The sequence below is a fragment of the Genypterus blacodes genome, unplaced genomic scaffold, assembly GCF_046128005.1.
Source record: "Genypterus blacodes isolate CSIRO-AG114 ecotype Tasmania unplaced genomic scaffold, CSIRO-AGI_Gbla_v1 ptg000348l_1, whole genome shotgun sequence".
Lineage (NCBI taxonomy): Eukaryota > Metazoa > Chordata > Actinopteri > Ophidiiformes > Ophidiidae > Genypterus > Genypterus blacodes.
Window position 1 is genome coordinate 1,245,376 of NW_027467132.1, and position 69,641 is coordinate 1,315,016.

General features: G+C 44.2%; 4 protein-coding genes across 15 annotated transcripts in view; 2 read left to right on the forward strand and 2 right to left on the reverse strand.

The window, feature by feature from the left end:
• Window positions 1-229: 229 nt before the first annotated feature.
• Window positions 230-3,364, reverse strand: pigm (phosphatidylinositol glycan anchor biosynthesis, class M). The gene is made up of 8 exons (XM_076138157.1): window positions 2,855-3,364; window positions 2,442-2,615; window positions 2,238-2,358; window positions 1,488-1,743; window positions 1,234-1,337; window positions 718-872; window positions 531-632; window positions 230-435 (listed from the first exon to the last, which is right to left on the reverse strand). Exons 1-8 carry the CDS (start codon window positions 3,023-3,025, stop codon window positions 277-279), a joined length of 1,242 nt encoding a protein of 413 aa, XP_075994272.1. The 5' UTR covers window positions 3,026-3,364; the 3' UTR covers window positions 230-276.
• Window positions 3,365-4,111: 747 nt separating this feature from the next.
• Window positions 4,112-17,236, reverse strand: serpinb1l3 (serpin peptidase inhibitor, clade B (ovalbumin), member 1, like 3). 5 transcript variants are annotated; one of them, XM_076138155.1, is made up of 10 exons: window positions 17,176-17,236; window positions 16,735-16,916; window positions 9,224-9,343; window positions 8,048-8,188; window positions 7,729-7,846; window positions 7,310-7,452; window positions 6,480-6,557; window positions 6,253-6,342; window positions 5,930-6,110; window positions 4,112-5,812 (listed from the first exon to the last, which is right to left on the reverse strand). In XM_076138155.1, exons 2-10 carry the CDS (start codon window positions 16,909-16,911, stop codon window positions 5,586-5,588), a joined length of 1,275 nt encoding a protein of 424 aa, XP_075994270.1. In that variant the 5' UTR covers window positions 16,912-16,916; window positions 17,176-17,236; the 3' UTR covers window positions 4,112-5,585. The 5 variants fall into 5 exon arrangements, with proteins under 5 accessions (XP_075994270.1, XP_075994267.1, XP_075994271.1 ...); XM_076138152.1 differs by lacking the exons at window positions 16,735-16,916; window positions 17,176-17,236 and adding exons at window positions 10,730-10,917; window positions 11,482-11,592; XM_076138153.1 differs by lacking the exons at window positions 4,112-5,812; window positions 5,930-6,110; window positions 6,253-6,342; ... (3 more) ...; window positions 8,048-8,188; window positions 9,224-9,343 and adding exons at window positions 11,787-12,465; window positions 12,568-12,748; window positions 12,905-12,994; ... (3 more) ...; window positions 14,544-14,684; window positions 15,091-15,213.
• A 1,310-nt stretch (window positions 17,237-18,546) lies between these two features.
• On the forward strand, window positions 18,547-31,083 carry snx16 (sorting nexin 16). 6 transcript variants are annotated; one of them, XM_076138076.1, is made up of 10 exons: window positions 18,547-18,712; window positions 19,384-19,492; window positions 19,812-20,350; window positions 21,465-21,551; window positions 23,707-23,855; window positions 23,973-24,042; window positions 25,300-25,436; window positions 25,534-25,656; window positions 26,736-26,775; window positions 28,750-31,083. In XM_076138076.1, the coding sequence occupies exons 3-9, from the start codon at window positions 19,958-19,960 to the stop codon at window positions 26,749-26,751; spliced, it is 975 nt and encodes a 324-aa protein (XP_075994191.1). In that variant the 5' UTR covers window positions 18,547-18,712; window positions 19,384-19,492; window positions 19,812-19,957; the 3' UTR covers window positions 26,752-26,775; window positions 28,750-31,083. The 6 variants fall into 6 exon arrangements, with proteins under 6 accessions (XP_075994191.1, XP_075994189.1, XP_075994192.1 ...); XM_076138074.1 differs by having other exon boundaries at window positions 26,733-26,770; window positions 28,750-28,849; XM_076138077.1 differs by having other exon boundaries at window positions 26,736-26,770; window positions 28,750-28,841.
• A 16,785-nt stretch (window positions 31,084-47,868) lies between these two features.
• The window catches only part of wwp1 (WW domain containing E3 ubiquitin protein ligase 1), a 23,274-nt gene continuing 1,501 nt past the window's right edge, over window positions 47,869-69,641 (forward strand). The window contains exons 1-25 of one of the 3 annotated variants that reach the window (XM_076138059.1): window positions 47,869-48,149; window positions 54,487-54,543; window positions 54,674-54,765; window positions 56,059-56,206; window positions 58,271-58,395; window positions 58,481-58,633; window positions 58,773-58,845; window positions 60,571-60,752; window positions 61,886-62,345; window positions 62,486-62,581; window positions 62,688-62,862; window positions 64,580-64,634; window positions 64,799-64,883; window positions 65,049-65,177; window positions 65,455-65,527; window positions 65,867-65,938; window positions 66,152-66,240; window positions 66,379-66,538; window positions 66,678-66,811; window positions 66,920-67,060; window positions 67,337-67,457; window positions 67,590-67,694; window positions 67,837-67,933; window positions 68,033-68,105; window positions 68,241-69,641. The exon at window positions 68,241-69,641 is cut by the window's right edge and continues 1,501 nt beyond it. In XM_076138059.1, coding sequence (XP_075994174.1) covers window positions 54,696-54,765; window positions 56,059-56,206; window positions 58,271-58,395; window positions 58,481-58,633; window positions 58,773-58,845; window positions 60,571-60,752; window positions 61,886-62,345; window positions 62,486-62,581; window positions 62,688-62,862; window positions 64,580-64,634; window positions 64,799-64,883; window positions 65,049-65,177; window positions 65,455-65,527; window positions 65,867-65,938; window positions 66,152-66,240; window positions 66,379-66,538; window positions 66,678-66,811; window positions 66,920-67,060; window positions 67,337-67,457; window positions 67,590-67,694; window positions 67,837-67,933; window positions 68,033-68,105; window positions 68,241-68,340 — 2,916 coding nt within the window. In that variant the 5' untranslated portion in view covers window positions 47,869-48,149; window positions 54,487-54,543; window positions 54,674-54,695 and the 3' untranslated portion in view covers window positions 68,341-69,641. The other 2 variants (XM_076138062.1, XM_076138060.1) reach the window with 2 other exon arrangements.

Below are 69,641 nucleotides of genomic sequence, written 5' to 3' on the forward strand. Positions count from 1 at the left end.
AAGTACTTTGTTCCAAACTGCAGCTGTGAAAGGTTTATCAGTGACGCTTACCCATGAGCAAACTTTAACCAGGCTGCCAACATTTCCTTCCCTCTTACTCATCATCAGAACACAACGGGCCGGAATATTTGCCAGTATGTCACTGATGACCACAGAATTAATGTCTGAATGTCTGAATGTCTGGAAATCCAACATGTTACTTAATAGTGAAGTAATGCAGAGACTGAGATGTGAGAAAAAATAATTTTATTCACTTGACTTGACTTTATTTGAAGGTCACTCAACCTTGGGCTTGCGTGCTGGTCTGTAATGGAGGACAATCTGGACCAAGATGAAGCAGTTGATGACTAAGAAGAGCAATCCAGCCAGCCAGATCGACAGGAATGTGTTGTAACCTTCAAACTCCAGGAAGTAGGCTGGCCCCAACCAAGCACCCTGACAATGAGGACAATTAGTTCATCATTGTGTGTTCAGTGTTAAGTACTTTTCATTTGTGTGTGAGTGTGTGTTTTTGTTGACAGATGAACTACCTGTCCAGCAAACCAGAGCAGCAGCAGTCCAACTCTTTGTTTTGGTGACAGGCGCAGGCGCGGGATGACCAGAGGAAGTAAGCACAGGTACCACAGGAAGTACTACAAAAGGATGCAAAGCAGTATTACTCAGGTCTCTGTGGAAGGTGCTAGCTGGGTCTTCATATTATAATGTGTGTGTTTGTACCTGAGAAGTGCAGACTTTGTTGAAGGAAACAAAGATGGCGGTGTGCAGGAAGCAACAGAAGGCCAGGTCACGGTGAAACGCCCACGATGCCAGCAACAGGAGGATGAACTGAGGAAGAAAGGCTGCCAGGCCGAGCCACTGGCTCCCCCTAGTGTCTGAACAGAATACATGAGAAGGCACAGTAAGGTTGTGATGTACCGATGTCTGTCACACACTTGGACCAGTTTTGGAGGGACGACATCAACTTATAAGAAAGATCTGTAAACACATTTGAAATTTGACTCATTTATAGTAGCGGTTCTCAATCTGGGTCTTGACACAGCACGGCTCAGGTTTCTGTCTCTCTCAACACAAGAACAGTGTTGTGGCTGAACACAGCTTCAAAGCATAGTTAAGGAATGATACAACCTCTATTTAATGGTTTTAGACTTCCTCACTCTAAAGAGAGAGCCATATCAGATGCTTTTTTGACCTAGAAGTGAGAATGGATGAGTTGATATAGGGGTGGGAGCATACCTGCAGTGAGATAGAGCATATAGAAGTATGGAGAGAAGTTGTGTCTCGTATCTCTTCTGGTCAAATGGTAGAAGTAGGTCTCATGAAGGAACTCCCATCCATACCTGACATGAGGAGATAAAAGGAAGCAAAGGGTTTACTACAGTGACATTGAAATTCCAATATTGTACATAAACCCACTGAATACTGTATGTTTACTCATGTGTTTCTAACATACAGTATGTGCTTGTGTGTGAAGTGTTTGTTAAGCTCACATGTGATAGAAAAGTGCCGTGAGCGTGCAGAAAACTCCCCCAGACACGGTTGCGAAGAGGAAGAGCTCTGGGCTGAGGAAGCTTCTGATGAACCTAACTGCTCTCCCCCTCCACCGCCGCCACCACCCCCTCTCCTCCTGGATTGGATTCCTTATGATGCGCAGGGTCAGTGCGATAGGCAGAGCGTACGTGATGGGGTAGATCTTCATATGGACCGACAGGCCGTAGAGAACGGCTGCCCAAAGCAGACGCCGCCCTACAAGTGATGAGTGGGCTGATGTTAGCAGATGAGCTGCAACTACAACATTTAACTAGCAGTTCATGAACATATCCTCAAAGAAACAGGTATGCACATCTCTCATTTTACTCAACATAAAACTGTGATTTTGTTTTTACATTATAACACATTAAGACATGACACTAATGCGTGCTAAGCAGGCTTTGTGAAGTGAGGAGAAAAAGTTAAGAGCTGGCTTGTGAGTTGTGACTGCCCTCTGCTGGCGATTTATGAGGAGTGCAGCTAAAAATGATAAGCACTTCTTCATGTAAAGCTACAGTGTAAACGGGTCAAAGCTGCAAAGGAAAATTCTGTCTGGGTTTTATGAGATGTATTTTTTTAGTTACTTTTATTAAATTTAATGCACACACGACAATTACACACACACAAGATTCCTTCCCAGCCATCCCAGGTAAATTAACATACAGTGCAGCAGCTACTTACATGATAGAAACACACACACAGACTCTTACCTTCCATACAGAGTAATGTCCCCAGCACCAAGGCTGCCAGGATTGACTCAGCGTTCCCCCGGCTGGACACTCCTATGGGCAGGGGGTTGAGGAGCCACAGAGAACAAATGCGTTGTGCAGGCTAAAGAACGACAAAACACAACTTGACACACAACTCATTTCACACATCTTCCCCCACAGACCAACGACTGCACACAAACACACCTCCGGGCTGAGGCCTCTAAGGCTAAGGATCCTGAGGATGAGCAGCCCTGACAGCACATCGCAGAGGATGAAGAGGATCTTTCCAAGCACCACGCTGATGTAGATGTTGGGGATGAGCAGCCATGCCAGGAGAGGAGTGTAACGGTATGTTGATCTGTTGTACGGTGACCCACCCTGAGGAGGTGTTTAAGGAAGATAAATGATGAGTGTATGACAACAAACAACATGGATCCTACTAAATTGAAATAATGTGGCATGAACAGAATGAACACTACTGAAAACATCATTCAAACCGATTTCAAGTTGTTTACCTCAAACAATGCGTGAACATTTACAGTTAAGCAACAAAACATTGAATAGTGATGTTTTCCAAGGAAGTGTCACCATGACGACACAAACCCTTGGCTCGTTACCTCTGTAATGAACCTCGCAGCGTCTGTGAACACATGATAGTCAATGTCGGTGTACTTGACCACCATAGTTCGGTCCTGGTATTCTCCATAAACAACCAGCGCCAACCTTATAGCGAGAGCAGCCGAGAAAAGGACTCGTCTCTCTGTCACTTTAGCGACCACAGCCTCCATTACAACCACAGCACCGAGTCATTCAATGGAGCCGAGCTAACGGGCTAAGAGCTAAAGAGTTTGCTCTGTTTGAGTTGGACGAGGCAACACGTCCATGTTTCGGTGTCTTCTTGTGGTTTTCATTCAGGAAAAGATGACCGCGCGAACTTAATCTCCACAAAGTCCCAGCTCTCCTCCACCCACGCGTATTTCTCGCTAGACAAGATTCCAAACATGACAACAGGAAATACTCCGGAAGCGCCGTTTTGTTTTGTTTTTGACTCGAAGCATGGCTGAAATTACCAGCAAGTAAACGGCATTATCGCCACCTGCTGGATAGGAGTGGAAACACCAAAAGACGAGTGGCATTCATCATCCGGTTCCGCAGGGCACTGTTCACAATGAAGCCGTCATCAGTGTGAGATGTGGCCAAAGGACGTCCACTTCTATGCCTTTCTGTGACTCTTCCAGTCTCTCTGTATCTCTGTTGCAACCTGCTGATGACACTCTGTGACACTCTAAGCTCAGTGGCCACTTCCGTCTGAGAACAACCTGTTTGAAGCCTCGCAATGGCGAGGTACTGTTGATCAGTTGTTAGGTGTCGTCTTGGTCTCATGATGTCAAAATGTGAACAGCATGATGAGGAGGACTGTTTAAATACCAATTCTGATTGAACCAGGACATTTATTGGTCGATTCATGGATCAAACACCTGTTGTGAATTTTACCGTTAAGCTCCTTGTAAGAGAACAGCAAGTTGTGCAAAAAGTACTGAAACATTGAACAGTTGGACATGTGCATTCAAAAGTTTAGAGAAGGTCAAATTAAGTTCACCTGTAAAGGTTAAAGTGCATTTTAGGTTCATCCTGAAATTTCACCCGAAAGCCCAATATCCCTAACTTTTTGTGAGTAGTGTATATTTTTAGTTGTTGAATATTTTTATTGAAGAAAGCATTTGACAATAATAATGAGCATGCAGTTATGAGAGATTTTGGAGATTGTTTTATACACAAAGTGGGGGAGAAAATAAAGAGAGAGAGGACAGAAATATTAATAAGACCTGGACAGTTGAAGTGTAGCAAAAGAAGCAAAGACGTTAGATATAATGTTTGCAAACCAAACTCTTTTATTCCTCTTCTTCAGATTCCATATACATGATATAAGCATAGTACAGTGATATACTGTATAACTGCACATTCTATGATAAGGCTGGTTTTAAACTTTGGTTAACTATTTAAAAAAGTGCTGGAATGAATGATTAGATTATCAGATCTTTATATTGTTAACCTGTGCTGGTACATATTCTCAGTATATTTATACTGGGATCAAGGCAAATTCTTGTTTGAAGGAAGATAAAATACACCACAGACTGATGACACACTGCAGACAAATTAGTGGAGTGTGTGAAGATGTAGCAAGCTGGTCTGAGCGAGTATGAGATCAGTATTATGGCAAAATTATTTTGAGATTGTAAAGAAAATCAGCAAATGTGTCGAATAGATTTGGACATGTGAAAAGAGTTTAGCAAATGTATAGAAAAGATGTGTGTTCATAGAAACATTTTGTGTGTCTGTAGAATAGATTTGTGCTTGTGAATACATTTTGCAGACCCGTAGAAAAGAATTGTGTTCATAGAATCGGTTTGCTAATGTGTGGACGATGTGTTTTCGCCAAGCACTCAAAATTACTACACTTCTTGGTCAACTGTGAAGTTAAAAACCAACTCAGGTTCCAGAACCTTTACGCCTGACCCAACACACCAATGAGAAGTCTGTCGTGAACTATCCAACCAGAAGGCAGAGTCCAACCGTCCAATCATTGTCCTGTCCAATGTGAAAGTTCTCCAAAGGCACGACAATGGTTGGATTTCAAACTTCACTTTCTGATTGGATAGTCAAAGACAGACTGCTCATTGGTCCGTTGAAGCCTTGAGATTTTGCCAATAACTTCACTGATACACAAAGAGTGTAGGAATTCTGGGTGCTTAGCGAAGATCTCGTCCACACATTTCAAACCGATTTTACTCATCTTTTCTACAGGTTTGCTAAATAAATTCACAACACAAATCGTTTCTTCAGAGATTTCTTCAAAACATTTTCCACAAGCACATCTACACATCTTTCCTACATATTTGCTGAACTATTTTTCTATACAGGTACACACCTTTCTACACATTTGTTGTTTTATTAACATATTCGTTTTCTTTACATCCTCTAAATTGATGTGGCAGAATCTTGAGCCCATACTGAATCCCAGACTGATCTTTAGACTGCTTAATTCAGTGCAAAGGCTATAAGTGCAAGAGTTTAATGTTTCATGATAAAAGTCCAGGCAGATAAACCGCAGGATCCGCTGAATAAGAGTGTGCACACTACACGATTTTACAGGCCACAAAAACGTCATATTTCCATTAGAAAAGCTTTCAGATGTTTCAAATACTGAACCACAAATAAGGGCTTATAGTGTGCACACACTCCAGAGCAGGGATTCTGGATCTTTCCCTCCCCCAAGGTTGCATATCAATAATAAATGCACGGTAAACCACACCCATTGAGAAACACTGCTCCTAAAGAATGCAGTGATCACTCGGGGGAGGAGAATCGGCCGGCAAAGAGGATGCTTGTGGTGGGATTATGTCGGATGAAGAAGAGGAAGGGGTGGTCTGCGTTGAAGGTGGGGGAAATCCTGGCACAGCGTAGCATCATGATCGCAGCAGTGGCAGCAGCGGCCTCAGTTCCCTCCTCGTTGACCTCGACGACAGCCTTGTGCACGACTTTTGACAACACGAGGTCGTTGCTCGGAGACATGCCTGAGAACAGAGAACAGAAAGGGACATTAAGTCTAATACTAACATAACTAACATTAACAAGGATCACTCTTCAAATAATGATTCACATAGTCAACACAAGCCATCAACGTGTCCTACCGGAGAAATCACTCTGTGACAGGTCAAAGGCGTCCACCATGCCCATGCTGGTCAGGATTTCTTTCAGGTCGTACTTCTCCTCCATCTTGAATCGAGGCAGCCTCACCTGAACCTCTTCCATATCCATCATGTCCTGTCGCGTCCACTCCACAAAGTTCTCATACGTCAGTTCCCTCTCCAGCTGGTGTGGACACAAGATCAGCGCTTATTGTGTGTGTGTCTTAGCTTGTCTGCTGGGGTATGTGTCTTTTGCGTGTGCTTGTGCTTGTGCTTGTGTGCTGTGTGTGTGTGTGTGTGTGTGTGTGTGTGTGTGTGTGTCCTACCTTTTCCAAGCCTGTTGTTGCGTCCTCTATAGCGCAGGGCAGAAAGATGAGCATGCTGAGGTCCTTCCCTTCGTATGGCAGCTCCAGGATCTAAGCAACAGATTTGGAAACTTTAAGTAGGAAATATACACGCATACATATACAGTAGTTGAGCAAGTGATCAGCTGGGTGGAAGATATTGATTGCTGGTTGTCTTGTCAGTTAGAATGTATCAACTGATTGATTACCTGGCAGTTGAGCTCAGGGATGAAGGCGAGGGGCAACTTAGTTTTCTGTTGCATCATCTTGACTGGCTTAGTGTCGTTCTGAAAATGCAAACAGAACAAAGATTTACAGAAATATCTAGAATGATCCTATAGAAAGGTATATAGTAATAATAATAACATGTCATCCTATAGTTTATAACTGTAACTCAGTAGGAAGCGTTTGTCTAACATTAGCTGTCATAGTGGCCCTGAAACGGCTCACTGCAGCTTTATGTTTGTAAGCTTCTTCCTTTTATGACTGAGGAAAGTCCAGTGTCTTTACATTCTCGCCATTGCTGAATCACTTTGCAGTGAACACACAAATACCACACTTGATCGTGTGACTGCGATTGCACAACAGAGGCGTGTCTGCGGCTTCACGCTCTGTGTGAAAAGGGCGAGTTTGCCAACAAAGTGAAACATTAGTGAGCTTTACTGAACCATTTCACATGTTGGAAGGGGCTGCAGAAAACTTTGATTGACAGATCCATTGAGAGATGGACCTACCCGCCTCCCCATGTTGACAGATTAATACAATGCACAAGTGTTCTAAAGAATCACACACTGCACATTGTGGGGGGTTGACAGATGGTTGAGGAGGAAAAGACAGAAATGACAATTGACATTTACATTTCTATTGTGTTTAAACTATAAAATACAGCCCCTATAACTTAGGTATTGATTAATGTCGGAAAATGAATCTGCAAGAATTGGAAGAAGCAAGAAGACTAATCAACTTAACCCCTGCAGTGTAACAGTGCAGCTTTTTGACACTCTGGCATGTTCCACCGTGCAATACTGCAATATGTTACCTTGTTGAGTTTAAACTGAGCATCCTGGGTGGCGCTCTCCTTGAACTGTTTGCTCCAGTTGCCTTTGAAGTAGATGGCATTGACCAGCACCAGCCGGGTCATCTCGTTCACCACACCTTGAGCCAGCAGGTCCTTGACTTTTCCTGGTGGCCAACATAGACACATTGATAGTTGTTGAATTTCCAGAGAAAACTCAACTCAACATCAGGGCGGATTGTGTGTGCCTGTTCCCACGCCACAGTGTGAGTGTGTCAGCATGTGTGTCAGCGTGTGTCAGCGTGTGTCAGCATGTGTGTGTGTGTGTGTGTGAGTGTGAGTGTGAGTGTGAGTGTGAGTGTGAGTGTGAGTGTGAGTGTGAGTGTGAGTGTGAGTGTGAGAGTGTGAGTGTGAGTGTGAGTGTGAGTGTGAGTGTGATCCACCTTGTGTCTGATCCTCCACCCAGCTGTTGATGTTGGTCCTGGAGTCCTCTGGCTTTTTTTGGAAGTCCACACTCTCCAGCTCTGCATTGTAATGCTTTCTGGTGCCACTGAGAAAATCCTGGAGCCAAAAATATTTATAAGTCAGCTGAATATTGGTAATTCAGTAAACATAAGACACACTACAGCCAGCAGAGTATTCACACAGTGTTTGATTAGCTGGTGCCAGACATGCTACCAATGCTGTTCACTCCCTGAAACAGTTTCATCTTTCAAAACATAAAGATCCCTATCAGGGTTGTGCACGCACACACACACACACCTCAACAAACGTGTAGGTCTGCTCCCCGTACAGCTTGTTGGCCACGCTGAGGGCATACGGAGCTCCCGGCTTGATGACCTCGCTCAACACTCCGGCAAAGTTGGCATGGACGTCATCCCCACAACTCTTGGTCTCCAGGCACTGTGGGCAGCCAAAGATGAAGGGTTGTTTACAGGGCTGCACTCAGTCGGTGATAGACGAAGGTCAATTGTGAACCAAGCGAATGTGGCAGCAAATAGACTTAAAGGAATACACAAACGTCAGCAATGACAATGCAGAATCAAGGCGTTTGTTGTAAATTGTGCCTTCTGGTGCTTCATCCTTACATCTTTGTATAAACTAAGCTGTCACTGAACGAATAGCAGCTTTATAGCCCTCTTTGTGTTTGTGGCCTCAGCATGGAGCCAGGTTGTCAGTGTATGCACGGCTCTAGAATGTGTTTACATTGAGGAAACGTGTATGATTTGTTGTTGAAACTGATGATCCAACAGGAGCATCTTCTAAAGTCTGTGTATTCCTTTCAGTCGAGAGCTTTCAGTCTTTTATTCTCTTTCTCTGAGAGCGCCTGCACCAAAAGGAATCAAGAAAGTGAGTGACATACGAAACAGGGAATAAATAAATAAGGTAAATAAATAAGCAGCATTAACAAACCCAAAGTTTCCAGGAGCCCATCCAGCAACTTTACACAACAACAACAACCCACCACCATGTTGCTTTAAACTGTCGCCTTCATTGTGGTTTGTGAATTTAGGACGGTGTTTGTCTGCACACAATGAGATAAGAACATGAACATCATCATACAAAATTGCACAATAACCACTCCCAGCGCATTCAGATATGTTGGCAAAATCCAATGTTTCAGTTTGATATGAATGCTGTGGTTTCCCTCTGAGAGACAGCAGGAAGCGTCTCCTTGTTACCTTGTCTTATGCAGTGTTATGTTATTGTTATGAGTAGTCTGGGTTTAAATCCCATATAGGTCCACTCTCTCACATTGTTAGTTTCTTTTTGAATGCTGTTAAAAGAGGGCGGAGGTTCAGACACAGATAAGCAAAGCAGTCGGAAAAACAAGTATTATTCCCTCAGGAGCCAGCTTCTGTCTGCCTGTAAGTATCCAACCACCAGAGGAAACACCCCTCAGTTAGTTCATCATTCCTTCAACCAAGGTGTTGTTACCCTCTTCAGCAGATGCGGTGGCAGCCTGCACATGTTGACAGTTTGCTGCATCTGCTCCTGCATGTGCATCCTCATCTGTCCTGCCCCCCGCGGCTTCTCTGCCTCACAGAAGCAGAGGACCTGAGGGCGCAACCGGTGGCGTTCGCCGTTAAATTTGGCCATCAGAAAATAAAAGAGGCTTCCTGGTAGTGATGTGTTGCGACGAGTGTGGGATTGGACCCCAGCACAGAGAGCTGCGTCAATAGGCACTCAAGCACAATGGACAAAGGGAAATGTTGACTCGGACTCAGCTTCAAACCCACAGCATTATTTTTGACACAAGCTTTATCATCACGGGCATTTTGCTGTTGCAGAATATGAAGCTGTGCATGCCATCCCTTCATCTCATTGACAAACTTACCTTTGAGAAGATTTTGTCATTTTGGAACCAGACTATTATTCCAGTGTTTATCTTTTGTGCTGCACAGCAAAGATAACAAATACGTCCTAGCCACTGAGACAGCTGGGAAAGGAGCTGATGTCAGAGCTGACCAGGTCTATTTTTAGAGTCAATGTTGGCCTGTGAGTTAATGAACTTGTTGAAAGAGAGCAATGTTCCCGATTGCACTTACTGGAAGAGAGAAAGCGTGACATTCTCTAAATTTTATCTTAAAAGTGTCCTTGTCCCTCTGAGTGAAATAGAAGAGCGAGTGAGGTGACTCCCATTTCAACTTCACCTTCTGGAACATGATTCATCCAAAGCAGGTTGTCTCACGGCTCATTGCTGTGAAGAATGAAAGCTCTCTTGCGTAACACGCCCTGCATGAATCTGTGCAGACTATCAATCAGCATCTGCTACATCTGCACCGCATGACACAAGGTCACAAAGGACACAATTCCCGATAGTTTGACAGTAATCCTCTCCTCCCACTCACTCACTCACTCACTCACTCACTCACTCACTCACTCACTCACTCACTCACTCACTCTGAGCTGTCTGGGTGTGGTGAGGGTTGGTGATGACAAAAATGATTCCTTAATGTTTACTCTCACCTGCTATCCACCTACCTTTACTACCTTTCATTCAGCGAGCACCCATTCAAACCCATACAGTCTGATGTCACTCACTAAGTCTAAAGGACAAAATGTTCAGTAGCACGCTGATAAGGCCGGCAGATTTCTCCACCGTAACCGAGGTGTTTATTGCACCCTCATTTCCACATTCTGTATGATGTCGCTATGGTGACACAACACAGACAGGGAATTACAAAACGGACTCAGAAATATGTTCCATTTTTGCCGATCCTGAGATAACGCAAAGGCCCCAGTTACCCCTCTGATCCAGATCAGGCTCAGCTGGATGTGGTAGAGCTGCCGTGAGTGCCGCGAGCACAGGCTGAGGAGAGCAGGTGCCACCTCGCTCCTTCTTCTGACAAGATTTGGCAGATCCCTCCAGCTGTACAGAATATTCATATAGACAGGTGTGTGTGTGTGTGTGTGTGTGTGTGTGTGTGTGTGTATATATACCTCTGACATCTGTGTGGCCGTGTTGCCTCTGGCCCCTAGCAGCACCATGGCCAGGGCTGAGGAGATGCTGAACGGGGAGTAGAAGACATTTCCAGTGTTGTCGCCCTCGCTCAGCTTTTTAAACAAAGCCAAGGCAAAGCTGGTGTTGGCTTTGGAAAGAGGGCTGGGAGATTGCTGGGCCATTGTGCCTGTTAGTCAACAAAAACAAGTGCATCATACACTTATAATTACTGTTTATCCCCTTTGATGTGACACATTGGGCTCTGCCCTCTTCAGGAATGAACTCCAGTGACAGTTTATGAAGTTTCCTTGATAATGATTTGACATTTAAATCTTGTAGGACTCAACCTCACTGATCACCTGTTTGTACCTTTTGTACTTGGAGATAAAACAGTGGGCGGTGGCAACAAAAGCTAAGATACAGTGTGAGTTTATAAAATAATCAGGTAATACTTTCTAATTAGGACTTAAACGTTTAAGTGCAAAAATTGTCCTGTAGAGTTTAAATAGTCTCCAATCATTTCGTTAAGTACGGGTAAGCAAAGCAAAGCAACACTTTGTAAGAAGGAATGTGGCAGGAAAGCATGTAGGCCAAGACTTTGAATGACGTAGTATTGTAAACAGATACCTTTGCATACAACAGAGCTAAAGGTGAGCGATAAAAAAGCAGCTTTAACAGATTTGTTAAGTATATTTCCATTTATCTACTGGCTCCACTGACACAGACTGACTGAGGACTGTGATGTACTTACAGCCTGTTGTTGTGGTGGAGCAGTGCTCAGAGTGGATCGAATCTCAGGAAGAACTCAGATCACCGCTGCTGTTGTATTTACACGCTGACACGCCCAACAAGCTTCCGCTCTAACGGCAGCCGGTGGAGGACAAACGACTGATATACGTACGCCGCGTTTTTTCAACACACACACACACACACACACACACACACACACACACACACACACACACACACACACACTGAACTAATGAGAACAGATGTAAACATGCATACAAACATGTCGGACCGCTGTAAGCAAAGTAAGTACTGAAACAAACCAGATTTGATGGCGAAAACTTTATTAAAACTTGTTTTTATAGCATCAGGGTTAATAGAAAAAAAGACAACATCTGATGAGACCTGACAAAATTTCAATGTACAAGTGTGAAGCCGCAGACACGCCTCTGTTGTGCAATCGCAGTCACACGATCAGTGTACAAGTATCTGTCTTAGACGTTGATGTCATCACTTATCACTTGTCATCACAGCCATAGATTGCCTGGAGACAAACTAAAGCAGAACCCAAAGCTTCTCCCTTACTTATAAAGGCTATATTGTAAATGTGCAAAAGCCAAATGTGCAACAGGGAAAGACAAAAGCATTTCCTCTACAATACCATGAATTCTACTTTGCGATGCGTGATAACTACTGAGCCTTTGGAGCTCTAGTCTAGAGCAGCAGGGTTCTACAGGGTTCTACAGTTTTCTAGACCTCCACCCACTGAGAGAAGGTGCTCACGCTGGGGTGGAGTATCGGCCAGCGAAGAGGATGGTCATGGTGGGGTTATGGCGGATATAGAAGAGGAAGGGGTGGTCTGCGTAGAAGCTGGGGGTAATCTTTATTGAGCGGGTCGCCATGACAGCAGCAGTGGCGGCGGCGGCCTCAGTTCCCTCCTCATTGACCTCCACGAAAGACTTGTGGACGACCTTTGATACGAACAGATCGTTGGCTGTAGACATGCCTGAGGGCAAAGAAAGAGATCAATTACAAATATATATATTTGTGTTTCTCCATATTGTACTTGAGTTGCCATGCAGATTATGAATACAGCAACGTATCCTACCAGAGAAATCACTGAGTAAGATATCGAAGGCGTCCACCATGCCCATGCTGACCAGGACCTCTCCCAGGTCGTACTGCTCCTCCATCTTAAAGCGGGGCAGCTTCACCTGAACCTCAACCTGACTCATCGCATCCGGTCGGGTCCACTCCACAAAGAGCTCATACGTCAGCTCCTTCTCCAGCTGGGGTGGATACATCACCAGTTAGTTAGTGTATCAGTGTGTGTGTGTGTGTGTTTGTGTGTGTTGGTGTGGGTGTGTGTGTTTGTGTGTGATGGTGTGTGTGTGTGTGTGTGTGTGTGTGTGTGTGTGTGTGTGTGTGTGTGTGTTTATCCAGACCTTTTCCAGGCCTGTTGTCTCATCTTCTATGTCATCAGGAAGAATGATGAGCATGCTGAGGTCATTCCCTTCATAAGTCAGCTCGAGGATCTGTCCAACAGGAGGTCGCAAAGGTTACAGCAGTCTGGTCTAACTGAGGGACAACTTACTTGGTTTGAGTTTTTAGATTCAGGTTAAAAAATCCGTCCTTTCGATGGAGTTCATTACAGTGTATGTGAGTCAGCGTCCAGTGGTCGCTAGAAGAACTGCAGCTTAAGATACAGTTCTTCATTATAGTGTAGAATTACAATTATTAGTAAATGAATATGGAACATGATGAATTAAATAGTTCATAAAAAGCTACATGAGTGATATAACTATGTCAATTGGAGTCCAAACCCGATTACCTTGCAGTTGGCCTCAGGGATCATACTGAAGGGGAACTCGGCTTTCTGGAACATCATCTTCACCGACTTAGTCTCATTCTGAAGAGATTAAGAAACAGAACAAGTGTAATAATATATTATTGTGCACATTTACCATTCTGTTCTCCTTCTGTCATAGCAGAGACTTGAATGATTGATCATAAGCTCCCCATCAATACCCGTTACTCTCTCTCTCTCTCTCTCTCTCAGTAAACAAGGTCAGCTCAGGTCAGCTTTCTAGAATCCTTCTGCACTGCACGTCTACATCCTCAAAGTCAAACTGTGTACTTCTTTGTAGAAAGGGTCCTTTGTGTGAAGAAGCTGTGCTCGCCCACACCCATGGGAGGTTTGACACACCCCTGGTGAAATGGCACCGCACTGCTACTTGTGTTGGCAAACTTGTGTCATTATATTCCTCATTACACGTCAGCAAACTTCACTCTGCACCCTCTTGTTCTGGCTTTACTCGGTTGCACCTTCCAGAGCTTTTCCTGACTTTTCGTAAAGGGGACTATTCCTCTTTGTGATCTATGATTTATTTTTTACTTTGTTCCGATTGATTTTCATTCATTGATATTATCTGATCCCCTCAGAGAATGTATCAGATGGCTTTGTGTTACACTGGCTCCTCTATTCTCCTGTGGTTGGCTCAGTGATGCAGGCTGATGGGTTTGTTTACCTTGTTGAGTCTGAACGTAGCATCCTGGGTAAATTCCTCCTTGAACTGACGTTTCCAGTTGCCTTTGAAGTAGATGGCATTGACCAGCACTAGCTTGGTCAAGGAGTTCACTGCATTCTTCGTCAGCAAATCTTTGATTTTCTCTGGTGAACAATACGGACAGATGGAACTAGGATCATATTCAACTACCAATACAGTTTGCATGTGTCTGTTCCGACAGCCCGAAATGATGTGCGAGCAGCAGGGATCATGAGCTGGGACCTGGTCTAGACCTACACCTGGTCTTTTTGCAGTGTGTGTGATTCACCTTGTGTCTGCTCCTCCACCCAGCTGTTGATCTTGAGCCTGGCCTCTTCTGCATTTGCTGAAAAGTCCACCGACTCCAGCTCTGCGTTGTAGTGCTTCCTGGTTTTTGCCAAGAAGTCCTGGAACCATAAACGGCACTATTAATGTAACTGATTCACTAATTCACTTGAAGAATTAATGATAATTTACTTTGAGGCAGAACTATGCATCCTTTCTAGGCACACACACACACACACACACACACACACACCTCCACAAACGTGCAGGTCTGTTCCCCATACAGCCTGTTAGCGAGGCTGAGGGCATACGGAGCTCCTGGCTTGATGATTTCACTCATCACTTGGGCAAAATCCTCATGAACATCATCCTCACTGTCCTCGGCTTTCATGATCTGTGGACAGCCGCAGAAGCCCTGTTACAAAAACACTTTAAGTATGTGACCAATCAACACTCATTTCATCGCTCCCTCGTCTCCTCATACATTTTGTCCCCAAAGTCCCACTCAACATTTATTTCCTTATTTTCCTTCCCTCTCATTTCCCCCAAATGTCTCATGAGAACAAATCCCCAGTCTCTTTTATGTCAGTGTTGTAATGTCACTCAAAGTCAAATCACAAAAGAAATTTGGAAAAGGCAAAAATCCGACAATAACACTGACATAAAAATTGTTTTGGAGCACACCAACCCAAACCTGTGTTGTTTGTCATTGTCACACATGATGGATGTCCCTTTGCATGTTTCCCTTCACCAGATCACAGCACACAGCCCCTCCATTAGTTCACTGGTGGTGCTGTTACCATCTTTTGCAGATAGAATGGCAATCTGCTTCTCTGTTGAATCTGAATCGGCATCCTCCTTTGTCTCTGAAACAGCGGCTCCACTTCTGTCTTTGGTTCATCCCTCTCAATAAAATGAAGCACCTGTGGGGAACAATTGGTAGTGATGACTGTAGAGTTCAGTGTTGCGTGTGTGCATGAACATAGACGGTGTGAGGTGAAGCTCTCCTTAGGGGGGCAATGAACCTACACACCCAGGCATGCACACACAGGTTTTAATCACTGCGAACGATCACTGCGAACGATTACTCACAGGCAACAGTATTGTTAACCCATGGAGTCAGAATCACTCATGGGCAAACGCCATGAATATGGTGAAGTTAGTGAAGACAGGTTTGTTTCTGCCTGCTTTGGCTCCAGTGTGGTGATCAAACTCACATCAGGGAGAAAGCCAGCTGTGCACGCCGCTCACATTCCGTTGTAGTTTTCTCATGCACAGGCATTAATGACCTAAACAATCTGGACAAATTAAGTGATTTTATTCCTGTTTTGCCACTTAAGGCCCATTTTCACTATGTTGTTCCATCTGTTCCACATATGTGTAACTCATTCTACTTTAGTCACACGTCACTGTCACATCTGCAGTGTTAAACATTGTTCATGCTGACAGGGGCCCCGGATTTGTTTTTTCACTCATTGTGCATCGTATCTCTGCCAGAGCACAAGTCTCCTTCAGGGACTCCTTCTGCTTTTGAGCTTTATATTCAAGTATACATAATGTTCCTAGCTGTGTGTGTGTGTGTGTGTGTGTGTGTGTGTGTGTGTGTGTGTTGGCTTGCTTTTACAACGCCTCACCTGGTGTTAATTAAGTACTGAAAAACGGAATAATGGATACCATGAAAAACGCTCCAGAGTTTGAAGTTGAATTGTCTGCTACTAATCCATATTTAAAATGAATGTTCTCCTTAAATCAACTTAGATGAATAATGTCTTATACAAATGAACAAAATGTCCATCTGCTCAGCATAATGGAAACTGATCAGGTCAGCACATTGCTTTATAGTATATAACATATTTATCACCACGACACTTCCACATTATATATGATGTTACTATAGTAACACAACACACAGCTGTGCCTTATAAAACCAAAGGGAGAGCTGACACTTGCTTTTTTTCGCTGAGGCTGCAGGAGAATTAGGATTAATACCAGTTGAGGCACATTCTCCTGCCACACCCACGACACCGCACCACGAGGATACTTAACCACATAAGCCTCCACAACTCCACAGCAACGCAAAGTCTGCAATCAGTTGAGTTTTACTGCTAAACTGAGCTCACACACCTTTTCAAAATAAATGCTTATCTGACCAGGATTGGCTCTTCAAAGTTGGATCTATCTGGGAAGTCTACTGTTCCACTTTGACTTCTTTTGTGCACCCTGTAACCTCTGAAAACCACACCTTTCTTTCCCTTAATTATGGGCGGCACAGATGACATCATCGTTGTACAATAGATACACCCACTTGTAGCAACTTGTGTCTGCTCACACACCTGAAGTCCAAATGGGAGTGTGAACGACTGAAATAGAAGTTGTGGTGATATTCACAAAGATAGGAATGTTTGTGTGTCTATGAGTATGTGTGTGTGTGTGTGTGTGTGTACCTCTGACATCTGCGTGGCCGTGTTGCCTCTGGCTCCTAGCAGCACCATGGCCAGGGCCGAGGATATGCTGAACGGGGAGTAGAAGACATTTCCAGTTTTGTCGTCCTCGCTCAGCTTTTTGAACAAAGCCAAGGAGAAGCTTGTGTTGGCTTTGGACAGAGAGTTTGACGTTGCCATTGTGTCTGATCAAAAGAAAGAATGCATTTATAGAGACATTAGAGTGTAGCTTACATCCTTTAATCATATACGTTTTTTAAAGAAACTCCATTGACTGTAAAGAATCACAAAAGATTCTCTCTTCACCAAGAGAGTAAGAGTTTCACTACAATACATAAACAAGTTTCTAAATCAAGGCATTGAATCGGTTTTGTTGCCGTCACACATGCATCCTATATCCCACATAATCCAAACCCACAGACACGGAGTGAATGATACACCTACTGTCAGATGCTCCTCTTCAGCCTAACAACTGATCTGAATCATTGCAGTGACAGGATTATTTATTCTGCGGGAGGAAGCGGTGATAACGCCACACCCACCAGAAAAACAAGCTTGAGTAGGTAGACTATCCAAAAATTACACCTATCTGTAAAACACATGCACACCAATACTGCTCCATGGAAATAGGTGTGTTTAGTAGGGACCCTACCACCCCAAACACACCCTACTTTAGTAAAGTAGTAGTGATTTGTTGTATGTGTTAAGTAGTAGCAACTTTAAGTAGGATTTAGGAGGATTCAAACAGATTTGGCTCAACCTCATTACGTTAATCTCCACAATATGACAAATAACTGCTAAATAACTGTTTATTTTGTTATGCTCCTTCATTCCTGTGTGGTCTTGTTCTGGGTCGGTTTGTATCCTTTAGCTTTCATCTTTGTGAGCCTGGTTTTGATTCCAGGTGCCGTGAGCAGGCAGGTTTGAAGTTGCTTTACTTTGGGGCTGTGATGAAGGCAAGGCAGCTTTATTTGTCCTGCATAGTGCAAACACAAGGCAATTCAAAGTCCATAGGCAGAGAAAACTATTACAATTCATGAAATAAAAAATAAAATGCATGAAATAAAATAAAACCTGCAGTTTATTAGGAGTTTGTTCCAGATGTGTGGTTCATAAAAACTCAACGCTGCCTCTCCATGTTTAGTTTAGACTCTGGGGACAGAAAGTCGACCTATCGCAGATGATCTCAGAGATCCTGGCGGTTCATAGCAAGGCAGAAGATCAGAAATGATTTTGTCTTTTTACCAAAGGAGAAATTGAAATTAACGGAAAAAATGTGACCCAGGACATCAAATAACACAACCCTGTTCTCAAAGCAGGCTTGTCCTCAACCATGGTCCTTTATGTGGCAGCATAAGTTATCGTCATGTAATATAAATGATGGTGAATAATCTAACCCTGTCCATCTATATTTCATCTAATGTAGCAATTAATAAGCCTTGATATTGTTGTGGAGGCCTCAACACATTTTTGGAGCCACTAGGCACTAGAGTGTCTCAAAACAAACCAGTAGAGGGAGACCAGATGCAATATTCTTCATGCAGGCAACCTGTAGTGGACATAGAGAGAACAAAATCACCCTAACACTACAACTAAAACAGCGTTGACCCACAATTAGGTGCTCTCTATGTTAAAGCCTTTATGCACTGCAGATGTAATGCAAATGTTTGAATTTAGTTGTGAAGGGTCAATGAGAATTCAACATATACATTGTGTTGAGTTAGATCTAATGTGGACTCTTGTGTTTAGGTGATTTTCTGGATCTTTCCTTCGCTGTACCTTTGCTGCGGCATCATCGCCACCACAGCGCCCCCACCTGGCTGCTTTGATGTAGTGTCGCTGTCTGAAGCAGGCAGGCTAACATGAGCCGAGGCAGGAAGAAGACGGCAGAGTGGATAAACAATAACGTGGCGCTCACTTACGGTCCCGTGTGTGTATCATAACATATTTCTCGTTAGGGGAATGAAACCGACTTCCTTTGGTAAGCAGAATCATTTTTATTCAAACATATTCGATGTCGGTGCTTGTGTTTGTACACAGGAACACCGCCTGCCTGCCCTAGCCTGCCGGCTAACGAAAGGTGATGATAGCTCCGCGGGGTTTGTTTGGGGTCAAATAAACCAAACTTTGCTCCCAAAGCCCGTTATTAGTTCCTCTGCTTTGGGTAAAGACAACTGAGCCCGGGACAAACAAGTCAGGACAACGTTCCAAGTGTTCCGAGTCATCCAGCAATTCCGCACGGAGCAAAATCTTACAAACAAATAATGAACAGTTCTGTCAAGTCAGTTATACATGAAGATAAATAACATTTGTCAGATTTAGTGAATGGAGGTTTTACAGTTTTCCCTCTCATGATGAACGCCACGCACCGCGGTTAGCCGCTTGCTAACTTAACACAGTTATGGAGCTGTCTGCATGTAAACACTGGTCTGTTCCATGTAAAGCTCAAAGCTGCTCTGTGTTACGCTTTGACTTCAAAGCATCTGTGCGAGAGACACACACACTGCTGTCCTCACTGGGAGAGAACAGACTCCCTTTGGAACAAGAGTTTAAATATGTACTTGATCATCAGCTGATCATTCATTCAAGCAGGGCTGTGTGTGTGTGTGTGTGTGTGTGTGTGTGTGTGACATGATGTCTCTTCATCTCCAGGAGTGATGAAGACTTCAGTCTGAGCGACCCTGTGCCTCCATGCTGTTCATCACTCCAGCACCATCCTAGTTTTCTCATCCATCAGCCATTGATGAAGCACATTCCTCTGGTAAACTTGCACCTACAGAAACTGATCTTCTCATTTCCAGACTTCTGTGTGTTGTACAATATTTTCCTTGGCAATATGGTCCAGCACCATAACATCAATTATAAATGAGTTAGGGTGAGGGTGTCAATAATTCATCTCCCCTCAATCTGGTGTCCTTATTTCAGGAAAATGAAACGTTCTTTATGCCTCAGCTCCTTCAGCAGGCAGAATATTAACTATATAATAACATAATATAATGTATATACAAACCTATTGCATGTTTGTGTCACTAAATGATTCATACTAAATGATTTTGTATTTTGTTGTCTATTTGTCTCAGAGGCTTTGTTAGCCCCTTAGGCCGACCAACCAGGCTCCACCATCACACAGCAGCCACTGAGCAGAGTCCAGCTCACCACGCGTTTGAAGGTTTGAAGGTTCTTGTGGCCGACTGTGGTGTGGCAGCAGAGGAGCATCTCAGGAAATATGGCGTCGCCTTTCGTGCCTGTCCCTGTGCCCTTGGGCAGGACATTATCAGGAGGAAGCAGCAAGCTCAGGCGGCCTCAGCGAGCTTCATCTCTAGGCAGCGTCTCTGGCAGCTCTGAGCCGTCTTCTTCAGTTATCAGGGGGTCCAGGGCGGAGCGCGGCAGAGAAGGAACATCTCGGCATCAGTCTCGTTGCAGTCGGAGCCAGACGCCGCCGCCCTTCCACAGCCCTGTGACTCGGGCCAGGGTGAACGGGAACCTTGAGCCATCGGTGGAATACTCCAGTTGTCCCCGCTCTATATCTGACCCGTCTGGCTCCCAGCAGGCTGAGGAGAGGCCCGTCACCCCCACTCTGCTGGGGTATGAGGTCATGGAGGAGAGGGCCAAGTTCACGGTATGGGACGGTCATATAGCCTAATTTGAAGTTTTGCAGTGAAATAAATCCCACTATACAACCATCTGTACCATTTTATTATGATCTGGCTCACGGTGCCTTGGCAGTGTGTGAACCCTTTTGTTTGGCTACTTTTTATTTTATGACATTCTCCATTATATGGGGATACCTGGAAAACAGCCAGTGAAGGGTCAAAGTTGTGCGAGGTCCAGGCACAGATGCTGTTGATGCTTTTATGAACTTAAAAGCCTTTTTTCTTTTTCTTTAATGATGATTTGGACCAAACTTTTATCAGCAGGACAAGACTATAGGATAGAGAGTTCTTTCTCTCTTGGTCTTCAGCCTCCAAACACCGTATTTGTTTGTCAGACATGCACCTCACAGCCCTCGCTATCCTGCACAGGGTGGCACAGAGCCGGAGCTGGAGCATTTATTCAATTTGAGCATGACGATCACACAGACTGAGAGAAAGTGTTTGGTTTGTGTGAGGAAGCAAAATGTGTAGAAACAGCTCACATCACTGTTGTTTCCTTCCGCCTCAATTGAACAGAGAACAGATCAGGTTTAGGTAGAAAACACAACACACAACACACATCACACACAACACACACATTTCATCCCATTGACCCAAGAGAACATTTTTTTCTCATTATTCTGAATACATATTTTAGTGTTAACCGGAGACTTGGATGGAGAAATTGCAAACTGACTGCATACTTAACCAATGGTATAAAAATCAATCTCAATCAATAGTTAGTCAAATATATTTCTATCCAGATTTAACACTTCACACACTCTGGAAAACACAGCCACATATCAGGGATTCCTTTTGTTAAGTGATTTATTTTCAGCATGTTGGTTATTTGCTATTCATTTAGTAGTTCTTGTGTAATTATGTGTCTTCCCACTAAGTAGACCTTGTAAATTGTCTCGTCTGTGGCCTGCACATGTTCCTGACAGCCACAGCATTTATTTAACATGATTCAACATGATTAATCATTAGTAGAAACGTGTGAATCATAACAGTTTGGTTGTTAGTTAATGCTGAACTGCAGTGATAACCAGGACTTATGTTGTGTGTGTGTGTGTGTGTGATGTCTGGTCTTCCTTGTAGGTTTATAAGATCCTGGTCAGGAAGACTCCGGATGAAAGCTGGGTTGTGTTCAGGCGCTACACGGACTTCTCCAGACTTAATGACAAGGTGTGTATGGAAATCTGTCCTTGTGTTTGCCGCATGGACAGACTCTCATCTCCAGCCTCACTGAAGCTCAGTTTGTCACTTTGTGCTGCTAAAGTTTTAGCTCTGGGCATGTTTCCCTTGTGCCCCAGGGCTCTGTGGTAGTGATTAGGGCTTCACAAAGAAGAGCACTGTGTCCATAATGGCCAACAGGCACAAGCCAACTCAGGGAAATGATCTTTCATGGTTCAGGAAAGACAAAATACAGATGGGAATGATTGAAGGTCCTGTGATAACACAGTAATTCAATATAACGTGGAAAAATAAGCATTTACCACACTGTGGGCTTGTAAAAGATTTCTTGTTTATTGGCATTTTTTGTTGGCCATGGGAAAAAAATAAAATTGTTGTTAGAATTATATAACTGAGGCCGACAGAGTAAAAGCACAGAAGAAGAATTGAAAACACATGAGATGGGAGCACCCTTCATCCAACAAGGGGGGGAGAGAGGGAGAGAGGGGGAGAGAGAGATTCAATAGAAGCAGCGTAACTGACCAGAATACACTTTTTATTTAAATGATATTAAGTCTTGAAAATATTAAAACCTACATTCAGACGAAGCGTGCACACACCAAATGTGTTTCCATGTGGTTGAAATGTGTTAGATGTGTTGTGTTTGCATGATATTGGTAGGAGGTGCAGAGGAGAGGGAGATGCAGAGGATGAGGAGATGTGAAGGCTCCACCTGCAGACTGGCAGATGTGGACTGCAGTATTAAATTCCGTTCCGAATGTCTGCTGCATTAAATGTCTGTCTTACACAAGCAGTGGAAGTTGTGCCTTCCAGGGGAGAAGTATGCACCTTTTTATAGAAGAAAGCATCTGGCATCACAACGAGCATCCAGTTATGGGACATCGTTAGAGATTCTTTTAAACACAGAGAGGGGAAGAGAAGACACAAAAGAAAATGATAAACAACAGCACAACAGCACAACAAAGCAAAGTTATGTTGAAATTTCAAGGTAAGGTAACCACGGAGACTCGTATGACTCCAGCGTTGCTCGGTTGACGATCTCACAGGTGCAGATTTTACAGGTTGACATTTATCAGCCATGCCAGTAGTTGGGAAACTCATCATGGGGCTTTGGCAAGAGGAGAAGGGGGGAGGGACACGGGGGAGACACAAGAAAACAAAAAAGGAGAGACTGGACTGAGACCAACAGGCACAAAGACCTGTGAGTATAAATCATCATTCAGTCATGTTGCATCTCTCATATATTCTATTAGTCTTATAATTGTAATATTACAAATATTATAATGCTATATTGTTTCTTTCAGATATGATGACCAGATCTACACCTGACCTACAAACCTGCACTGTCCCATGTTCACTCAGGCTGCATGGAAGTGCAGAAAGAGACAGAAGCATGACTGTGGTGCCTCTGCATAGTGGAGCTTTCTAGAGTTCATATCAGACAAACACCTGTAAATAGTTTTAAAGAATGCCTAGATTGTAGAGGTTGTAAAGATGTAAATAGTTTATAATGTATCGCATGTGGAGCCTCTTTTTTCCATATTTGTAGGCATTTCAAAAAATTTTGTGTATATAAAGGTTCCATCTTTTTCCAATTTGTGTAAAAATAAATGATCAAAGAAATGTTTTTTCTTCTTTTAAGGTTCATGACATCATAACTGGTTACACTGCACACAAGACAGGTTTGAGTTCTCCCCGCTGGTAGACATGATTGTGCTGTTTGCCTAGAGTATCAGTTACGGGTGCTGTGGAAAAGATTGGAAAGAAATTGTAATAATGTGACAAAAACCACCCAGAAAGTGCTTTGGTCCGGAGGGTTCAGCTCCGTGTGCCTCTTTAGTTTGTATGCACAGTGTTGGGTAATATGTCAGTTGTCACCTCCTACAACTGTGAATGAAACGACCCAGACACGTCGTACTTCAGTGTGTGTGGTAGTGCTGTGTTTCCCCAGGAAGCCTCTGCTCTTCACCACCTGGGCACATTATTTCTCAGAGCAGGGAAGCTTGGGCCCAAACAGGGAGGTCGCCTGAACTCTTCTGCTCTGCTGGCATGGTGGTGGTCCCTTTAATGTGTATCACACTGTTTGCCTTATTCATCTACAGCAATAACTCATAACTCATGCCCTCCTTCGCTTTGTGTCTTTCAGCTGAAGGAGATGTTCCCGGGTTTCCGCCTCGCACTTCCTCCTAAACGCTGGTTCAAAGACAACTATGACAGTGACTTCCTGGAAGACAGGCAGCTGGGACTACAGGCCTTTCTGCAAAACCTGGTCGCACACAAGGACATAGCCAACTGGTGTGTGTGTGTGTGTGTGTGTGAGAGAGAGAGAGAGAGAGAGACAGACTGAGTGCTGCTGCTGCTGCTATTAAATATGCATTTCCATTGTGCCTTACCTTGCATTCTCCGCGACAGTCTGGCAGTGAGAGAGTTTCTGTGTCTGGACGACCCGCCGGGGCCCTTTGACAGTCTGGAGGAAAGCCGGGTAAGTGTGTGTGTGTGTGTGTGTGTGCGTGCATCTGACCCTCAGACCCTTGAAGGTGTGTCCTGTTTAGAACCAGCTTGTGCTGTTCAGTGAAGAGAGTAGTGCACCTTTGTAAGATATTAGTTTCTTGGCAATTCACTCCTCAAAACAAAAATAGACTGACAGGTTTCTGGAGAAAGATATTTTCTTTCTGGCCATTTTGAGATCATAATCAAACCCACAAATGCCGATGATCCAGATGCTCAAGTAGCCGAAAGAAAGCCAGTGATTACATAATCGCACCAGGGTTTTGTAGTGATGAATAAGCCTTTTAAGGTGGTATTTTAGGATTAGCTAACACAATGTGTCACTGGAACACAGCAGGGAAAACAGGCCTGTAGAGATTCCATTACAAATCAGCCACTTCAAGGCTGTATTTCTGTATAGTTAAGGTTTTTTTAATTGTTTAAACTTACAGGAACAAGGAATTTTCTCAGTGATTCCATTGATTGATGTGTGGAGCTGTTTGGAGTAAACCATCAGCTCTGTAAAGTGCTCCTGGAGTATATATGAGCTCTGGAGTATATATGAGTATATATATGGAGTATATATGAGCTCTGGAGGAGAGACAGTAAATCTGTGCAACGCCAGGCGCCCAGGATGGAATAATGCTGAGTGTTTGGAGTGCATCATGAGCAAATGTGTTTGTGTCCAGAACCCCTTTCAAGCATCGATTCTTTAGTGTTTCAGAGGCTAGAGATTGATATCATTTAAAGGGGCACATACACCAATTTTACAAATGATCTTTTATCCGTCATGGGGGAGCACTATTCAGTATACAGTAAATTCTGTAGAGGGCGCCGTGCCTATGATAACACAACGTGGCTCTGAAGACAACAAGTTAAAGAACTAAAGCACCACTCAACATTTTCACCTTTTTCCATTTTGTCTGGGGTCTTTCCTCTCTGCCTGAGATGTTCAGACGTACAGAAAGTTGAAGTTATTTTGCGTCTTTCCAGTATCATCCTCTTGTTATTTGTTTTTTTTATCTCTTCTCCCCTTCTCTAAGCTCTTCCACAAATTTCCTGTGACCTGATTTTCTCATCCCCTCTGTTATCCCTGGCCTTCCTCTTTAAGCCCCTCTTCCTCCCTTGTTCCCTTTCCACTCTTGTCCCCTATCTCCTTCCAACAAACACCCCTCCTCTCCCTGTTTCTCTTTCTGCCCTCTGTCTGTTTCCACTGCCAACAAATCTCCGCCGTTTGTCTCCCTTTCCCCAGGCGTTCTGCGAGACTCTGGAGGAGAGTAACTACCGTCTCCAGAAGGAGGTGCTAGAGAAGCAGAAGGAGATCGACTCCCTGAGGAGACGGCTGGAGGAGCGGGAGCAGGCCATCTTACATCTGGAGAAGCAGATCAGGTCAGCACACACAAACGCACTAACTTCCATAGAACACAGAAGTTAATTTATTGGGTGACTGTGTGTGTGTGTGTGTCCATCCCTTTCTTCCTCCCAGCGTGGTGTGTGTGAGTCCAGAGTCTGCCTGTAGGCTCTCAGCACAGAGCAGCCAGAGCAGCGCAGACGTAGACGCAGAGTCGTCCGTGGCAGAGGCTGACCAGGACGTACCTGACAACTCTGGGTAAACACACACACACACACACACACCCGCAAGCACCGTGCACACACAGATTCAGAGGTCACAGAGGTCGTGTGTGTGTGTGTGTGTGTGTGTGTAGAATCCTCAAACTCAAAGAAGCTTAATTATATTCCAGTAATGATGTTAATAAGAGGAAACTTGTACCGAGACACCTCGTAAAAAGTATGAATTGCGACCAAACCACAACCAGAGAAACAAACACACTCTCACACAGACACAGGTTTAAGCTGTAGGTTAAGCCTGCTGCACATTAAGTTAAGAGCCCAGAGGAAACACCATTAGCACTTCCGCTCTGACCTCCTGACCTAAACATTCAGTTTAACCACCAATTCTGCTGCGCTTGGAGGAAGCTGTTTCAGTTGAGTAGTTACTTATGCAGTGTGCGTGTGTGTTTGTGTTGTGCTGCACCGCCATCGTATCAAACAAAGCTTTTCTGTTCCTTCACAAATTTCCATAAGAAACATGTTTGCAGTAAATAAGAATACTGAATTTAGTCATCAGAGAATCTTAGAGAATAACTGGACAACCTGTCATCAAGCTTAAGATGAACTTTCCTCCGATCAGATCACCTGTTTCCCATCCAAGTAAACATGTCCTCTCATTTCAATCCTCAGTCTTCACTCATCGACATTTCTCTCAAAGGAAGAAGCAAACTCCATTGATTTAAGAGTCCTCAGAGACGTGTAAGCTTTCCCCTTTAAAAAGAAGCGCTCCCTTAATGCGTCTCTGCTTCAGTCAGTGCTTATCTGAGCTACTTCACCTAACTATCTTATAGAAGACACTTCATACATCGACTGCAGATGGTAGTGATCAGTGCTCATTCTCCAGTAAATTAAGAATAGTGAGGAAACATGGGGAGATAATCAGTGATCTCAGGCCCATTGAGGCGCTGACTTCCTGACTTCCTTCCACATCAATAATCCAATTTCATTGTATATTTCGTAAATATACACCGTGAAGTGTTTGATTGAAATTACTTTCACCTTTTCATTTGTTTTCTTGATTTTATTTGTAATGTTTTCCTTCCCTCCTGTATCTTTTCCCCTCATGTTCCACAGCAGTGCTGCCCCAGTCTGAACAAAGCTCCCTGTAACATGTGAGGTATTTCATGCAGCTGAACCTGTGGCCTTCCTGTCTCTCTGTGTCTTTCTTCCCAGTAACGTGCATCCCACTGTGCTGTAGAGGTGCTGTCCTGTTCTGTAGTATAGGGGTCTTGATTGTGTGTGGGTCTGTGGGGGTCAATGAGGGTTGGGGCCGCTTCACTTTCGACGCACAGGATTCAGCAAAGTCTGCAACATCACTCAGAATTCAGAGTGACTTTATACGAACCAGCCCAGGTGATAAAGAGGCAAGAGATGATCGCTGCAAAAATCAGTTCGCTAGTCGGTGAGATTTCTGCTTCATACTGAATCCATTGAGTCGAAGATGATTTGTCCCCAACCCCAGTGTGTGTGTCACCACAGTGAACTGTGCTCCCTGCATCACCTGTCACTAACCTTCACACTTGTGCCGTGCGTGGCTCTGCTACACACGGTGATGAAGCGCATGGTCACCAGAGGAGGGGGGTGAGATTACAATGAAGCCAGATTAAGGTGTGAAATGTAAAGCGTCGCCTCTTGACCGACCAACAATCAGCCCTCTGCCAAACACCTCACTGCTGTATCTGAGCGGCTCAATCCTCTTGATCTGATATTCTTTACCATCACAACAGATTCTCAGCCAAAGCCAGATTGTATTTATGAACGCTTCTTATGTGCTGTGCCGTGCGTTTCACTGCCAGGATTGAGTACAACTAAAACATGATCATAAGAATGCAATTCAATCAACAAGATACAGTAATGACACTGAAAACAACATCAAATCAAATCCAGCTTTAGTCAAAGTCATTTTGACATGAATGTGATAGAGCCGTAACAAATATGACAACACACAGTACACAATAAAATACATAATACACACACACACACACACACGCACACAAACCATAAGGTAAATGTAGTCACTTACTCATTTACACCATTTGCTGTTTTCTACCAGCGTTCCTATTTATCAGCATCGTTTGCAGCGTTGGGCTTCTATTATGGTCCTTCACTCCAATGAAGTGTGACCGTACCATCTTGTTGCACTATAGGCCATATCCGTTTCCGGCCCTATTCAAACTTGACGTTAAGATGAAGCCACGCCTCTTTGACACAGCGTGAACACAAACTGAGCATAATCAACTCCACAAAGGCCCGATTTATAGCAAAGGTATTAAATGTTGTTATTAAGTGGCCGCCGAGTTAACAGGCATGATGTGAATCCACTGTCTGTGACGTTCCCAGCAGATCAACCATGAGGCCATGTGGGCGTCCTGACACAAATCCCACCTTGAGGCTCTACAGGGAGACTCTGAGCTCCTTGGGCCAGTCTAAAGCCTGAACACGGAGGTCTAGTCTACACCCTGTGTCATCTCTGAGTACGGCCCCAAATCAAGAACAGCTGGCGCACGTGGCATCTCCAGAGATTTTCCACCAAAGATTCAAATTCCAGTTTGTGGTTCGATGTATTGTACACATATGGGTGACAAATGAAAAAACAACATAGTGTCTCAGTAAAGGGCTGGGATTGTACAAGTCCTCCTCCAAGTGATGGCTGAAGACAGAGGCCTCACCATGAAGGTCAAAGGCCACAACATACGATTGACCTCTGCTCTGTAAATCAGTGACCCCCCCCATCCCCATGCCCTATGGATGACCGTAGGGCGTCCTTTAGGCGCATTTATGTTGAAGCAGAGCTGTCAACAGTGGTGCTGATGCCTCCCTCTAGAGAAATTGTAGTCGTAGGGAGGACTTGTCATAACGAATACATCTGTTGAGACTAACTAACTAACTTAACTAACTAACTTCTGTCGTGTCGTGGCGTTAATATCGCCCTTTGTGTCTCCTCAAACATGGATCTCTCTTATTCAGGCTTCTCTAACATTTCTCCTTGGATTTTCTTAGACCTTTCCTTACACTTTCCTTACATCTACATTTCTGATCTGTGAGACGGATGTTGACTTCTTCCCCCCTGCTGTGACTCCCATCTCTCCAGCGGCACGTGTGAAGTCCTACCCGTGAAGTCCTCCGCCTGTTGGTCTGGGCCGTCACTCAGCTCCTCTCCTCCAGTCATCCAGGTCACCCAGCTGTACCACGGGCAGCTGGAGCACTAGCAAACAGCATGGGTCCTCCGCTTTTCCTTCCTTCCTTTGATCCATCCCTCTCTTATCCATGTTTTCATCTCTGCTATTCCAACAGACACCACTTTTCCCCAGTTTTCCTCTGCATCCATCATCCGTGCTACCCAAAGTTGAGTTGCTCCTCATGTTTTACTTATTATTCGGCTCTACCGCCCCCTTCTCCCCTCTCTATGCGCCTTTCCCTCCATTCGATCCACAGTCTAAACTCTGTTTCACCTTCATATCTTGGTTTTGGATCCGATTCGTCCTTTTACCAAAGATCTGTGGATAAAGTTGAAAAGGACACCATTCTATCTGCAGCAGAGATTTGGTTATGCAATAACTCTGAAGGCTTTCTGCCACTTTAGATTAGGGGTACATCTGGAATTAAATGGATGCACACTTTGACATCTCGCACTGAGCTGGTCTCCATCAAACCATGTGGGTTTCTCAGCCCTTGATCCCTTCAGATCCTCCTGTTGTGCTCAACAGTTTGGGTCACACTGACAATATGATTAGCATCCTCACCAGGCTCTGCAGTCACTGAGACAATCCACAGAGAAGCCGAGCCACCAAATCCGTCTCTATTGACATTTATTGGCTCCTAATTTATGACAAGGCTCTCGTTTCAAATCGGTAAAACAGCACCCCCACGTGGCCACAGGAAAAAGAAAACTTGACGATAGTGACTCAGGATATTGAATGTGTGATCCTCTCGTGCTTTTTGTTGTCCCATACTGCCATGAAGCCTTTGTGGTAACCGTCAGACCCCCTTAGTTCAACCTGTGAAGCTTCGATGAGCCCAGGTTCAGTGCCATACATTGCTTGCAGTTCTGCAGAATAATGTGCATCAAAGCAAGAGAGAGGGAAGCAAGAGTGCCAGGGAAAAATGATCCTGATGTAGCCGAGTGTGAATAATCATCATAATCACTTCATCTCCTGTCTACATTCCAGAATCTTTCCTCGTTTTAAACACACAGATATTTGTTGCTTCTGTTCGCACTCATTATGCCGATGTAACCAAAATGCATGAATAGTTACAACACCAGACCTCCGTGGTGAAGACCTTTTTGCCAGGTGTGGACTCTGTTTCAGTTTAAGGGTTAGCGAAGGCGATACAATGTTTATGCTTTAGGCACTTCTAACGATTTTGGATGAAGTGATTCACCAGCTGGATGTAGGTTACATCACCCTGACACATAGCATCATAACAGCACAGGTTCTGGAGGTACCGTTGACCTATCAAGTTAATCCACTGAAACATGTAGTGATTGGAGTGATTGATGACCTGAAAGCCTGAACACAATCCCCCCAAAGCCATATCTTGAGACCCAGACTGTGGGTTCCGTGCGTTGGTACTGTCGATGTTAAATAGTCTCAGACGTGACCTGAACAAGGTCATGCAATGCACTTTACGGATGAATGGGAATGCATCGTCTGCATTTGACAAACAGAGTTTTACTACTTGAAGACAGAAGCAGGTGCCTTCCTAACACTCACTCTGTTTTGCGTTTCATTTCTGAATCCGTGTGTAATTCACTAAATCTGTTGGGATTTTGTTAATGTTCCGGGAATTCCTTTCATGCGTATTTGTAAGTGCCTTGAATTTCTTTCTTTCCTTCGCAACTTTTGTTTTTGATGTGTTAATAGCTTTGGGTTCAGTGAAGTATGTGTAGTTCATCACACACTGTCATGGTTACTCACACACAGAGAGAGAGAGAGAGAAGCTTTCAGATCACACTTGTGCGTGCGTCCTGTATATGTAGTTGCTTGGAATTGATTGATTGTTTTTGTAGGAGTACATGAAAATGAATATTGAGTCTTAGTTTGCTCACATGTGTATAAATCCTGTTGCACTATATCATATATATATTTAAGAAAAAGGGTGTCACTACTATTTCTCTAAGGTTTAAAGGGATAGCTCACCAAAAAAGTGATCTATAACAATAAGAAAATAATGAGTTTATCAGAATGAAATATGTGAGCTACACAGTTAAGATTCTGTACTTAACACACACACACTCACACACACACTCACGTGTCAGCTGCTCATTCCTCACTTCACCTCACACTTCATCAGATTGCTTGGTGTCTTTGTGCTTTGCTGATTTAGGAGTGGTGAAGTTAGAAAGCAGGCTTTCATACACTCCTGTCCAATTTTAAAAGTGTGATGTTTTCAAACAAATAAACAGTTCCTTTATATAATCTTCCTCCAAGAGTGGACTTGTTAACTATCATGGAACCTGAGGCACATTATGGCCCCGTTTACTGCAGTTTAATGCTTGAGAGATTACATTTTACAAGGCCTCGTAATCTTTTACAAGGTCTTCCCTACAGATGTGTTTGTTATGCAGCCACGGCCATGCAGGACACTTTTTTAAAAACACCATCATAAATACATTTAATCCCTGCTTTTGCTGCGGCAAATTCCTCAACGTTACAAATCTGTTCAATCAATCAATCACAACTTTAACTCTCCTTTGGCTGACTGGCTTACATGGACAAAATTCACTTGGATCTATCGGGGTGTTTTTCAAAAGCCAGCCGGTCCCTGTTGCTTTAAGAGCGTTCCAGAGACGAGCGAGGGGGGTCGGGATCATGCCAGCAGGCTCCCAGTTGCACAGTGTAGTGGCGTATGTTGACCCACGTGGCTCCCAGGATCCCATCAGCCATTCTACCATGGCACAGGTGCATGCAGACAGGTTTAGAAAATGCAAACCTGTCGCTGAGGCGTTACTACAGTTAAGCTATAAAACGTGTTAATGTTTGTGTAGAGCCGGTTTGAATGTGAGAGACGATGTTCTTCAGGAAAGGTGCCGGGGCTCATTTAGCTTTGAGAATTATCTTCAAAAGGTTCCAGGTTCATTGGTGCATGAGTCTGTCCCCTCTCTGTGTCCAGGGAAACATGTGGTGCTCTTGATTCAATAAGCCAGACCCATGAGGCACCACGCACCTTCTCTGTAAACCCCTCTGAAACTTTCCCCAAGCAAATGCCTCACAAGTATAGTGTTACAGCTCCACTGTGTGAAGGGTTTAACTTGAATGTAGAAAGGAATGCGTAGAAATTTCAAAGCTATAAGTCAAACTTGTCATTTGATGTGAGTGTATGTAACAACAAACATAAGCTACTGTAAGAAATCAGGTTAAATCCAGTAAAAAAAAGAAATCCCAAACATTCCATGATGTATGAGAAAGCAAAACAAAGCAAATATACTTGGTAAAGGTGAAGTCATCTGAAATAATCTATACTGCATTTACTTGAATGACAGATAGACTCTTACAGATGAATGAGTGGAGAAACTTAACTCAAGCTTAAACTCCTGTGGTATCCTCTCAAATATTACAATCCATGAAATTGCGACATACTGAAAAAGTGTGTGTGCTACTTGTGTCTAACGTGCTACAGCCAGATGTCCAGGTTTATTTGTTCATGTGTCCACTTCTGCTCTGTTCAGTTTATTCTTCTAAGCTGCTTTCAAGGCAGCTCAGACAGACGGACCTCCCTCAGGATCATCTAGCCATAACATAGTGATGGAAGGCAACAATGTCAACAATATGAGAGAATGACACTCTCCATAGGGGAATAGAGGCAGGATACATTTCTGGCCCTAAAGAGCAAAGGCCGGTGAACAATCGTTACATCTTTGAAAATAATCCCAGAGGACTGTTGGTAAATATATAAAGGAGAAGCAAATGTCAGGACCAAAGCCTGTGTTTTGATTAGAACCGTCTGAAAAGGCAATCAGGAGCATTGATTGCTGAAATGATACAGTAAATGTCTTGACAAGCAACTACAGACTTACAGGGATTCCATTACTGTTGGGTTGAATGAATTAAGGATTGGTTAATAAAAGTAGCTAAGTATTGGTTTACACACACACACACACACACACATTGATCAACACGCATGTAAACTCTCATGTCTGTCTCATGAATTCATAGGCCTGGGATGGAAATTAACCTTCAGCCTTATCAATAAATACAGAACAATGTACAAATATTTATATAAAAAATGATATACAATCCAAGCCATCCAATAGAACACACCCCATAAATCTACAGCTCCACTTGTAACAGGAACGTTACTGCAGTTCCTTTTTTTCCTTTTATCTCTTAACAACTTAAGAGGTCACCCTTAACAAATGCCCTTTCTGAAGTTATTAGTCTGACTGGCTTTGAGGCCATGTAGTATATCAGAGCAGGATCCTTACATGATCACAACAACATGTATGTAAACCCACCATGTTACTGATGCTCTCTGGATTCTTAAAGACTTGAAGGATCCCACATGATTGCAGCAGTTGAGGCCACCCGGTGCGGCGAGTGAGGAGGAGCCCGTGTGTCTTCAGGAATCGCTGTCCGGGTTTCCGATGGAAATGTGTTACACTCCTCGCGTCACCGTTGAATTACAGAAGACATCACGCACCCTGTGGGGTAAGTTGAGTTTCGGGCCGACACTTTAAAGGAGGAAAGTAAAAATCACAGAGAAACAAGGAGTGTATTCTGTGTGTTCAGGTTTTTGCTCAATATGGGATGGATCTCTGCCACAATGAAGGAAAGTGAGAGGGAAAATGGGAAGAGGGAAATGACAAAAAGAGAGATAGGAAGAGCTGTTTGTTAATGCGCCAGCTTTATTTTTCATAACCAAATGAATTTAAATAAATCCAATAGCCTGCAAATAACATAAAGCCTAACCTTCTTACTGCTTCTTAAATTAATCTGGAGAATCTCCTACAGGAAAAATCTCCCAATATTTCACTCCAGCATTCCTGCAGCTCTGTCCCCTGGGCTTCTGAACGCCCATTTGTTGCCCATTTCCTTTGTATTTCATCTGTTTCCTCAGACCGGATTACAAACTTAGCCGTGGGAGTCTCACTCTTGGAGCCTGAATCGTGTCCTGTATTGCTGTGACAATGTACATTCATCTTTTGATCTTTTTCCCATCTGCAACATTGAATCCCATAATGTGTAATGGATGTTTTCTCTTTTGGCAAATACCACCAAGTAACTTTCTTTTACATGTGGTTTATATTCAGGGTTCTACTTTGTTTTTAGGTTTTTACATTACATTACATTACGATCATTTGGCAGACGCTTTTATCCAAAGCGACTTACATTACATTACCACCCTTCGCAGAGGGGGGAGCAATTGAGGGTTCGGTGCCTTGCTCAGGGGCGCCTCGGCAGGGGCTCGAACCGGCGACCCCCCCGATTCCCAAGCGGAAGCACTGAGCCACTGCCTCCCCTTTAGTGATTGGAACAAGGCTGTATACTGAATCTGCATCCCTTTGGTATGATAAGGTATTAAATTCTGTGTTTCTTCATCTATTGATCCTGATTCAAAGCATGTATGAGCGTGAGGATGAGGCTGGTATTTTAAACTTGTGGCCTGAATGTCTCTCACAAGTTGTTCTAGCTGTGACTGTTTTCCACAACGCCAGCCAGACTACATCCATACGTCAATGCATTTGTATTTCAAAGCAATCTGTCTCCAGTCGGCCCTGTCAAGTTGTTTTTCTGCCTAACTTAGACCACCAATAGGATTACACTGTTTTGTATTGTGCTTATGTCATTCTCTCTCTCTCTCTCTCTCTCTCTCTCTCTCTCTCTCTCTCTCTCTCTCTCTCTCTCTCTCTCTCTCTCTCTCTCTCTCTCTCTCTCTCTCTCCCCCCCCCCCCCTTGTCTGTGTCTTGCATATTATCTCCTAATGCATGACTGTTTGTTTTTACTGTTCTTCATGCTTTGTTGTACCTTTGTGTGTTTGTACTGTATGAACAGGAACTGGACGTTACATACCCTGACTTGACTAGATGGCAGATGTTTGCTTTTTTCCTAAGGGCATGGAATTGGACTACATGTGTTTTCTCTTTGTTATAACACCACTTTAATTTTGTACCGCAACTCATTTGATGTGCAATCAGCCCTGGACCAGCTCTCTGCAGATGTGGGGACTACTGTTTAACATGAGGTCAGGTTTCTTCTGCATTTCTACCCAAAGCAGAGAGTGGCTGTTTGTTTCCACACGCTGATGTGTGTGGAAGGTTGCACCATGTGGTAACCAGATGGCTCGAATTTGCAAGCACCCACCCGCTGCTAAACTGGAGCCCACTGAAATCAAATCTTATCAGTAGGTGATGAAGATCAATGAGAGGCTATACTTGGCTCGGATAATTGACAGCTCCTTACTTGTTGCCCTTGATCGAGCCCATTTCAGCCTATTATCCCTCACATATTTCCTTCAAGTTTACTGATGTCTGTGTATTCATGTAGGCAGTGTTGCTGTGTTGCCCGCATAAACTTCATCTCATGTTTCTGCCACATGAGAGACAGATCTTCAGTTAATCATTACCATTAACCTTCAGCCATCACAGCACGTTTGTAGTTTTGAATTCTACACTTAAACATGGTGAAGAATTCCCTATGAGGCCCTTGTGGTTGGAATGACAACATCTCCGGCGGATTTAATTGAGTATTTTTGATGGGAGGACCAAACCCTAACCGAGGTGCTTTGTCTTTGTTGCCCTCAGCGGTCTTCTTGTCGTCTCAAATCAGATGTACAGCAATACAGGATTGTTTTAGTCAGTTGGGTGCATTTCAGAGAAATAACCTCATAAATGGTGATTATTTGAGTTGACTGCTTTGTTGAGTGTTTATTGTAGTTTCTCTGTCTTTGTCAGGTATGTTGCAATTGGATTTCTCATTTGTATAATGTTTACCTGACCTCTTCCCTGTGTTCCCCTTTGGTAGAGGAGCCGGTGGTCACTTAGTGTGCAGGCTTTATTTTTGTTTGACTGTGTTTGTCAGAAGCAAATGGAGGTCATTCTTAAGAAATGCCAGAGCGGAGTCTAAAAACCAGTTTCTTCCCATAGTTCACCTATTGAGCTCTGGCCTTTCTCATGGGAGCCGTTTAAGTCCATTAACGAGAGTTTCCTCAGACATCGGTATGTAGATGTTGTTGACCTCAGCAACACAGGTTATTTCTTTGTCCAGTCTGTCCACTCAACTCTTCTGCATGTTCAAATCAACCAGCCCAGAGCTACAAAACACAGCCCTTTGTTGTTCTTAGCTGATGAACGACACAGAGATTCTGCATAGACTCTGCCTCGACACAGAAAATGTGAAGGGGGTTGCGCATGGGTTTTATGTTGAAATAGTTCTTAAATGCCTGGAGGACACAGTAGATGAACTAAAGACCACCATATGCACTGAAGAAGTGAAGGAATCTGGACCACTTAAGGTCTTGGCATGGAGAATTCTTATGTGCAAGAAGACATATTTCATTTCTTCCCAGCATGTGCTCAGACCAAGCAATCAGGAGAAAGTGCCTTGATTTTAGGGATGGTCAAACAGGTCGGCTGCAAGTTCATAGTTCCTGTTTGGCAATGTTCTTACAAACGGAGATATGCAGATGAACTCTTTCCTCCTTCCTGTGCTGAAGACACAGCAAGTTTAGTTCAAACAAACCTGTTGCAGCGTTATTTGGGTCTCACCCCTGAAGCAGATTGTCTAGTTTTGCAGCTCTGGCTCGCATTCCCTTCCCCTACTTTCTCCCAATATGCAGATACATTTACGTCATGAATTTTAGAGTTTGTGGGAACAGGAGTTACTGTGTCGGCTCGTAAAGCACACGGCTTTGACAAGAGACGGACTCAAGGGCCATGTAAAAGATAGAACATGTACCAATATAGTGTTTCTAACCAGGCGTGAAAATGCTTATTGTCCGTCCAATTGTGTTCCAAACGGGTCACAGCAGGTAGGAAGAAGGCCAGATGATACTATGGGACAAAAGAGATGAAGGTTTCATCACTGCAGCTTCCAACTGTCCAAGCCATTTACTCTGTAAATCTTCAAGCAGTCCAAAGCGCAGCTGCAGGACTCTTGAGAGAGAACATACCTTATGTGATTAGGCCTCCCTGCCTTTGCTCCAACTGTGGAGCTGATGAGCTGAAACCCCCTGGAATCCTGAGGTCTTTCCTTTAGTTGGTTTTAGCTTAGGGAAGAATCCATACAATTTCCGGATACAGGACTTCATTGCTCAACGTTGCAAGATAACATTTTTGTAATTTTCAAAATCTAAAATATGCTTCCTTCTCTCTATGGACATGTGACTCTTTGTTGCATTGGCAGATATATGCCCTCCTAGATGGATGTGTTTGCTCTGTAACATCTTGCAATGAAGCAGTGATTTCTATAACCACCTTATAATTTAACATATAAGAGGATTTTTGTAGTCATCACATTGTCTAAAATAATGTTTTAGGGATCTTCTGGCATCATTTCATATTTTTTTTAATCAAAATCTTCTGTCCAGTGAACGCTGGCATGTGGAAAGGATTTGTTTCAGAAAATCAAAGAGAGAATGACAGGTTAGCTGGGCTGAAACCTGAAGGAAGGCATGAAGAAACCAGAGATAGAGACAGAATCTTTTGCATCTGGTACAAGACGACTGATGTGATTAATTACAGGACGGAACCATTTATCACTGACACGTCACAAATTGTTTGATGAATTAAATGTCTGCTTTGACTCGGCATCAAACTTTTGGCAGCTCTTACTTTGAAGTCAATATTTCTGGATAGGGTTTAGAGGTCGGCAATCGTGTTGAATTGCAGTCTTAATATGCTGCTGATATTTTTATCAGCAGGGAGTTCAGAAGGAGAAAGTCTGGGAGCACTGCAGTGTTTTGATCAATTATCACAAACAAGCACTTAAACAGGAGTAGGCTGTATAGCTTCAACCAAAGCCAAGTTTCTGTCTTGGAAATGTGATTTGTGAGAAGAAAGACATCCCTGTTTTATTTCATGATTTGCCAAGAATCACTTACAGTATATCAGAGTGCCACGTTACAGCCAACAGGCTCTCCATAGCCTTTGATTTGTAATATGTACATGTAAAGAAAAATCGTCCTATTGCATGCTTACTCAACGTTTGGCTTTGAATAGGTTTGCTACAGTATCACTTAGATACGGTTTGACAGAGCACGGACCAACATACTCAAAGAACCAATCCATTCATTCAAAAGCGTTTTTTTCTGTGGGCTTTGATTCCAGTTGAGGGGAAACAGAGAGTTAGTTAGAGGAGAACATGCTGTGCGAATAGAGAGGCTTTTGGTGTGGTGTATCTAGACCTTAGCGAGTCAGAGTGTCAGGTCAGGGGAGCAGTCAGAGGGGTTGACTCACTCTGCATGGGGGCCCTGGAAAATGCGCTAGATTTGGTATTTTTAAAGTATAACTCAGCGGCTTTGACTGCTGCTTGTGGATCAGGACACCTCTCTCTCGCTCCCTCTCTCTTTCTCTCTTCCTCCTCTCTCTCTCTCTCTTTTCAATTGCAGACTGGGCTTTTCGAGCAGAGGGAATCTCTTTTTGATTTGCCTCTCCCACAGTTTACAACCTTTTGATTCTGAAATTTTATTAAATTTCATTTGCCCAAACTAATCAAACTTTTAGAATATTTTTTGTAGACAACATATTTATTTGTTGTTTCCAGGTACGGACATCTCTATCGGGTCAGATGTTATATAACATGACAGTTTAGACCCAGAAAAATTATCTTAAAACCGCAGTGACGTATCCAAGAACTGGTTTAGATTAGATTAGATCAGATTAGGTTCATGTTTATTGTCATTGCACACCCACAACAATGACAATGCATCTAACCAGCGTGCAAAAGTGTTATTTAGATTCTAAAACTGTGTATGGCTATAACTTTAGCAAAGTATTTAAATCTTTTTTAAAGAATAATATATTTAAATATAATTAATTTAAAAACATTTAGAATAACCTTATTTAGAGGATAACATGAGTAAATTGGTTCATCAGGAGCAAGAATCCAGTGGTAACAAATAAATCCATGCAGAAATTACAACATATAGTATTATACCATGATACCTTTCAATATTATGGCAGGATAAGCAGTTTCTCATCATAACTGTAGCTGCAGCTTGCCTCAAATGCAGAGCATCTGTGATTTCCAATTCCCATACTGCATGCGCTTACATGGGAGCCGTGCATAGCCTGAAGATATAGATCACGGTGTGAATGCACATCGGCCAGAACCCTAGAAGCCATGCACTCTAGGTCACAGTGTTTCTGCTGCTAAGAGGCGCGAGAACCGATGGGGGCGGTACTGTACGTTGGTCGCCCCACCTTATAAGTTTGTTCGAGTGGAGAGAGGAAACAGAGGACAAGACATTGAAATAACAAAGAGACGCGAGGGGACGCTGTGTTTTCACCTCAAGGCCCTTACTTCTGATGTGTGGGGAGTCATCATGATGATTTTGCTCTTCTTTTCATGCTTTCTACATCTGGCCTTTTGTAACGCCGGACTCTTCACCCGCTTTGAGCTCCACACAGCCAACAGGAATGTGACTGTGCAGGACAGAGGTCAGACCCTTCAGACCCCAGGTGAGTGAGGATAGATGATCAATACAGATTGCACTTGCTTTTGTAACAATCAAACCTTTTGTTTACAATCCTGATCATTCATAGATGTGATCAGTATACAGATTGATGTTTTTCAGGGTGAAGCCCATTCTTATGAAAATGGTCTATTTTATATGGATGATGCGCTATTAAATGTTGAATTGATAACAGAAAAAGTAATTGTAACCTGAAATGAGATTTAATAACACAACCAAACTCATTCTAAAGCCCGGTTGGAGCGTCCAATCACACAAAGTGATTATTATCCTGGACACTTCAGTTGATTAATGGTTTTGAAACTACAGCTGCAGACACAGAATGCTGCATAGTTCATCACCAGAAACATTTCATGAGGGAACTTCACTGAAATAACCAGATTATAAGTGACTGAACAAAGAGTTCTAAAACCAACAACAGTCTGTCGCCATCACTCAAACCCGTAGACATGAAGGATTCATTTTTACTGTTTACTGTTTCTGTCATTTTTACCATTTTCCAAAAGGTTGCATATCATTTATCTTCCTTTCCTTTTCCTTTTCAAGATAAAAATTGAGAAAAACTCATAAAGGCCAGTCTCTGTGATTTAGAGAGCTTCGTCTTATTAACTCCAAATTGATCATATTCTCTTTTTTTTAAAACCTGTGTCTGTTTTATCAAAGCTAAATCTGCACATAATCTATGTGAAAGTGGTTTAATGTGTTAGGCATCCTAGTACATGGTCCATACTGTTAATGCAGTGGGGGAGCACGTTATGTGTTGCGGTCGGTTTATAAGGGTAAAACATATAAAAATATATAGTATATCTGGTCAAATATAGATTCTATATCATGCATTAACACAATAGGTTAAAGATTAAAAACATAGCAATGTACATCTTTTTCTTTAGACGTGAGAATCGTGGATCACACCCTTAAATTATTCAGAGGAGGTACGATAACGAGGAGAAGGATGACAAATGATGTTTCAAATATTGAATTGAATATTGTAACGTTCGGTAATAATAATAATTCAGGGTGTGTTTTCGTGTTTGTGTCCAACAGCAGCTGCATCCTCAAGATCCAAAATAAACAAAGATCAATCATCGCTGATCACCTTAGCTATTGACTCACACGTGTGTAAAGTGATCTGCTACTTACCTCTGACACGTCATAACCCTGTGATGATATGTGAGTGACTGAGGCTCAGCTATGTTTGGGACACACACAGAGTGGAGTTTCATACATTCATTTATCATTTGTGTCATTTTAGTTAAGATTAGATTAGAAACACCTTTATCAGCCCACAAGAGGAAATATCTAAATGTAGAATAAATAATAACTTAGCAATATAAACATAGGGAAAATACAGAAAGCATAAAGATTTGCAAATGCACTGTTCGGTGTACGAGGCTCGGGTGGTCATGTGGTCAGTGGGAGCGTTTATAAAGTCTGACCGCAGTTGGAAGGAAAGACCTGCGAGACCTCCTTCAGGCATTTTGGGTGGATCAGTCTGTCACTAAACGAGCTGCCCAGGGCTGTGATGGATTCTCCATTAGAAAAGGTCCAGCCTTTTCCTGTCAGCAGCTGAGATGCAGAACACTCCAAAGAAAATGGCTGATGTGTCATAAAAGGTCTTTTAGGATCATCCCCTGCGCATCAAAAGACCTCAGTCTCCTCAGCAGATGGGGGCTGCTCGGGCCCCTCTTGTAAAGTACAGATGTGTGTGGTGAGTCCAGTCCAGTGCAGTCCAGTCCAGTCTTTTGTTCAGGTGAACACCCAGGTACTTCTAAGATGTCACCACCTCAATGTCCATTCCCTGGACATTCACCGGTGTCAGGTGAAGAGTGTCATGTCATACTGTTACTTCCCGACACACAGTATGCATCGCTGTAGTACATTTACATTTACTTTATTCATTTATTTATTTGATGGATGCTTTGATCCAAAGTGTCATGAAGCTAAGTTCTGGGCGAACAGGACATTGGTGCCAAGAGGCCGTGCATAGAGACAGGTATAGAGAGAGAGAGAGAGAGAGAGATTTAATTATTTTAATATATAATACACCAGACATTAGGTAGGAAGGTGTTATTGTGTATTGTATTGCGAGAGAGAGAGAGAGAGAGAGAGAGAGAGGAGGACAACAGAAAGAGTGATCACAGATAGGGATGGAGTTTAAAATCAGTTATATATTTCACCCACCTGTACAATCTGTTAGTTAGAGTTCAATGCTGTAGGAAAGAGTAGGGCGCTCCCTAGTGGTAATAATATTGCACATGTTCGCTGCAACTAAAAAGAGGAAGAAGAGAAGAGGAAAGGACCCCTGACTTGAAATGTGTTTTATGAGACTTTCCTCGTTGCCTCCATATTCATACTCGATGTACAGCATTTGCTTCAGGGGCCGAGGGTGTATTTCACAGCCGGGAGTTTTCCATAACATGCCTGTCACTGTGGAAGTGTTAGAAACAGTAAACATGCTTATGTAGCTCCATAGTTATACTCTGAAAAGCTTCTCATTCTGGGAACGCTGGGATCCAGAGAGGGCTGTCTGCTGTGAAAAGCACACCAAACTGCAGCCCCGCTCAGTGAGATGGGTTTATATGTCAAGCAGCTCCCGTGTGTGTGTGGCATAAACACAGCAGTGTGACCTCCATCATGTAGCACAGTATGGGGCAGCATGACTCTATTCACCCCAACATTCCTGTTGTTTTACAGGTTTCACATTCCAAAGACGATTTTATGTCTTTCTGACACTTTTATTCACCAAACATAAATTGTAATAGTTTAGAAGTGAACCCATCATTTTATCCGTATGATTACTGTCAAGTTTGTACCCTCTGTGCAAGTAGTTGCTCTTTCACGATTATTTTAATGACTAAGTTTGCTGCTATGTTATTTTCCAGCACAAGCTTCCTTTAACCCTTTGGTCTGTCAGCCTGACTGAGTGCAGGCAGCGTGAGTCAGTCACTGAAGATGTTGATGATGGAAGTGATGCACCCTAAGACCTGACATGTGGTTTTTTATATACATTTGTATCTCTGGTTCACAGGAGAATAAATCAAGAGAGGCCTAGAAATGACAAGTAAACTTAAATGGAAACTATGGACACGGAAGATCTCCTCTCAGGTGATCAATCTGGTCTCTTTGATCAGCTCAAACAGACATTTGGACAAAATTCTAAAATCTCAATTAGAACACTGAGGAGACAGAAAATGGACACCAAAATGTAACCAGAGTAATGAGGACACAAAGCTTACTATCTTACATGATATGATGGTTACATAGAGGAACCCACTGCAGACTCGACTGAGCAGAGGGCAAAGCTCAAGAGGCCGTCTGTGTGTAATTTGGTGACTGAGACTATTTTTTCCTGAAGTGATTCATTTTCTCTAGAGCTGATTTTGGGATAGATTATCACTTTTCACCAAACTCTGTGAAATGTCCCTACTTTCATCCCGTCTTCCTCATGATCTTGTTCCAGCAGGCGCTTTGATGCAAGTGAGACAGAGGACGCTGTTTGCGAGGAGAGGACAGTATGACCGGCAGAGGACACATTTGCCGGTAAGCTGGAGTCCTGCTTCACAGAAAGCTTAAGGTAGAAGGCAGGAAGCATGCGCATTCAATGACAAAGACGTTTCTGTAGAAATCAGCCATATCAGACAGGCATAGTGAGACAAAACCTCCACCTGCTCATTCACTCTGCACATTCCAGAATTCCAAACTGGTTGCTGGCCCTCTGAATAGACCCCCTCCGAAAGCGCCACCAAAACCACCAAAACCTGTGAAGTCCAAGTGTTCTCTGCTCAAACAAAGCTGTATGCCCCAGACCGGCTGCTGTGACCGCTGTGCCAGCTGCCATTGCCGCTTTTTCAACGCCATCTGCTTCTGCCTGAGGAAAAACTCACAGTGCCAGACGAAGACAAAGCCATAAAGAACATCAGCAACACACCAGGTCAACTTTTATCAAGACAAAGAGCCTTGCACTATACGCACCCTAAAAAACAGAGATGATAGGACAGCTACACTTCCAAACAGCAAACCTGACCACCTCAGCACATACGGTGCCACCTCACAACCTCAATACACATTTATAGGAAGCTGAATAACTTGTTTACCTCTTATGAAAGGCTGTTGTTTTGCACAAACGTTTTACTTTATCATCAGTCCAGTGAAAAGAGAATTGTGTTCAACAGTACTTATATTGGCATTTATTATTGTTTTTGTTGCATGTTGCTTTAAAATGTTGCTTTCACTGTCTTGTAGCATTCATCACTCACAGACTATTACTGCATTCTTTACTCTTGTACTAATCATCATAACTGTGTGGTTTGTATAGAAGCGCATCGCTGCCACAGCATCAAATAATGGATCAGTATCACGTTATAATGTGAGCCGCTGATACAAACTTAAACACATCATGTTATCAAGTGACAACATCACATTATAACGTGAAAGAAGAAGAAGTTAGATGACATACTTTATATCCAAACTGAGAGAATACTTTTGCCAGTTCCTAATCTGTTGTGAACTTAAGCTACAGTACAGAGACGACCTCCATCACTTTTTATTGCACGGATGGAGAAACAGATGTGGCTGGCAGGCTGTGTGCTGAGAGCAGCAGCAATGTTGATGATGATGTAACAGGAAGTTAACAGCAGCACATGGAGGGAGAGGAATGTTATTAAATTCTGCCAACACAATATAATTCTCTCTCTGCTCTTCACTTTACATTACAGTGTTGAACATACAGGGAAATAAAACTTTGGTCTAAGGATATCCATGTGTAAGTACAGGGCAAATGGTTGTGTAACTATTTAAGGGCTTGCAGAATTGGGGGTAAATTGCAGGAAGCTGGGAGGATCAGACTCATCCACAGTAGCCGCAGGGTCCCGGATACACAGAGGGGGACTGAAACCAGTAACACCTTGGATATGAATAACCAGACATTTACTCCTCAGCATGCCTTTGATTTAACCAGTTGAAAGATTATAGTGTAAGTTACAAGTAAGTTCAAATATATATGTACAATGTAATCCAGATGTATTTGAGAAAACGTATTCTATAACTCGTAGCATTTGCTTTTAACCGCTGGTTCCAGCTGTCTAAGCATTGTACGACATTTTCTATCCCTGCCTGCTGATTCGGTTTGACAGGGTGAATCTGTGAGTCGACACAGAGTGATAAATATGTTGCATATTTGATATCCCATAATAATCCAGCATGTTTTCTCCATGTGTTTTCCTTAGGTCTCAAGTATTTCCCATTATTTTTCCTTCTGATATCAATTGAGTACACATGACGCAGAAGTTACTGAACTTTCATCCACATGGGAAGAGAAACATGCGCAGCCGACATATGTGGAACAACCGAAGGGATGTTTAAAGTGGAGCTGAATAGCAGGGTGAAGAATATCATCATGTGTTCTTTCTTCTGTGTCACAATCCCAAAGTATAGTTCAAACTATTTACAGTGGCAAGGCAAAGTGAGTGAGCTCTGTATCAATCACCCATCAAACGTGGTCTTATCCTCCCCAAAGTGACACTAATAGTAAAAGTGATCTGAACCAGGGCTCATTCAATACAACAAACCCACGTTTTACAGCAAAAGAGCAGAAGAATTTAAAACGTTCTGGAGTCTCTGTTTCCCTCAGATGAAACCATTATGCATGTCTGAATGTTTTATAATGCTTGTGGGTCAGTTGAGTTGAACTTTCTGGCTGAAATGCATGATGCTATGCTTTGTCTTGGGGATAAAATGAATTATATATTGCGTCAGCACATTTTGCATGAGATCGTCAGAAACGTTCCATCGTCTGTATCAAATGATGCAACAATACAATAACAGCTGACAAACCAGGTTTACATCAGAGTGGTTTACATGCCTGCTGTTGTCTGGACGATTGATGAGTACAGAATACGTTCCATTTAAGAGGCAGAGAGATAAAAGAATTTGCTTTTACTCACATGTGTCTTGGGTCATTTTTGAGCAAGAGTATTCATTTCAGGCTCAGAGAAAAAGATGACGCAAGCTTTCATTCCCTTCTGCTTTGGTTTATTCTAGCATAACAAACCAGAATGTTCAATCAAACCAGCAGCTTCCACACAAACATTTTAACTCCTATGTATGTCTACGTCATTTTGCATCGTCACACTTGTCCCGAGAAATGTTTATTTCACTACTTTTAGCTCCACTTCTGGACACTGGGCAGCCTCTTGGCTCTGATCTTGGTTAATCTTCCTCCCCATCTCTCAAGTATGAAAATCAAATTCCCCTTACAGTATGATATCCTGCCAACGCCCTGCAGCTGGGGTTCTTCACGACAGGTTGTGTCATCCTAACTTTTGTGCTGACAGATCCCAGCTCTAAACAACCCAACACATCAATAAGGCCACTGCTCCTTGTTTAGAATTCTTTCCCCATAACTGGACTTCTTCCTCTCCGATGCCTTGAGATGCTGCAAATCTCCAGCTAACCTCCAGCACATGTCTCACAATTACTATCAACCATAGGAATAAGAGAAACCTGGTCAAACCAAATGAGTTGAGCACAGTTTGAGACTTGGATTGCTGACAGTTTTATTGGCTCATTATATAGTTTGTCTTGAGTTTACGTTGTGTGTTTGTGGTGGAGGCGATGCAGTGGCACGAGATTGGCCTGAAGGTGGTGTCAGAGGAAAGGTTACTATACAAGCAGCATGCCAAAGGAGCCAGTAGAAGTGGAGGCAGCTGCAGCATAATTCACATCTGTGCTTTAAAAATGACACTACCGTAAACAGGTGTCACCTTTAATAAAAAGGAATATTAAATAGCATTTTTGCAAAGCACAGAAAATGGAACAGAATGTCAAATTGAACATTTTGTGCGATCATATTTCATACGTATCTTCCATAGTTTGTCATGAACCGGTTGGACTCGAATGCAGGGGCCACACACAGATTACAGAGAGGAGGTTTAATTACAAAATGGACAACAGACACATGCCAGCAGGAGCAAGGATACTGGAGCTAAATAACGCTCAGGGAATAAGAACTAAAGACAACCCAGGGGCAAGGCAGAGCAGAACAGGAACCAGGGTTACATGAAACATAGAGACAAAACCAGACTCACATGGAAGACAGGAACAAACCAGATGAGGGACCAGAAACACAAGGAAAACATCATAATAATAAACTGGAAGCAGGGGAACAAGAGACGTGGAACAGACGGAAAACAAATCAGGAACAGAAGCAGAACCAGGAACACAAGCAGGACGAACCCACAAGAGGTGACGCAAGAAAGATGACAAGAGAGAAAAGGTGTGGACAATTACACAGGTGATCACAGTTCTATACTATACAGTGCTGAGTGACATCACTGAACTAATAGTGATAGCAATGTCCTCTAGATATATAACTGTCTCTCAATGATGAAGAGCAAAAGGCATCATTATCAGCTTGTTTCTCCACCTCAAGTACACACCTCTACAATCTAAATCCATATCTCTATCATCAATAGTTCATGAGCTTTTGGAGAGAAACTGTATTTCCATGGTTCAGTATTATGAATTTAATGCCGTTGATTTATCCCAAAGAGAAGAACTCGTATTTTGATCGGATTTGAACGATTTCTTTCAGGGCGGCCTTATTAATGTGAGCCTCTGTCCTTTATATAGACCTGTTCAACTCGGGCTGTGTTATTCTATTATTATTATTATAAATGAACCCATTCAACCCAGTGATAACCTTTTATTTGGTGGAATCTCCAAAAAGCTTTTCAGCTGCTCGATCTCAATCTAATATCTGTTTATTGTCCTGTAAGTCCTTCACTGGTGTCACCTTCTGCAGTAGCATCTCCACATGTATCTAACACTCCTGTTATGACATCGTTGGTCATGACTCCTGGTCAAGGGACAAAGGGCGAAAGTTTACAAAGTGACGAAAGAAACAGCTGAGGAAGTCTGCATGGGCATGTGGCGTGTGTGAATAGAATCTGTATAATCTTTGACTCTTGGTTGTTGAAGGCCTGCTGTGGTCAGCTTTCACATGTGCACGCTGTCACAACAACACACAGCGGGAGGTCAGGAGCACTGGAGCCGGCCTCTCAGTGACAACAAGTGAGAGAGAGAAAGAGACTGAGAATGAGTGAGAGGGAGAGAGAGAGAGGGACAGGGAGAGAGACTGAGAATAATTGAGAGAGAGAGAGAGAGAGAGGGGAGAGAGAGACTGAGAATAAGTGAGAGAGGGGGGGGAGAGCGAGACTGAGAATTAGTGAGAGAGGGAGAGGGAGACTGAGAATAAGTGTGTGTGAGAGAGAGAATACTTTTTTCACAGTAAAAATAAAAGTACATTTAGGAATTTTTAATAAATGTATTTCTGTGGTGGGTGATGAACAGAACAAGCAAAAGTGCATAGAAAGTAAATGTACTGTTTTTTATTTTGGTTTTTTAAACAACAACAACAACAACAACAACAACAACAACACATCCTGAAAAATCGTGCATCGATAAAAGGAAACACTTGAGGGTAAAACCTAACTTTGTATTGTATATCACAACAGGACGGGCTGTGATGTGTCTGTAAACGCGCACTGTGCACTTTTATCTCTTTACATTTCTCCGGGTCAGACTCTTCTTCTCACTGCTCGTAACTCTTCGGTCCTGAGCGGCAGCGGAGGCCCGGTGCTCGGTGCTCGGTGCTCGTTATTACGCAGCACTTTTCGGGGGTGGCGCGTTTGTCGCCTGCGTGTTTTGCTGGTTTGAGCACCGAGAAATGGCAACAGACCCGTGAGCAAGCACACTTTATACTGCGGGGCCTGAACGGAACAACGGCGGGGCGTTTTTACCGACAACCGGAGAGAACCGCAGAGACGCTGGGAGAACGGAAGGAGAGCAAGAGCCGCCACGGTAACGCAGATCTGTTTGGTTCACTTTAATAGCCGTGAATGACTTTGTCCGGGTGTCAAAAATGATTTCTTGCCACATTCAATCAGTTTGACTAGAACCGTGATGGCGGACAACTAATGAAGCTGCTAAGTAGTTAGCAAGCCGGCTAGCTAGGATTCATAATAACGCCTCTAGGTGGGATAATAGCGTGCTAACATTAGCGTGCTAAACTAGCCGTGTCTCCTCTGCTGCAAGTTGTCAGGCAAGAGAACATCCACATGGGGTGTTTGTTCGTGTAGAAAAGGGACAAACCCGCTAACTCCGTGTTGTAATGTCATAGATACCTAACCAACCCAAATAACACAAATTTGAGTGTTTTGGACTTAGATTAGCTCGCTGGCTAGGTAGTTGATATATAGCGAGCTAACGTTAGCATCGGTTGCAGATCAGTGGCAGCTTAGATGTCAGATGTGTCTGAAAAGTCTGCAGCGGCACAAACATTTCCTCAGTATTGGAGACGCCTCAGAGAATAGCGAGTCGCAGGTAAGTGACTTTACGAGCTGACGGTAGCGTGTTGGTAAATTGTTAGGAATGTTAGCACAACATAACGTCACTTTACTTTGGAGATGTGTAGTGTTCGCCTCTGGCCTAGACGAAGTTTTAAAGTGTGACTTATCTGCATCTTTACCACGTAATGATTCCTGTTATTGTTGTTAATTTCACTGTTGTTACTCGAAAAGAATGAAACAAACCCACATTTTGACTTATAGTCATTGGGTTTGCGTCTGTGAGGCGTTTGCTTGGTCATGTACCATAAAGATCCAGGTAAACACCAGAGGGCCTGACTGGGGACTGATGTTTATGACAGCATTGATACAACAAAGCAAACGGTCACACTTTGTAACAACTAACATTGTTGATGATTGTTACAGACAGAAGAGTGAGAATGAGCTCAGTGTTGATACCTGATCAGTCAATGCCAGGTTTAGCTCTCTCTGTCTCATGTTTGTCAGGCTCGGCCTTAACAAAGATTGACCAAACAAGACACCAATTAGTTTCAGCTGCTTATGAAGGTTTTCCATACATCTAGGCTGTCTGTGGCAGTGTAGTGTGCATCCTGCTCTCCCTTCTGCACCTCATACGGTCACACATTGTATGTATTAGTCGCACAGAGAGGGAATTACTTGCAGGAAGCTGTCACATGAGCAGCAACTTTGGCTGGCCGGCCCTGAAATATACTTGTTTGCTCACTCTCCTCTCACTCTCCCTCACTCTCACACTGACCTTTCAAAAGCATTGAAGCAGCTGTGAGGAAAGCAGGGATTGTAGCCTGCCCCCACTGTGTGAAGTGCTCGTGTCATGACTGTGGGAAAGCAGCAAAAACAGCTCTTTGTGATTTGTTGAGATGGGTGAGAGGTCGGATCAATCTTTGAAAAATACCAACGCAAGGGGATCGACACAAGTACTTTGTCAGGATAGAGGTTAAATAACGTAGTAATCACAAATGTGGGATGGCCGATGGTCAGCAGGCTGCTGCAGTGCAGAGAGAGAGAGAGAGAGAGAGAGGGGAGAGAAACCCCCTCCTCCAGCTGTTGGGAAGTTTAAGAAGTTTAGTTTGTACTTTTGTTTTCAGTTTGAAATGCATACCTTTGATTTGAGGACTGCATTGCAACGTTGAGAACAAGTTCAGCTTCAGACGAGGCTAGAATGTGCTGCACCTCATGTTTGTCATGTTTGTGTTGTAAGTGTGGTCATGACTCTGCTGTCTTCTCCCAGTTTGTGAGGGCTTTAAGTGACACCACTGTTCTGTCCATATAAGGGAAGACACACACACACACACAGAAGCATTTGGTTTAGTGTATTGGTATGCTCAATTGTTAAGTGCGGAATTAGAAATCCATACGTTGATTCCATAAGCAAAACCAAGTGTTCTGCTCTGACGAGTAGCAATAACCTGTGAGAATCATGATCATTGTGTAACATACACCAGTATATGAAATGCATTGTGTAGCAGTGAGGGTGCTGGCTGTTTTGTAAGCAAACCCAGACCCATACACACTCTCTGTTCTTCCTCACTGGCCAACCATCAGATCAGACGGGCTGAGCAAGTCCCCTCCAAATACCTCTTTATCATGTCAACCATAGATTCTCTCTCTATGCGTGTTGACCTTACACATGTAAACAGATGTATTGCCACGTAAGTTGCTGTCTCGTATCCTGAGTTGCACTTCCCTCACCCGAGCATGTGAGGAGACTTTAAATGAATCTTTGTTTATGCAGCTGTTTCTGTGTTTGTGTCCATTATAAGTGAGAGATGAAGCAATCAATAATCACCTTCAAGGGCAAATGGACACATCGGGGAATATATAGACATCCAAAAATACTGATTGATGGTAATGTGCAGCCAAGTGTTTTTGGTGGAACGTAGCGTCTTCAGGGCGACCGTTGGATTCATTTGAGTTCAAGCCTTTTAGTATTGAAGTTAAAGAGCCAGCTTGTTTAATCACATTCAACCATGTAGAGCTGTACTTGATCAGAGCCTTCTCATTATAGATGTGCATTGTATCGCATGGAGCCGATGGGTATGATACGTGTGTGTGTATGATGAAGGTGCTGACAGTTGCTCAGTCACAAAGTCTCTTCTCTGGAATCTGCATGGCTTATAAATGAAACTACTGCACCACCAGAGAAGTAAGACCCATTTTTTACGTCTGTGAAACAAGAATTACTAAAGCAACTCCATTTTGGGAGGGAAACTTATTTATTAGAAGAGATGGAGGTCAACGGGATTTGAATTAGAATTTTTTTTTAATGGATGCACCTCTGTAAAGTTTAGTGTTGATGGTCTTCTCTGTGCGTTTCTAGAGGGAGGCGAGCGTTACAGCAAGGACAGGAGAGGAGAGGAGAGGAGAGGAGAGGAAACCTTTCTGTAGTTCTGGTGAGGTTAATGTTGTATGCAGTTAAATTAAAATGCTATTAGGGTTGATGCATTTTAAGATATTGAGATTAAATGTCTTCTGTAGCTTCTGGAATAACTTGCTGGTCAGATGACTATATAAGGCAGGACAAACAGGACAGGGTTCAGCTGAGGAGAGACCTAACCTTACAGACCTGATCAGGACTTCCCTGTCAGCAGCCCACCTGGCTCGCCTGTCTGTTCGCTGGGAGTCTGCCGGGTGAACGCCAGGAGAGCCCCCGGAGGAAACCCCGGCCCGGCACAGTGAAAGCATAAAACCTGATACAGAAAGCGCTAGGGCGAAGAATTGATTCCATCCTTATTGACAGTGACGGTGCTAACTGAATCATTGCGTTCTGAATGCTGCACGAGAGTTTCTTAAGTGAAGATGAACCTCAGAGTGTGTGTCTGAATGGGAGTGTGATGAATGAAAAACAACCGCGGCTCTTCTGATGGAGGCACACCCCAAAGCTCTGCATGCTGTTTGTTACACACCCAGAATAAAGAGCTTCCGTGTTGGCATAGAGGGACCCAGATGCGTATGCGCTCGTGTTTCTGGGATCTGGCCCGTCACCCGTCCTGGCATCATCAGTGTGTGTACGCACAGGACGGAAGCGGTGGGAACAGAACAGAAGATTTGTGTCTTCCGAGTCGCAGCACAGCTTACTGGACACGCACTGGTGTGTGGACTGGAGTGGAAAGACAATTATCAGCCGACTCTGGGGACTGCAGGAGAGAGGGGAGAGGGTTAGCTGCATGAGCTGGCATGGGGAAGAAGGAGCACTGCAGTAAATACACACTGGGTTTTTTTCGAATAGGTAATTCCCCACTCCCGTTCCCGTCTCTGTGATTGATCAAAATAACGTATCGTCTGCCTTCATGACCTTCCACACATGGGCCAGACTCTGTCCACGTTTAGAGGTATTGATTTACTTCAATTTTTGTAATCGGATTACCTCGGATCTCAGGTTTTACGATCAGACATTATTTCATATAGCTACAGAAACATGAAGCAATGCTGTGTCCAGTCACATCCAGGTCTACTACTGCTATCCTGTCCAAAACAACAAAGAGTGATGACTAGTCGTCTAGGTTGCGATTGTCTTACCGATTGCTCATGTTGGATCGGCTGTGTGCTCCAGTGAGTTCTGTCACGTCTCCAAATTCTTCAGCATTGTGTAATACGTGACTTATCCTGGTTTGAAGGGTGTACACATTCAAACATTGAAGTTATTGATTAGTTACAGGCAAAACGCTACAAGTCTGGATATCTGAAGTGACCTATTATGGTGTAATTATTTATTTCTTTAATTTTTCTTTCTCTTTTGGATGGTGCTGAAGTCCTTTTTGCTATCTGCTCTCTGGCTACAGACAAGCAGACAGACAGCCAGGGGGATAGGGACTTGTGAGTGTGTGTGTGTGTGTGTGTGGTAGGGGGGGAGGCAAAGCTAATGTGGATGAGTCAAAGTAGAGTAGTAGACCTTCCAGCTGAGCTCATGTCCTCTGCACGACATTGGGACTTTTTTAAAAAAATCTCATTTATCAACCAAGTAGGTGTTTAGATATTTAAATTGACAGCAGTACAGCTACTTAAGCAGACGAGCTTCACAGCAGGGAATAGAGGCAGAAACTTTGAAATATTCTATAAATGGCAATTACAATGACTGAAGTGGGACTTTAGGCTCCGCCTTGTCTAATGAAGGAAGCCTCAAGCACTCATCTCACTCACCCACAAATGAGCCAATCACCTCCCCCCCTTTATCAATCTAATGAGCTCCTGACACAGATGCCAGCCATCGCCTTCACCACCACCACCGCCGTTAAGACTCAGAATCAGAGCGTGATGTTTCTCAGGTTCTTCTCTTTAGTCGGGACGTTACAGTCACTCTGTCTCAAGCATTTGGTCAAGAAAGCCTGTCTAGATTGACTTCCTGTGATCTGAGTCCAGTTTGTCACCTGTGGCCGTACAGAAGCTCAGACGTGCAGATGTGCAGTCTGCCTTTCACACGGTGTCCTTTAAGAGTCACTTGTGATTTATAACAGCACTTGGCCCCCGAGTCTTTAGCTTCCATTATAAAGGAGTAGGAGGCTTTAAATTGTTAATATTCTTCAATGTGGCAGCACAATGCAAAATGACCTTCAGCCACCGAGACAAACGGCAGTCTTTGGTGGCCCGTGATTTATAAAGCAGGTTCCTATGAATCCTGGAGAATGGAGGAGAGTGAGGAAGACTTTAAAATGTGCTGAAGGTCTGGGACAAGTTTGTTTTGACTTGGATATTTAACTTTTACTTGACATTTGTCTTTCACCGAGGATGAACGGTCATCAATTCTCCAACAGCCATCTGCAGACCTGGATGTATGTAGGTCCCAATAAGGTTTAAAGTTGGTTGATGTCTTAGAAGGCGCAATCCCCTGTGCTGTGGTGAAATCAGATGTTAGAGGCACGTTGAAGCTCTGGCACTAAGCGCTGGTGTTTTGTAGGAATACTTTGCTTCTCTAGAGCATCTGTCAACATATTTTTCTCTCCAAGTTCCTTGTTAAATAACCATGAGTGGTTTCTTGGAATTGCCGAGATGACTTGCAATCTCTGTTACTCTGGAAGATGATTCATTGTTGTAACAGATCTTTCCATAAGTCATATGCTGAACTAGTGTCCAACAACAGATCAACTTGATTGGTCAGCATTCAGTGTGTATTTAACCCTTTCAAAGGAAGCCCTGTATACAAAAAGATGTTGCAGTCTTTTGCTGTATTTATTTCCTCTGCTTTAGTAACTGCAACATGAAAACTGAATCTGCTCTCTGCTAATAGTTTTGTGAAAGTCTTGGTGCTTGGATCTGTTTAACACTTGGGTTTTAATAAACGCTGAGGTAGCAGTTTACCTTGTGAACATCTGGCTCAAAAGATCCCAGGTTTCATGTTATGCCTCTGTATGTCTTCTTGTTTTAGATACTATATGTAAAGGTGCAGCCACAGCCTTTAAATCACCCAAGGGATCAGAAGTGAACATATCACTGCCAACCCTTTGGTGTGGGACTTATGCTGCTGCTCACATGGATCCTTTTCTCTGTCACCATCTTCCCCGGCTGGCCCACTCATCACTTAGTTCAGGAACAGGCCGTCGCTGGCTGCTTTCTTGATTGGGTTCAGTCTAAGCCCCGTGAAAAGCATCCTGCTCAGACTCGGTGTCTGTGTCGGAGGATGAACCTTTGATGATCAGACAACAGTACGGCCCGGTCGGCTCCTGGAGCTGAAACTTTGGCAATTAACGGGCGTCTTGTCTTTAAGATAAGACAAAGATCAATGAATAAAGCTGCTGTGTTATGTTGTAACGTTGGGTTGAAATGTCTGCTGATGTCGAATACGGAAACACTGACATGGTTTCTCTTTCCTGTTTCAGAGGAACCATGGGACACGGAGTGGGCTGAACCAGAGGGTCTAGCAACACTCAGCAGTCGTGAGTAGACATCATTTCTCCCCTAATTGCTGAAACATCTGGCTATCATTCACTTCTGCACTTTCATTTCTATTGGTCCAAAAGTCTGACAGTTTTCCTGCATACCTTTCTCCTTGTTTGTCTTCTGAAGGCATCCCACTGTGGTGTATGACATGGCCACGGCCTCATCCAGAGCAGAGTCCAGCCATAACCACGGAGGAACATCACAGCTCCATGCCACTGGTGAGTCCACATGTACAGAAGAGCCCTGTTACTATCACAGCAGTTGCCAGCCTGTGACAGCCAACTGGCAAACACACACACACCGACACGCACACACGCACACACGCACACACAGACACACACACACACGTTATCTTCCCGTGTATTTGGAGAGCCAGACTGAGTTGGCAAACAGGACGGCAGCAAAATCCAGTAGGAAGCGCTTTACAAATAAAACAGATAAATTAAAGTAAATAATATAAATGTGTAATGTTGGATGAAGCCTCCATTCAGTGACACAAGCATGATGGTTGTAGTTATAGTGTCGTGATGTAAGAGGGCCGTTTCATTATCACACCGTGCCAACTAAACTGAAGTCAGACATGTTGGCAGCTGTGTGTTGTAATAAAGTTTAGTTCATACATTATTAATGTATTCTTCAGTCCATGGATGATCTGAACATAACTATTAGCCTCGCTGTAACCAAGCCACTTAGAGCCCAGCCCTTTACATAATATCCCCTGGTGTGTGTGAAGCCGAATCAGCGCTTTAATGTGAGGTCAACAACACACACACACACAGCTTTCTACCTTCCCTCCCTTGCTTTATTCATATTCTGACACAGTGAACTTGAGGAGAGAGTGCTGCTGAAGTCCCTGAGCTGCTGCTTCTCATGGTTCATACTGGCTCGGCCCCCACAGGCCCATTATTTCTACTCGGCGTCACCTTCAAAATCTGTTACTGTCCATCGCTATAGTGATACTGCCAGCCACACACACACACACTCTGCACTAACGCCTGGCATCAGAGTTGTCAGACGAGCTATCAGGAGACGGGCAGAGGGAGGTGACAAGCTGAAATAAAGATGAGTTCAAACTTTAGCAGCGACAAGCTCTCCTACTTTCTATTTTGAAGTCAGTAAGCATTTTGAGAAGTGTCTGAATTTTGCCTGGAAAGTGAACAGCTGCAGTGGAGTTGGACGATTATTAGGTCAGACAGATAAGTCACAGATAACAAGGCTGAGGACCACGATGGAGTTCCTATCAGATAATTCCGTACGTGCAGTCCAAACAGGAGGAGAGGAGACAGAACGACATGCGTACGCCTCAGAGATCCTGCTTCATTCACTCCTTTTGTCTCTAGAGTTACAGCACTGTAGTCAAGACTGAGTACTAAAAAGGCTGTAAGGTGATTCGGTTGTAGACGTGATTGAATTTGAGACACACACTTGGTTTGGGATGCAGTGTAAATGAAAACGCCGATAGCACAAATGTCCCCCTGGTTTCATATCTGCTTCCTGTGCCCGTGTGTTAGTTTCCTGTGCCAAACTCAAGAGGAAGAAGAGCCTGTTTGGGACGGCCATCTCTGCCATCTATGTGGAGGTGACAGCGGAGGGGGAGACGCGCCGCACAGCGAAGTCGCACAGCTCCTCCAACCCCAAGTGGGATGAGAGACTCACTCTGTAAGTGTGTGTGTGTATGTGTCAGTGCTACAGTTATGTGACTATCATCACGCTCCTCTCCTCTCATTCTCCCATCGCTGTATGAGAATTTGTGTTATAATTCACACCAGTCGTTGTTCAAAATGTGTTTGACAAACTAGCGTAGGAGGTCAGATTCTGATTCCCTCACTTACTTTGTCACTGACTCTCCTTCCTCCCCCCTGCCCGACCTGCTCCGCCCCTTTAAAGTACCCGGGGCGGGCCACGTCGGGCCATGTTTGAGGGAAGTGGGGTTCACGTTAGCAAATTCCTCCCAGACTTGACAGGAAGGACAGGAGTGTCTGAAGAGTGTGAAGGATTATTTTCTTTCTCCTCCTGGACGCTCTTCCATCAGGCTGGATTTGGTGCATGTTGTTCAAGCATGTCTAAGCCCCCATCCCTCTCCCTTATTCAGCAGAAACTCTATATATCATCCTGTACGGACCCTGGGCTGACATATTTGGATAAGTAATTGTGTAAAGGCAGACTGCTGTGAGCCGTCCCACAGCTCTCTGTACCAGTTGAGTCACCGGTGGAGCCGGCAGCCTCTAAACGACACTTATCCAGCTGCCTGGGCTCTTAATGGCTCAGCCAAGACGCCAGGGACATGTCATTGAAGATGCTAATGACTTTGATTGGGTAATTATTGCTGAATAGATGGGGGGAGGGGAGGGGGGGGTGCTGGTGTTTTTCTGTGAATGTGTTATGGACGGTTTGCATGTCGTTGGGGCTTTTAGAGACGGCTTCATGGCTTCATGGCTTCCAGGCTGTGACACACTTCAACTTGGGCTGAGGAGTGCGACCTTGAACACAATGCCACGCTGTGTTTAAATTCATGGGCAGGAAACACAAGGAAGCAGCGTGATGTGAGCCCATCAGTCTCTCAGCCTGAAGCATGAAGCACAGCCATGTTGCTCTTTTGGGTTTTTTGCGGGGGCGTAGCTGTCGAAAGAATGCAACCCAAAAAAAAAAGAAGTGGAGGACTCAACATGATGCTGAGTAAACAAGAGGAGCTGCTGAGTGATGGTGTTATATTGCTGCTTGCATTACATCATCCCTCCTTTCACTCACCCTAATAATTCTCCACTGTGTTGCAGCCCTGTTTTTATTCTGTGACTCTGAACCCGGTGCATCATCTGACCCCTCCTTCTGTTTGTGTTTACATCTGTTATTGGGGATTTGATTGGGATTGCAAATTGGAAACATGAATACCTGGGTCTAACCATGTAGAACATTAGTAACCTTGTTTAAAAATGTTGATCTTTACCTCTCTGCCGTCCTTGTCGCACACTCGAGTTATTCTCCAATTGTAGCGAGTACACACACACACACAGACGGAGCAGAGTGGAAACGGTGTGAAGCACTGCAGCAGTGTGTGTGTGTGTGTGTGTTGTCTCCCTCTCTGTCCCGTGTGAGGAATGCTAACCAGAGCAGAGTACAGCGTCTGTCTCAGCATTGTTTTGTTCTGTTATTACAGATAAGACACACGTACAGTCTGTCTGAGCCGACAGCCAGATTAATCTTTTGCTACGTGCAGGAAGATTAAATATTTCACAGCCGCTTCATATTTTGCTCAATGAAACTTTCTTGCTGATTTGACCGGTCTAAATGTGATGAGTGTTACCATCTTTACTTACGTTTGTCAGCTGATTCATTACAGATACTAGAAGAGAGAATTTAAACCTCCCCAAACCTGACTTTGCATGGTCGTGCACAAAACCCAGACTGACCCCAGACGGTCAATAACTCTCGCAGACGGCAGCAGCGTGCAGGTTCTGGCATCTATAATGTGTTATCAAACAGTGCTGGAAACAGGAGCGCTGACCTTCTCAGGTTCCCACTGCAATAAATTAGTCACAATTAGAGTGTGTGTGTTCAAAGCCTTTCAATTACTGTGCACGCTCACACCTGAACACAAATGGGATCCTGGGAATGCGTTTCTTTTTTTATCTGGCACCGTTTCAATTGGAAGCCTCCCTGATTTAATTTGTTTTCTTTCTAAAGTGGGTTTAATCTTCACTCTATGTTTTGTTTCTGCCCGGTTAGGAATGTAACGCAGAACACGCTGGTGGATTTCAGAGTATGGAGTCACCATACCCTGAAAGCAGACGGCCTGCTGGGCAAAGCCACGCTGGACCTGAAGCAAGCCTTGGAGCACCACGACAGGAAGTGTACGACAAACCACCGCCCAGCTCTTTCATATCGCCGACTTGTTGTAATTCCTCCCTCACACGGCCTCTTGCTCTTGCTCCGCAGTGGAGAACGTGAGAGAGGTGCTGAAGCTGAATGTGGAGCAGAAGGGGGCTTCGGTGGTCACAGGGGAGCTGACCGTCTTTCTGGATGGACTGACGGTCAATGACCAGGAGGCAGTGGCAACGCTCACCAACGGCAATGCAGAGAACGGCACCAGTAAGCGTCGCGTTGATATGAGTGAAAGTTAGGATACACAGCTTAACTCTAACTTCAAATGTGTAAAAGCCAAGGACACAGAAAACATTGAGAAGGTTTCCAGTTTAGTCTTAACACTTTTCTCTTCTATCCCTCGCAGAAATCCAACACAATGGTGATGCCATCCATGAAAATGGAGACTCATCTTCCTCTTCTTCTAGGACTGCCAACAGGTAAACCAACCAAACTTACCCAACCATTTTTGGGCATTTTTCTCTGCTCTCCACGCATCATAAGGAGGGAGACGCGTCGACTTACCATTTCCCTAAAAAGGCTGTGGGCCTGGTGGGGAGAACAGGGCATGCTTAGCCTCAAGTGAAGGAATGCTAACAAGCAGAGTGTTTGCAAGTTTCCCCACAATTTGTCAATTGTCCTCTAGGAGCAGATAAAGGCCCATTCTGAAGCACTCCATGCCTTCATATGCAGAGAAGGAGCCTTCAAAAGAGACGATTCATCCTACACACTCACACTATGTGCATAATGTCTTTGTCACGTCCCACTCTGAATTACTCTGGATAATATAGATGATCATGTGGTTAGATTTATCAAAGCTCACCAATCAAAGACCGGATGTTTCCTTAGATTTGTCTCATTCGTGGTCAACATGTTTATATGCAGTTACTTTCAAAATGGTTTAGAGTGGGCTTCTCTCCCTCTCTCTCTCCCTCTCTCTCCTCTCTGTTCTGAACTTTTCTCCACCTTGTCACCAACTCTGAATGGCTCCGTTCACATCTCTTCAACACCTTTCCCATCCATCTGTGTCCTTGTCATTTCACTTTTCTCCATCCTACGTTTCCCCCTCGTCCTTTTTTTTCCAGTTTCAGTGGTTCTCTCCCCTCCTCCAGGTGTCAATCTCTGTCGTGTGTCACACTGTGTGAAAGTGCCCTTCAACCAGGCTAACAGGTCTTTCAGTGGAAATCCAGGGAGAAAACCCATCTGCACACCAGACAGGAGGTCGGGTGTGTGGGTAGTTTAGTTTGAGAGGGCATTGCTCCCTGCATTAGTTGCTGAAAAGGCTGCAATCACAAACAAAGCATCTGTACAGCCTGATAGTATGTTCTCTCCTGTTGACCATTCATCTTGTTCTTCTCTCTGATTTGTGTTCCTCGTGGTGTTCGGTCACGTGTGTGTGTGTGTGTGTGTGTGTGTGTGTGTGTGTGTGTGTGTCGGTGCTTTTTCACTGCATGCACCTCCATCCATCCAATTAGTTTCCTCTTTTTTCTCCTTATTTCTCTAAGTGTTAGAGCCCACGTCTGGGGCAATAAATGTCTGATATTTTCCTCTTGTGTCAAACTATCTCTCGCCCAGACTTGAGTCATATGTCAGGTTTTTCTGTCTGTCTTGGCCTTGCTTGAGCTTTGGTGTGGGTTAGTTTGGGGCAGCAGCAGAACACTGCCTGCTCAGAAACAAAGGGGTCTGTTCAACCGGGCCGGGCTTTACGTCACCATGCCAGCCTACTGCTCCCTGAATTACCCTTACTGGACAATAGCATCAGTGTCACGAGCCTTTAACCGACACATGCACAATACAAGAAGCGTGCATTTTGCTTACTCGGGGGAAAGTCTGGCGTATACGTCGTCCCTGAGCTCAACCTGACAGGCTGATCACCTAAAGAGGAAGAGGTTCCTGTGTCTGGTAGAATTCAAAGCTGAAGACGACGATGCCAACCATTGCAGATTCCAAGCAGCTTTTTGTTTCTGGGTGAGAGGCAGAGAGAAAGTGATACAGAGACATCATTCACACAGTGATGCCTCTCTTGTCCATCCAGTTGTGACTCCAGTCAGCTTAGTTAAAAAGGTAGACTTTTAGTCGTGTGCTATAAGTAGACACAGAATGTCAGGGCCTCTTCACAGATGGAGGAGTTTGTCTGATCCTCCCTTGTGTGTTTCCCCCTGCAGCACAGTGAACGGTAGAGACTCGGCCTCCAGATCAGCGTCCTGTTCAGCATCCAACGGCGTCGACGACCAGTTGCCTTCCAACTCCTGCAGCCCTGCCCTCGGCCCTGTGGTCAACGGAGATGCCACGCCCAACTGCACCCCAGTCCACCAACCTCTGGAAAGTGACACAGAGAACCCAACAGGTAATGAACCCATGAGGGAACTCTGAGGTGGAAGTCGAGGCTCCAGGTTAGAAGCGTTTTCTGCTATGCGCTCTAAATTAATTGCTTCTTTATTCCGCGGCGGCCACATCTCTTACTCCTGCCGTGATCTACTCCCGAGTGGCCGAATCAAATACCCCTGAATCTAATTAATGCAGATAAATCCAGTCTACTATCAATTACCTGAGTTATATATTTATACTGGAGTATTTCCCAGAAGGTATTGGTTGTACTCCTGCCTTTAGTTCCAGTCTTCTTCTTCTTTGTTGATCTGGTGCTGGAAAATAGTAGAGTTAACCAGTAGGTCCATCTTCATTACTATAGGCCTCTAATCTCTGCTGACGTCGGCACATCTGTCAAATGCTCCCTGGAGGGAGAGAGGGAAAGCTGAGTGCAGTGCGTTGTGGAGAGCAAGCACAGCACCAGAGGCACAGAGACTAGGACCAAGCCAAATCTGACTGCAGAATATTCATTCTTTCCTTGTATTCCAAACCACCAAGTCAGGCAAAGAGCAGTTTGCTGCATTGAACACATTGGCACATTGTTCAGTGGAGCTTCTGCTGCAGGGGAATCAGCTGTGGATTCTGCTGCTGGTTCTGATACTTAAAGATATCTATAAAAACATTTCTGATTCTCTTATTCATTCCCTTCTCTCTGCTCAGGTAATTTGACACGTGTAAATGTAGGTATTTTTTATTTTAAGTTCAACTTTAGGAAGAGTTGGAGAAACCAAGGTAAACACGCAATGTGATGAGGTCATCCATTGTGACAAACCCACAGAAACCAATCCATCACTCCAGCAGTGTTTGCACGCAATTTGTAGGCAGACCATTGCGTAGCATTTCCTTAGGTTCAGTCAGAAATAAATGCAATTCTAACCTCTAAATTCTACTGTTGTGAAGCTTTTCTGTCTCTTTTTGAAAGAGGGTCTGAACAAGACAGCATTTCCTCTGCAGTCAGTTGAAGTGACTGTTTGTTCATATTGACAGTCTGTGTTTTGTCTTTGTGAGTCACTATTGGAATCGGTTTGATGGTAACTCATAACTACACACTGACGTCACTGAAGTCATGACCTGAACTTATGAGCCCCACCATTGTGTTTGTCCTGCCTGCAGTCAATGGGGACTCCTTTGATGCTGCTCTCAGCCCATCATCTGCTACAACATGTGATGTGCTGCCCCCTGCAGATGACCACAACAACTGTCCTCATGATATTACCCTGCCTGAACCAGACGTGGCAACAGATAGCACATCTTCACCCCTGCCAACCTCTTCCTCCACACTGGCTCCACCCCCTTCTTCTACTGCTAAGCCTTCCGACAGCGCTGCTGAGCCGTCACCTTTAACCTCCCAAGCCCAGGCGGCCACCACCATCACAACCTCCTCCTCACCACCACCACCACCACCACCGTCCTCCTCCTCCTCCTCCTCCGCCGCCCCAGCAACGGGAGAAGCGAGTGCTTCAGGAGGGGAAAGTGCTGCAAGCAGTGGTAACAATGGGACTGAAGCTACAGATGGAGCCAAGCCCAGGCAGCAAGCCCCCAATGCTGGTACCCCGGATCCTCTACCACCAGGGTAACAGCTGCCACTTACTCTTCCTTTCCTTCAGGTTTTTCAGCTAGATTAGTTGAATGATGGCCTAGGAGAGAAAGTAACCAGCATTTAGCATGATGTCTGTTTTCAAGTCCTATTCATAAGATCTCTGTGTCTTTCAGGTGGGAGCAGAGGAAAGACCCACACGGGAGAACGTACTATGTAGACCACAACACCAGGACCACCACCTGGGAGAGACCACAGCCTCTACCGCCGGGGTCAGTCTGTCTCACTCACACATATCCACTCTATGTGGTATCTTCTTCTGTCCCACTTCTACTGTACTGACTCTTGGTTTGCCTGTTGTCCCCTTCGCTCGATCAGTTGGGAAAGGCGAGTGGATGACCGGGGCAGGATCTACTACGTCGACCACAACACCCGCACCACCACATGGCAGCGTCCTACCATGGAGTCGGTCCGCAACTTTGAGCAGTGGCAGAGCCAGCGCAGCCAGCTGCAGGGAGCTATGCACCAGTTTAACCAGAGATACCTCTACTCTGTAAGCCTCCACCGTACACCCCTCACCCTGACCTCCCCCACATATACCTGCATCATATACATGTGGATTGGAAACAATAATCCAAGGGTCACAGGTTTCTATCTCAGTCTCTGCTGGTAACATTGGCATGATACTGAATCAATACCTAATAATGTGAACCTTCTGTCTGATATTCGGACTCTTATAAGAAGGTCCTGATGGATGAGCCTGTGCATCACTGTGTATGTTTACAATGCATATCAGACCCATAGGCCACTGTTGTGATCTGGCTTTTTATTACATTTTAAGTAATTAAAAATGTTGCAAGAATAGTTGTGTAATTACACAGCCAGCAGCTCTCACACCACTGAGACAACAAAAAATAAAACAACCCATATTGGACAAGCCTTGATAAATGTCCCTAATGAAGGACAGACTGAGGGGACGGCTGCTGTCCCTGCTGGAGTACAGAGTTATTATAACCACTGTGATGTAATGGATGAGTATGGATTTGTAACTTAGGAAAACTATTTTTTTTTTCTTCCTCACAGGAAAATGTCCAAACTTCATTAACTGTATGCACGCTGTTTAGTTAAGTGAGTGTCCACAGATAAATACTGGCCATCTGCTCGGCTGCAGACTTTCCGTTTTCCGCTCGGTGAACCCTCCACCTTATTAAATAACCTGCCCAGTCTGGATCCATCCAGCTCTCAGCTTTTATCATCACATCCCTTAATGTGCATTTAGCTCAATGCACTCCCATCCTCAGCCCTTACTGCAGAGGTGTAAACATCCAACATATGCTCCTCCAACTAAAGAGAACTATTTCCTCCAAGATCAACTCTCACTTTGGTTTATCTCTGCCCTCTGTAATCTATTGAGATGATCCATTGTTATTATATTTGTATTTAAGAGCTCTGTAATGGCCACAGTGTGTGTTTTGGAGAATACAAAAGCATTGAACGTATTTTAAAGCACCGATCTGGCATTTTTTTATGTTTTAATCAATTTATTACAAAACACCTTATTACCTTTATGTGACAGTAACACTTTAATGTGATAAGTGACAGTTTTCTAAAAAGTTTTCCATGTTTTCCTCAGCATCCAGGCAGGTTTATTTTTAGTTCTCTTCCATATGAAAATCATCTTGCAGAGACCTGAAACTCCCCTGGCTACATAATCCATCTCAGTGATCAGCTTGTGTGTTTACCACCTTCAATAACAACAAAAGCAGACACTTCCTGGCCTCACTGCTTCCTAATTATAATGTGTAAACAACCCCCCCCTCCCAATCCAATCACTCTGATGGGCTTAGAAATGACTTTGTTATCCTCCCGTCTCTGCCTGCTGTGACTCATCTCGGGGGTTCACGCCCCTCGTGCGGCCCAAAGGTGAAAGCCCCACCTCTGCACCCCCCCACCCCCACCTGCTCTAATCTCTTTGTTCTTCCTGATGGTCCCTCTCAAGTCTTTTAAGTGAGCCATGACGTCATCTTCCATGAGGTTGATTAGCTTAAAACCCAACTCCACAGATAGTTTCAGAGTTGGGGAGTGCAGAGCAGGGGTTTGTCACAGGAAGCAGGCTGGTCGCTCACTGACCAGCAGCAGGATTCACCTTTTTGGGGAATATAGCTGCAATTTTTGGATGATTTTTCTTTTGGAATATCTCTGACCAGATTGCTTTTGGGAGTTGACTCGCCGTCTAAATGGATCTCTTTATTTGCATCCCGTGTTTACAGGCATCTATGATGTCTGCTGAGAATGATCCTCTGGGCCCGCTGCCTCCTGGCTGGGGTAAGTTCATCCGGTTACTGCCTCCTATTTTAGTAGTTTACTGTTTCATTCAACTTCTGCATGTTGTGTCTACGGTTAAACCTTTATTATTATGACATCACTATTGTTGTTATTAGTGTCTTCTTAACCTGCTAATTCCGAATCTGTGTCTTTCTCCATAATAGAGAGGCGCGTGGACTCTAATGACCGTGTGTACTTCGTCAACCATAACACAAAGACAACGCAGTGGGAAGACCCCCGAACCCAAGGGTGAGCTCAGAGTCAAATCCTTATGTTCTCACCGTTTACTCACAGAAACTCTGAGGTGAAAGATGATTGTTATGGCCACCATTCGGAGCTTGACGGAGAGCTGGCACCTATTTTCCAAAATAGTGTCCATAATGCTGTCTTGTCTGCCTGTCTGTGTGTGTGCAGGCTACAGAATGAGGATCCTCTGCCTGAAGGTTGGGAGATCCGATACACAAGGGAAGGGGTCCGTTACTTTGTGGATCACAACACCCGAACCACAACCTTCAGTGATCCGCGCACTGGAAAGTCCTCTGTGTAAGAACGCCTCTCTAAATGAACTCACCCATGTGTTTGTTTGTTTTAAGAACAACCTTCTCCATCATCAGCTTTTCTTTGTGCCATAACCTAAAGCTGCAGCGCTGTGGCTTAGTCATCAGAATAACAGCAGAACAGATTTGTGTGAAAGTGTTCCATACATTCTTTTATTATATGGTAGAGATGTGACTGTTAGACGAACATAAATACTTCCAACAAGGAAGGAATATGATTTATTGTCTTCCAGCTGACCTTTATTCTCTCCTCTCCTCCTCAGCACCAAAGGCCCTCAGATTGCTTATGAACGCAGCTTCCGGTGGAAACTTGCTCATTTTCGCTACTTGTGCCAGGTTAGTCTTTTGTCCTCACACACTCTCTTGTCTCCTTTATGTCTTTCATAGAGGAGAAGCACATGGCCTGGGTTCTCTGGAAGTGTTCCTGCCCAAACATGTCCTCATTAACATCTACTTCTCTTGAATGTTCTTCTGTGATTCATCTCTCATTTCCTTCTCCCAACCACATGTGTAGAGCTCCCTCTGGTGGAGCGTTTATGTGCATCCTTAATGCATTTCAAAGAATTGATAATAAGGACATATACAATCCTCTAAACTACACACAGTTTTAAGTCCACAGCTGTGTTTAACCTGCAGCATCTCATTGTGACGTGGTCTTTGTCTCTTCCTCCTCAGTCTAACGCTCTCCCCAGCCATGTGAAGATCACCGTGTCCAGACAGACGTTGTTTGAAGACTCTTTCCAGCAGGTAAGTGCACCACTCAGTCTCTCCTCTCCCACTTTACTGTCATGCAAATGCAGTAATGCATTTCAAGCAGAGCGATGGCAGCCTCCACACACACACACACACACACACACCTGAAGCTTCTGACGTCCTCAGCAGAGACGTTGTCACTTCGCACTTGCATGTCAGTTATCTGATGTTATAACAGCTGAGAAAACCTCTTGTGTGGTTGAATAGATTATGGCCCTGAAGCCTTACGACTTGAGGAGGAGACTCTACGTCATCTTCCGAGGCGAGGAGGGACTCGACTATGGTGGATTAGCCCGGTAAGATGGAGCAGAGACCAGAGGAAGTCACTGGACTACATTTACTGTGCATGGAATTCTGTGATGAATTCTTTCCCCCTGGTCTCTTGTAACTCATGACCCTCATTCCCACTCCCTCTGCCGTCCCTCTTCTTTCAGAGAGTGGTTCTTCCTCTTGTCCCATGAGGTTCTGAACCCCATGTACTGCCTGTTTGAGTACGCCGGCAAGAGCAACTACTGTCTGCAGATCAACCCGGCCTCGGCCATCAACCCCGACCACCTCTCCTACTTCTGCTTCATAGGCCGCTTCATTGCCATGGTGAGCTTACAGGCTGTCCACACACACACACACTCGGGTCACTCAGGGTTACTCTATCAGGCTCTTCCAGTTGACCAGAAGCATCACAGGCAACACATTCTATTCTTTTTCTATAAACTTGCTCGTTCTCTTTTTGCAGGCACTTTTCCACGGCAAGTTCATCGACACTGGCTTCTCCCTCCCCTTCTACAAACGAATGCTGAACAAGAAGCTCATCCTTAAAGATCTGGAGTCCATCGACCCCGAGTTCTACAACTCTCTCATCTGGATCAGGTAGCCTGTCCACTTTTGCCCAGTAACCCTTTGATGTTTGAGTGTTTGATCAGGAGGGCCGGCCGGGTTGTTTTGTTGTTGCCGATGGTGACTGTTGTCTCTCTGCAGGGACAACAACATTGAAGAGTGTGACCTGGAGATGTACTTCTCTGTGGACATGGAGATCCTGGGGAAGATCACTTCCCACGACCTGAAACCCGACGGCACCAATGTCCGAGTCACCGAGGAGAACAAGGAGGAGTATATCAGGTAACAGGCCGCTGCTTCAACCGCTCTGGAGATCGACCCCTGCTCCTTTTAGCCAGCGCTGCATATTTGTCGGCCTGCCCAGAAACAGCCTGAGCACCGGTTAGACTCCCAGCACACGAAACCCAAACCGTAAAGCATTCTCCGTGTTTATGGAGAGCTTCATATTCCAGTTTGAGTCCGGTTTATAACCAGTTTAATAATCTGTTCAGAGGGGGAAAGTGCCAGATAGCAAAATAGAGTGAATTTGTTTGTTGAGCCCTGTCATCTTCCCTACAGTCTAATGGCAGAGTGGAGGTTCTCCCGTGGGGTCGAAGGTCAGACCAAAGCTTTCCTGGATGGCTTCAATGAGGTGGTTCCTCTTCAGTGGCTCCAATACTTTGATGAGAAGGAGTTAGAGGTGAGCAGTCAATCTCACCCCCAAGCCTATTGTTTTATTGTTCAATCAGCTTTTGGACTTTTGATTCTTCACTGTATTCTGCATGTCATTCAACTTTGTGTGCGCTTGTGTGTGTGTGTGTGTTTGATCCAGGTGATGCTGTGCGGAATGCAGGAAGTGGACCTGCAGGACTGGCAGAGGAACACTGTGTACCGTCACTACACCCGCAACAGCAAACAGATCATCTGGTTCTGGCAGGTAAAGGGTCTTCAGTCTCTATACACACATACACACACACTGGACAAACACAATTATGAGTGAGGGATGTGGTCTGTAGTCAACGCTGTGTGTAGAGACTCTCATTAATGTGTGTGTGTTGTCGTTCCTTTCTCCCCTGCAGCTGGTGAAGGAAGTGGACAACGAAGTGCGACTGCGACTCATGCAGTTTGTCACGGGAACCTGCAGACTTCCTCTGGGTGGCTTCGCTGAACTCATGGGTCAGTGACTGACACATACATGCCAGGATACACACTCACTCACACTCACACTCACACTCACACACTCACACTCACCTGTCATCATCATCTTATTTGTAGGGAGCAACGGGCCTCAGAAGTTCTGCATTGAGAAGGTGGGGAAGGACACTTGGCTTCCTCGGAGCCACACATGGTGAGCAAACACACACACACACACTGACCAACCACGCCTCCTCTAGCTCTCTAATGATTCCCGGCAGAGTGCTCGGCATAGTAGGACTACCTGTTCTGTTATCAATCCTCAGTCCTTTCCGGTTTGTGTTTCCAGTTTCAACCGGCTGGACCTGCCCCCGTACAAGAGCTTTGAACAGCTGAAGGAGAAGCTGCTCTTCGCCATCGAAGAAACCGAAGGATTTGGCCAAGAGTAGGGGGGGCGGGGCCTTCCCTCGTCTCCCTCCATCCCTCACTCCCTCCCTCCATCCCTCCCTCCCTCCCTCCCTGTCCGTCGCTGTTCACTCAGCCAAGTAAAACAAACTAAAAAAAAAAAAAAAAATTGCACAGAATAACCACCAATGTATATAAGCTATTTTGTCATTTAAAAACCAAATCTTAATTTGCAGCATCGTTTTTGCCGCAACCTCCTGGACCCCCCAGCCCTTATATAGTATATCAAACCCCATCATAAAATATGCAAGCATTTCAGCATTTTTGCTCGTCTGTTCCAAACAGAAGTCAGTGATGTGTAGTTAGAGACGTCGTCCTCCCCACGGCTGGATGGGTTTTTAAAAAAGACAAAGTGTTCTTGAGGATTTTATAGGTGAAGTGCTACCTTTATTTTACAGCTCTAGTTCTATAGAGCTTTTAAAGGGCGACTGTAGTATTGGAGTCTGGTGCCTGAGATTATTATTTTTTTTTTCCATTAGAACCATAGTCAATGTTGCAATCGTTTGTGTGTGTGCTTGCATGGCTGCCTCTGACGAAGAGAACACGGCCGTGACCGCCCTCAACCAACCAAACAAGTCCCACACAGAAACGTGCGTACGTGTACGCACAAGACATTTCAGAACGGATTGCTATACAAGTATTGGAGCTTTGACCATCATTACAAACGTCTGCAGTGTTCTGGATGTCTGCTGGAACCTCATCAGCTCCTGTATGAGGGAACAAAGTGGACACAAACCTCACACAGATCCACCCCCCCACACCCCTGCAGTGAGATTATGGACAGCAGCCTTAAGTCAGAGACGTCTCCTGGTTCTCCTGGTCCTCCTCCTCCTCCTCCTCCTCCTCCTCCTCCTCCTCCTCCTCACGCTGCTGTCAGAAGAATGTGCCGAGACAAAAACATTTATTCAGATTGTGTTTCAAGAAGCAATGAGGCGTCTCTAAATCATAGGGGAAGGACGTTTACACAGCAGCGGGTTGAAACAAGAGTCTGGACTCGTTCCAGGACTCCAAAGACTGCAGCAAGACCGCAAAGCAGCAAGATAGAAGAACACACACACACACCACTCTGCAGCATTGGAAGAGTTAATTGTGTGTGTAATTGGACCAGCACAAAAATACTGGGGGGGGGAGGCAATCATCAGTCAAAGTCACAAAGGATATTGGCTCTGAAATAAAGTCTCAGAAGAAATTGAGTGCATCGATTTATCCCAAATTCACATTCAGACAGAATCATAAAGGAAGCGTTCAGCAGGAAGTTTAAAGCGGCAGTAAAGCGTGTAAACAC

Excerpts from the sequence above, each read along its gene's own strand:
- snx16 (XM_076138074.1), top strand. The coding sequence starts at position 19,958 with ATGGCGTCGCCTTTCGTGCCTGTCCCTGTGCCCTTGGGCAGGACATTA. Across the intron at positions 21,552-23,706 it reads TCTCCAGACTTAATGACAAG|CTGAAGGAGATGTTCCCGGG; the intron begins GTGTGTATGGAA and ends TGTGTCTTTCAG. Across the intron at positions 23,856-23,972 it reads CACAAGGACATAGCCAACTG|TCTGGCAGTGAGAGAGTTTC; the intron begins GTGTGTGTGTGT and ends TCTCCGCGACAG.
- serpinb1l3 (XM_076138151.1), bottom strand. The coding sequence starts at position 16,911 with ATGGCAACGTCAAACTCTCTGTCCAAAGCCAACACAAGCTTCTCCTTG. Across the intron at positions 15,214-16,734 it reads CGGCCACGCAGATGTCAGAG|GTGCTTCATTTTATTGAGAG; the intron begins GTACACACACAC and ends TGTTCCCCACAG. Across the intron at positions 13,369-13,987 it reads CTACGTTCAGACTCAACAAG|AATGAGACTAAGTCGGTGAA; the intron begins GTAAACAAACCC and ends TAATCTCTTCAG.
- pigm (XM_076138157.1), bottom strand. The coding sequence starts at position 3,025 with ATGGAGGCTGTGGTCGCTAAAGTGACAGAGAGACGAGTCCTTTTCTCG. Across the intron at positions 633-717 it reads ACAAAGTCTGCACTTCTCAG|TACTTCCTGTGGTACCTGTG; the intron begins GTACAAACACAC and ends ATCCTTTTGTAG. Across the intron at positions 436-530 it reads TGCTCTGGTTTGCTGGACAG|GGTGCTTGGTTGGGGCCAGC; the intron begins GTAGTTCATCTG and ends CCTCATTGTCAG.